This window comes from Stomoxys calcitrans, chromosome 1 (assembly GCF_963082655.1).
Source record: "Stomoxys calcitrans chromosome 1, idStoCalc2.1, whole genome shotgun sequence".
Lineage (NCBI taxonomy): Eukaryota > Metazoa > Arthropoda > Insecta > Diptera > Muscidae > Stomoxys > Stomoxys calcitrans.
The window spans coordinates 32,447,139-32,519,227 of record NC_081552.1 but is presented as its reverse complement, the minus strand read 5'-3'; the positions used below and the strand labels follow the sequence as shown (position 1 = coordinate 32,519,227).

General features: G+C 38.3%; 3 protein-coding genes across 5 annotated transcripts in view; 1 reads left to right on the top strand and 2 right to left on the bottom strand.

The window, feature by feature from the left end:
- Nucleotides 1-3,812: 3,812 nt before the first annotated feature.
- Nucleotides 3,813-7,697, top strand: LOC106092888 (serine/threonine-protein kinase polo). Its single transcript, XM_013259836.2, has 6 exons — nucleotides 3,813-4,311; nucleotides 5,296-5,520; nucleotides 5,580-6,362; nucleotides 6,429-6,610; nucleotides 6,664-6,910; nucleotides 6,974-7,697. The coding sequence occupies exons 1-6, from the start codon at nucleotides 4,213-4,215 to the stop codon at nucleotides 7,166-7,168; spliced, it is 1,731 nt and encodes a 576-aa protein (XP_013115290.1). The 5' UTR covers nucleotides 3,813-4,212; the 3' UTR covers nucleotides 7,169-7,697.
- Nucleotides 7,698-17,730: 10,033 nt separating this feature from the next.
- On the bottom strand, nucleotides 17,731-50,513 carry LOC106092886 (DCN1-like protein 4). 3 transcript variants are annotated; one of them, XM_059360097.1, is made up of 7 exons: nucleotides 50,416-50,513; nucleotides 49,954-50,267; nucleotides 49,618-49,880; nucleotides 41,855-41,943; nucleotides 41,531-41,784; nucleotides 18,707-18,914; nucleotides 17,731-18,643 (listed from the first exon to the last, which is right to left on the bottom strand). In XM_059360097.1, the coding sequence occupies exons 3-7, from the start codon at nucleotides 49,731-49,733 to the stop codon at nucleotides 18,570-18,572; spliced, it is 741 nt and encodes a 246-aa protein (XP_059216080.1). In that variant the 5' UTR covers nucleotides 49,734-49,880; nucleotides 49,954-50,267; nucleotides 50,416-50,513; the 3' UTR covers nucleotides 17,731-18,569. The 3 variants fall into 3 exon arrangements, with proteins under 3 accessions (XP_059216080.1, XP_013115287.1, XP_013115289.1); XM_013259833.2 differs by having other exon boundaries at nucleotides 49,954-50,509; XM_013259835.2 differs by lacking the exons at nucleotides 49,618-49,880; nucleotides 49,954-50,267; nucleotides 50,416-50,513 and adding an exon at nucleotides 42,022-42,165.
- Nucleotides 50,514-67,236: 16,723 nt separating this feature from the next.
- LOC106091062 (digestive cysteine proteinase 1) overlaps nucleotides 67,237-72,089 on the bottom strand; it is a 5,962-nt gene continuing 1,109 nt past the window's right edge. Inside the window, exons 2-3 of the mRNA XM_013257470.2 lie at nucleotides 68,166-69,158; nucleotides 67,237-68,103 (exon numbers count right to left, since the gene is read on the bottom strand). Of these exons, the coding sequence (XP_013112924.2) occupies nucleotides 67,493-68,103; nucleotides 68,166-69,158 (1,604 nt within the window). The 3' untranslated portion in view covers nucleotides 67,237-67,492. The remainder of the gene's footprint in view (nucleotides 68,104-68,165; nucleotides 69,159-72,089) is intronic.

The following is a 72,089-nucleotide window of genomic DNA, read 5'->3' as shown; positions in this document are numbered from 1 at the left end:
AGTCCTCGAGTTACTTGCCGCAGAACTTGGGGTGCAGACAAAGAAACCTTCTTGACTACACACAAAGCATTATGCAGCGCCAGTGTAGTCTCGCCAACTATGTGACACACAGTGGAATAATATCCAGATTTGCCAGAATGCCGCCCTTCGAATTGCAACGGGTTGTCTCCTCAGCTGTAGACCACCTCCATCACGAGACAAAGATCCTATCAGTGCGAAGACATAACTACATGCTATTTAAGAAATACCTTTTGAGCTGTTATCGTAGAGACCATCGAAATCATTATCTTGTGGATAGGTGTCTATCACCCAGAAGCCATAAAGTAGATCTACATGAGCTGGAGCGTGTGGTTCAGCGCTACAAAAGAGAATCTATAGATCAAACGGCATATCATGCGGGTCTAGACAACATTCATGCAGAGACGGTAGCAGATGCGGTGAATAGCTACCGGGAGATTGTGGGCCTTGGACAACGACCGCCTCCCATTGCACCTTAAGAAATTGACCACTCCCGAAAAACCAGAGTAGTTCTGGTTCAATTACGTTGCGGCAGATGCAGCCGATTCAATTCCTACAGAGCAAGGATTGATGCTGACGTTCAAGGTGTATGTCCCGCTTGTGGCCAGGGACCAAGTTGTATGTCCCGCTTGTGACCAGGGACCTGTTTAACTCCCAGCCAGACTCACTCGACTCAGGCTCAGATCCCTATGGACGCACCCCATCTTAAGCAGTGTATTGTGTTCAGTATTTCGAGCGGAATGCTGTCAAACTCCATATGAAAAAAACGTCGGCGAAACATTGGCTGAAAACCGGCGGAAAAGTAGTAAGTGCGGAAAATGGCAAAAAACTATTATAGTGGCAACACTTGAAAATATTGCCGGCATCATTTTAGTATGTTTTATTGGTTTCAATGGTTCCTTTTTCGTTAATAAAGGGTGATTTTTTTGAGGTTAGGATTTTCATGCATTAGTATTTGACAGATCACGTGGGATTTCAGACATGGTGTCAAAGAGAAAGATGCTCAGTATGCTTTGACATTTCATCATGAATAGACTTACTAACGAGCAACGCTTGCAAATCATTGAATTTTATTACCAAAATCAGTGTTCGGTTCGAAATGTGTTCATTCACCGTAACGTTGCGTCCAACAGCATCTTTGAAAAAATACGGTCCAATGATTCCACCAGCGTACAAACCACACCAAACAGTGCATTTTTCGGGATGCATGGGCAGTTCTTGAACGGCTTCTGGTTGCTCTTCACTCCAAATGCGGCAATTTTGCTTATTTACGTAGCCATTCAACCAGAAATGAGCCTCATCGCTGAACAAAATTTGTCAAAATTTGAACACATTTCGAACCGAACACTGATTTTGGTAATAAAATTCAATGATTTGCAAGTGTTGCTCGTTAGTAAGTCTATTCATGATGAAATGTCAAAGCATACTGAGCATCTTTCTCTTTGACACCATGTCTGAAATCCCACGTGATCTGTCAAATACTAATGCATGAAAATCCTAACCTCAAAAAAATCACCCTTTATATTTGAGAAAAAATATAAAATAGAGAAAAAAAGTGCAGATTAAAAAAATGTGTTTTGGTATGGAAACAAAAACATTTGATTGCTGTCAAATTCCGCTTGCCAAAAAATTAAAAATTCCAGCGGCTATTCCGAAAGCAGAATAGAATACCAACACTTAGTCGCAGAGTTTGTGGATGTGGACACTCAGCAGAATCAAGCAGCCGAAAGATAGAACACATGGTACAATTAAGAGATAGCGTCATTAGCACAACAACAAAAATCTACCCCCTACCCCCGAAACTACTTTGTGTGGCAAATGCCGTAAAGTAAAATGTCAAAGTGGTTTTTGAAATAAACTTTGTTTTACAACTGGATAGAGCACATGACGAAACAATTAAAGGTTGTCTCATTTAAACAACAACCACAAATCATATGATGCAATCCGCCATGTTGTTATCCAGGATGCACTAATAAGGTGAGACCATGCGAACAGCTGAGCATAATTTTTTTAGTTTTGTTTTGATTTTGCAGTAAATCTAAATGACAAAGGCTTGATAACACAGCTGTGATATTTTTCTAAAATCATAATGATATGTTCTATTTGATCCGATATTCCACACATAAGGAAGAAACAATGTTATAATGATGAAAATACAAATATGAAACACATTTGTAAAAGATAAGTTGTAAAACAAAATTTATTTCTAAAACCACTTTGACATTTCAATTTACGGCATTTGCTACTCAATAGTTTCGTTGGGGGTATATTTTTGTTGTTGTGCTAATGACACTACCTCTTAGTTGTACCATGGTTTCTACCCAGGATTCACTGAATAAGGTTAAGCCAAGCGATCAGTTGACATAATTTTTTTAAATCTTTGGCAGTAATTGGCATTTAGTATGTCAACTTTTTTTCTTTTTTAGATTCATTTTTTTTACGTTTTCTCCTATTTGATGACACTTTCAATCGGCAGGGGCCTATCCACTTTATGTTTTCGAAAGTGACCTAACCTTCTTTTAGTGAATCCTGACTTCTACCTATTCTCCATACCTCAAATTAGAGTCAAAACAAGTTTGGAACTTTAGTAAATGCATATGTATTGAACTGGATTCACGGAACAGGGTTAAGACAAGCGATCAGCCGACATTAAATTTTTGACAGAACTTGGCATTGAGGATGTCAACTTGTTCTCTTTTTACATTCATTCATTGTTTACGCTTTCTCCTATTTGATGAATTTTTCGATCTGCAGATTTGACATCCTGAATGATGCTCAAGGGGCCTATCCACTTTATGTTATCGGTGAAATAAAAGACCGATTTTATCAAAAAAATTGCATATTTATTCCAATATCCATTTGTCATATTAACGTACGTATCACACGATGTGTACAACTTTCAGAGTAGCTATTTTTGAAATTACATATTTCATGTCTGATCGTGTAATAGCAGCTTAAGAAAAGGGTTTCGAAAAACAGAGTCCACTTTTTACCACTCATAACCTATCGCTGTGGCAACACAATATATACAGGGAAGCTAGTTTTTCAAAACCCACTAATTTTTGATATAGTAGGTTTTGATTGATGATTGTGATATGCAACATTTAACTGTTGCGATATGAAACATTTAACTGTGTCTGCTTTAAGTTAAAAATATCTTTCAATAACAATTCTTCTATTCGTTCTTATCTCTTGACCTTTAAGGAACACCACGAAAGTGCAAAACGGATTGAAAAAACTATTAATCTATAAATATTCACAGTTTGACATTTTCATTCAATTCAATATATTTTTTCTTCAAAAAACTAGCTATTACAATATGTTGTTGTTGTAGCAGTGTGTGGAACACTGAGGCGGCAGGCCTCGCCGAGGAATTCATCGGGTCAATCCGGTACACACAACCGGCTGCCATGGGATTGCAATATGTAGCAGTTGCAAATGTCTGTTTAAAAACGCTGACCTGTTTTGGTAAAGCATGTGCAAGTTGCCAGACTGAAAGGAACTTGAACACAAATGAAGCATACTGCCAGATGTCTGAAATGGGGTAAGTTTATCAGTACTCTTATCTCTTTCTAACACACCACATACATGCTCTATCGAGTAACGAATGAACATCTGGCATAAAGACTCGCTGCCTTGTTTTTGTTTTTTTACATTTGAATTTGCCCGCAAACGGTAGTTTTAGTTTGTTTTTGTTGCTTTGGCTATCTTTGCAAGCACCTACTCCTTCGTAAGATCTCTGAGATCGCGCGTTGTTGATCATTGGAGTTTAGTTATTCGTTGAAATTTTGGTTTGGAGAAGCTGGGAGCTGCATTATTTTGCTGCAAAGGAAAAACGAATAAATAAAACTTGTTCGTCACCGGCAGCAGATAGGAATTTACCAGGCCAATAAAAAACAGATATCTTCGCTTCCTTACTCCTTTTCATTGGCAGTGTGTGAAACATGTTTGTTATTTCTGTTTTCACGTGTTAAGTTAATATTTTGTTCGTGTATTTTTGATTCGAGGTTGTATTAAAAATTTTGTTCACATAAGTGACAAGGCAGGCTGGCAAATACAATACATATCATTGTTTTTTTTTTGTCAAACAAACGAAAATTCTATAAATTATTCCTTGCTATTTCTCGTTAATTGTAATTTGTAAGAAGCAACGATAATATTAAAAACTAATCAACTTAACATTCTGCTTTAAAAATGGCTGCAAAAGTCGATGACAAGACCTCTGATATACCAGAGCGACTTTATGACTCCACCAACAACAAAACATACAAAAGGATGCGATTTTTTGGAAAGGTAAGCTAGACAATTTCAAATTTAGAAAAATTTCATTAAATATTTTGCAATAAAAACAGAATGCGGCAAAATTTGTATGTTTGCCTAGTCCTTTGGTTAGCCGGTTTTTTGTAACACCCCTGTGCTAGTTCATTAAAACAGTGTTGTCATAACGATGCCAAGCTGCTGTCTTCTTGTTATGATTCAAAAATATACGTTGGCATTTGCAAGAGGATTCTATTTCCTAATGTTTCCAATGCAAACTTAGATGCTATTGGAAAAATTACTTGATTGTAGCTATTATCAAATAATTTTCTTGTCTAAAAGCATTTAAAAAAGAATATAGGCAAAAAATAAAAGGATGACTTACAAAATATGCTTCAACATTAAATGTAGGCACTATTTGGTGTATTTCTGCTATGTCCCAAATTGAGACTCTCCACTCGATACCGCTGACTGCAGCTACTCCGTGTGAAGCATTCCACTATCCACATCCTGTAGATACGCCTGATAGCTCTCAGCTGAGCTTCTCGTGCGTTGGAACAGAGACCAATCAATGCATCAGTTAGACCACGACGGTGAACTGAACAGACACTGAGTCCGGGGTGCTTTTCAATTCCGGTACGTATCAGAACCTTACGGAGCATTCCCGAAAGTTGCTCTCTCAGGGCAAAAAAGAACACGTATTCTAAGGCCGCAGCCCCAAGTCGATGAGCATCGATCAGAACAATCCGGAGCATAAAATCGACTCCCTGTGGAAAAGAAGTATATTACTATTCGCATTTTGGAACGCTTTAGCAACTTTGAGAACTTAAACAAAATTGTATGTTAGGTTAGGTTTAAATGGCAGCCTGCCATCAGACTCACTCAGACGTTTTCGTCCATTGTGATACTACAGGAAGAGCAATATGCTAGTTTTAGTTCCTACCGTTGAGCCGAATGTTCAGTATTAAGAATTTGAAATTTTAAGAAACACTTTTATAATTTTGAATTTTACATTTTTAGGGAGGATTTGCAAAATGTTATGAAATTATAGATGTGGTCACAAATGATGTGTACGCTGGCAAAATAGTTTCCAAGAAACTAATGATGAAGCACAATCAGAAGGAAAAAATGACCCAAGAGATCACCATACACCGCAGCCTTAATCATACAAATATTGTCAAGTTTCATGGATTTTTTGAAGACAATTTCAATATCTACATAGTATTGGAATTGTGCAAGAAGAGGGTAAATTGTGAATGTATGTAATAAAAGAAGTTTTAATTAATATAAAGGATCTTTTTTAGTCCATGATGGAATTGCATAAGCGCCGAAAGACCATCACTGAATATGAATGTCGCTACTATATCTATCAGATTATACAGGGTGTCAAATATTTGCATGATAATCGCATTATACATAGGGACTTGAAACTTGGAAATTTGTTTCTCAACGATATGTTGCATGTGAAAATTGGAGACTTTGGTCTGGCCACACGCATTGAGTATGAGGGAGAACGTAAAAAGACTTTGTGTGGCACCCCCAATTATATAGCCCCCGAAATCCTTACGAAAAAAGGGCATTCCTATGAGGTGGATATTTGGTCAATTGGGTGTGTTATGTACACCTTGCTAGTGGGTCAGCCACCATTTGAAACTAAGACTTTGAAAGACACTTACTCGAAAATCAAAAAGTGTGATTATCGTGTTCCCAGCTATTTGCGCAAATCAGCCGCTGATATGGTGATTTCGATGTTGCAATCGAATCCTGAAAGTCGTCCCACCATAGGAGAACTATTAAACTTTGAGTTTTTAAGCAGCTCACCGGTGCCTATGTTTTTGCCCAGTTCTTGCCTTACCATGGCACCACGTTTGGAGCTCAACGAGACCATGGATCATGAGAATGCCCATCGTAAGCCTTTAACTGAATTGAATGGCATTAAAGATGATACTCGCCTGGAATCGACATTCCTTAAAAATAATCTACATGATGCCATAACCGCATCGGCTCAAGTTTGTCGGCACAATGAGGATTACCGCAGCGATATTGAGAGTCTATATCAACAGCTGACTAATCTTATCAATGCCAAGGTGGGTTTAAAGATAAACCAAATTTTCTTTTGAAGTTTATTTATTGTTCTTGTTACGATTATGCAGCCACGTCTTTTGCAAGGTAATTTGGGTGATGAAAACACCGATCCCGCTGCCCAACCTTTGTTTTGGATCTCAAAATGGGTGGACTATAGTGATAAATATGGTTTCGGCTATCAATTGTGTGACGAAGGCATTGGTGTTATGTTCAACGACACTACTAAACTTATACTATTACCAAATCAAATGTAAGTGATGTTTAGTTTTGGGTTGGTCTTTTTTTATTTTATCTACTTTTCAGTAATGTACATTTCATCGATAAGGATGGCAAGGAATCTTATATGACCACCACTGACTATTCAAAAGCTTTGGATAAGAAAATGAAATTGCTCTCATATTTCAAACGTTACATGACTGAACATTTGGTCAAGGCCGGAGCCAACAATGTTAATTTTGAGTCAGACCAAATTTCCCGCATGCCTCATTTACATTCCTGGTTTAGAACCACCTGTGCCGTTGTAATGCATTTAACAAATGGCACTGTGCAGGTAAATCATCAACTGTCATGGTTCTTTATAGAAACATTGATCTAACTCCATTCATTTTTGCAGCTTAATTTCTCCGACCACATGAAGATCATTCTGTGTCCGCGCATGAGTGCCATAACCTACATGGATCATGAAAAAAATTTCCGTACTTATCGTTTCTCAACCATACTTCAGCACGGCTGCTCGAAAGATTTATATCAAAAGATGCGTTATGCCCACGAGAAACTTAGTAAAATGCTTGAGAAGATGTTCTTTTAGATAGCCGCCTTCCTTTTTTAAATTTTTATAAAAGGTGATGTGCATTTGCAGTATTTTGTTGTTTTTTTTTCTTATAATTTTCTGTTGAAACGAATGGAGTACTATTTTCGCTTTCTGAAAAATATCTCTTTAAAAAATATCTCTTTCTGAAAAATATCTTTTTATACTTATAATTTTATATATATATTTCTAAACTTTTTATTTTTTTATGTTTGTGCCGTTATTTATGGTAGCTGTTGCCTTTTCATGTTGTACTCCATTCAATTTATTTTAGTGCATCACCCTCATGTTTTATATATAAAGAATTGAAGCATAATTTGCAAGGTTTTACTTCTCTAAAGCCACACCTTAATATTCATACTGTTTTTACGAAAAGGGAAAAGTTATTTTTTTTAATCTTCGTAATTTTTATTGTACAATGTCTGGCCTAGTTTATTTTATGATCATCTTATATATATAAAATTCACATTATCATATGTATTTTGTAGTTTCCAAGCCATTTAAATAAATCTTTCGCTCGCCCATAAATATAAAAGGACAACAAGAATGGTTTTATGCGTTTTAACCAGGTTATTTCGGAGAAAATAAAAAAATGTCTGGTACCCCTGAATAAACACCGGACTCATGACATGGCGGTGGTTATATATCCGGCACTATTTAACCTCTATCTATACTCCATTCTACACTCTTCTATTCTCCATTCTACACTCTTCTATTCTCCGTTCTACACTCTTCTATTCTCCATTCTACACTCTTCAGAGATCGTATCTACCTCAACGAACCTCTTATTTCGCTGCAAGAAATCTGAAGACATCTGCCACCAAATTTTCAGTCACATTGTTCACTACAGAAACGCGTGAGGTGAATAATGAGCTGAATGTGATAGTCAATGAAGAAATGATTCCGACCAAAATATTTGGCATCACATTTGACAGCTCTTACACATTCTCCCCATATGCCACTGCAATTTGCTATAAAATTAAAAGTAGGCACAAGGTCCTCAAGTCACTTGCCGACAGCACTTGGGGTGCTGAAAAGGAAACATTGTTGATCACGTACAAAACAATTGGCCAGTCTGTAGTAAGTGTGGTCTCGTTAACTATGCGACAATCGGTGGAATAATCTTCAGATCTGTATGAATGCCTCTCTTCGAACTGCGACTGGCTGACTCCTCACTGGAACACTTGGAGCAATGTAACTTAGGCGTCGGTTTAGGCAAGCTGTGGTCTACTGTTAAGTTATCTCGAACCCCGTTGGACGGAATGACAGGACCTCAGTCACTTTTGGCGAAGTAACAGTGACTGATCCGAAGAGATGCGCCAGGTTGTTCAACCGTCAATTTATAGTGCATCCCGAGAGTGACAGGGCAAGGTAGAGAGCCATCCGTCGTATCCGTAGTCTCCGAGCCGATGGAGAGCCATCACAATTTACCGTGGGCGAAGTCACCAAATCATCCAAGGCTTTGGGCCCCGACGAAATCTCTACATTGATACTTAAGAAACTGGATTTACCTAGAGTTGAGTACCTTACTTCTTTTCTCAACCTGTCTTTGAACACTCTTATAGTTCCTGATGTCTGGAAAATAGGTAGAGTGATCCCGCTACTGAAGCCTGGAAAGAACCCGAATTTGGGGGAGTCGTACAGACCGATCTCCCTTCTCTCACCCGTAGTAAAGACGCTTGAGGCGTTTCTCCTCCCGAGCCTCGTAGGAGCATTTCCATTCGCCGAGCATCAACATGGATTTCGAAGACTGCATAGCACAACAAGTGCTTTGCATGCCGTCACCGCACACATTTGCCGTGGCTTCAATCAGTCCAGGCCTTGTGATAGGACGGTCCTCGTGGCACTGGAGCTATCGAAGGCATTCGATACGGTCAGCCATGCCAAATTATTTGAGGACATCGCCAACACGTCCCTCCTGCGAGGCCTGAAACGCTGGGTCGCGAATTATCTGTGAGGTCGCCAGTCATTTGTGGAATTTAGGGATAAGAAGTCGAAACACCGTAGAGTGAAACAGAGAGTTCCCCAAGGTGGGGTCATATCTCTGGCACAGTTTAACCTCTACCTACCACCCCCTCCAGACGGCATAGAGATCGTATCATATGCGGACGATTGTACGATCATGGCATCAGGCCCCCTACGCATTGTTGACATCTGCGATAGGTTGAACGTCTACCTCAACGAACTTGCCTCATATTTCCCTGTAAGATATCTGCCACCAAGTCTTCAGCCACATTGTTCACTACAAATACGCGTGAGGTGAATTCCGAGCAGTAGGTGATGGTCGATGGAGAAGTGATTCCGACCATCATGTGTAGCAAAATATTTGGCGTCACATTTGACAGCTCTTACATATTCTCCCCACATGCCACAACAATTTGCGATAAAGTCAAAAGTAGAAACAAGGCCTCAAGTCACTTCCTTGCAGTACTTGGGGTGCAGTCAAAGAAACCACGTTGATCACGTACAAAGCGATTGGCCGGTCTGTGGTAAGTTATGCAGCGCCAGTGTGGTCTCGTCAGCTTTGTGATACGCAGATCTGTCAGAATGCCGCCCTCCGAACTGCGACGGGCTGTCTTCTCAGTTCTCATGTGGACCACCTCCATCAGGAGACAAAGCGTTCAGCGCTACAAGAGAGAACCTCTAGATCAACCGGTATATCAAGTAGGTCTAGACAACATTCATGCAGACACGGTAGCAGATGCGTTAAATGGCTACCAGGTGAATGTAGTCCCTGGAGAACGACCGCCTCCCATTGCACCTGAAGAAATTGACCTCCCCCGACAAACCAGAGTAGTTCTGGCTCAATTACGTTTCGGCAGATGCAGCCGCCTCAACTCCTACAGAGTAAGGATTGATGCCGACGTGCAAGATGTATGTCCCGATTGTAACCAGGGACCGCACGATACACGTCACCTGTTTAACTGCCCAGCCACAACCACTCTACTCAGACCCAGATCCCCGTGGACGCACCCCATCTTAGTCGCAGAGTTCCTAGGTATTGGCACTCAACAGAATCAAGCAGACGATAGATATAACACAATAAACTGCTACAACAACAACAAAGTGTACACACCGCCGGTTGCTAGTTGTCACCCGGCATGATGTGTCCGGCCGTAGTCGCTTGGAACTAGTGGCATGTTTTTGGACGAGCAGATTGTTAGCTTCACGTTTTATGAATGTGCTCCCACCAGAATTATGGTTTTCTGCAGCAGCTCGCTAACCATCGTCATTGAGTCACCTGGTCTATTAAGCGACGTATTAAGTCATAACGCTTTTTTCTAATTTTTTCCATTTATCGGACTTCATAACTTCTGAACGATAAATGCATATCAATCAAAAAAAACCGATCTCCAGACTTAAGGTGCTGAGGCATTTAATATCTAATTTTTCATCCGATTTCGATGAAATTTGTCACAGTGAGTTCTGGAAGACCCCTACACATTTTTGTATATAACTGCCATATAGACCGATCTCCAGATATAAAATATTGAGCACATAAAAGGTCCATTTATTACCTGATATATTTGAAATTTGAGTTCTGGTAGATTTCTGCACCTTTTTGTTGAATATCATCCAGATCGGACCATATTTGAATATAGTCATTATAAACCGATCTCCCCATATAGAGAATTAAGCCCATTAAACGAGCATTTTCCATCCGATTTTAATAAAATTTTAAACAGTGTGTTTAAATACCCCTCTTCATCTTTTTGTTGAATATCTTCCAGATAGGACTATATTTGACGCCTAACCATTCTTATGAAATGTGGTCCAGATCGGATCATATTTGGACATAGCTGCCATATAGACCGATCTCCGGATATAGGGTATTGAGCCCATAAAATTCGTATTTTCATCCAATTTTGATGAAATTTTGAATGTTTTGAATATCGTCCAGATCGGACCATATTTGGATGTAGCTGCCATACAGATCGATCTCCCGATATTGAGTATTGGGCCTATAAAAGGAGCATTTTTCATCCAATTTCGATGAAATAGAAATTGGTACCCGTCTACACATTTTTGCTGCCGTACGCCGACGCCAACCGTAATAATGGGGAATATTGGCTAACAGATGCTGAATTAAGCAAGCAAAGCCAGCTCTCGATATACGAAAATTACACTATATAAAACACTGATTCTACCTATATAAAACACTGATTGCTCCTAGCATCATCGGGCGTAGTTGGCGCTCAGCACCTTCCGGGTCTCTCGACGATCACGACTGCAAGATTTTTTTGAGACAGATACCCAAATTGCCAACAAAATTTACCCAAAAAAATCTCCAAGTAAAACATTCTCCCCTATAGAAAAATATATAGATTAAAGTTTTTTTTTTTATAAAAAATTAAGTTTTGTGCCCACAACCAAAGGAGTGAAAATGACATAAAATTTCAAGAAGATAGCTTCATTCGGTCAACTTCCATGATCAACTTAGAATGTTCCGACCATATATATATCGAAATCAATACTGACCTTCTTACTTCCTTTCAATAATAGCTTCGTCTTCTCACTATCCTGATCTCCTCATAGGATTTTCGGCGTCCTATCGACCGTTTGACTGTTCCACAGTTTAACATTCGCGATGGTCGACCACGCCCTGAACTCGCACTGCGTCGACCAAAAAGGCTTCGAGTTAACCAAGTTTATTGATGACATTCCTCTGGCCGTCACTGCCAAATTGTCTGTTCTTCAAGACTGTTTCTTTCATCTGTTCTTTCAAGACTGTTCGTGACCTTACTGTCCTGGTTGTAATTGCCCTGATGACCAGTATAGTTTTCGTAAAGATGTTCACACTAGACGTCCTCGCGTGAACACCAGAATAGTCTTCAGTGCCCTAGTTGGGGTGGGCCGCGTCGCTCCGCCTATGATAAGTCAACATGTTCTCTGAACCTGTTGTATGGTCCTTATGTTGCAATTTTTCTCCATAGCAGTCCACCAAACTACTGAGGCGTACGTAAGTATTAGTCTAATCACGCTCCTGTAGAGCCAGTGGACTATCCTAGGATTCAGGCCCCATTTCGAGTCTACGGCCTGTCTACATAGTGCCCAACATCTGTGAGCCTTTTTAAGTACGCTCCTGAATGTGATACTTCCAATTCAGTTTCCTGTCCAAGATCATACCTAAGTATTTGATCTTGTCAGATATCGAAATCTTTCTATTGGGGAAACGTGGTGCGTCAAATTGGCCCACCTTCGTCCTGAACAGGCATATTTATGTCTTCTCTGGTTTAACATTGAGTCACCTCTAGCCCAGTCGTATGCCATATGCAAGACCTTTTCGGCCCATCTGCATGGCTGGTTCGGATCCTTACACCTAAGAAGTATTATACCATTGTCTGCATAGGAGAAGGGTTCAAATCCCTCCTCAGTCAGCGTCCGTAAAAGGTTATTTATGGTGATTACGTGTAGGGCAGTCTCCACCGACCTTCCCTTGACATGATATGCCGTTTGTATTTGAGCAGTTCCCTGGATGTCCTCTTTATCATGGTATCCACAATACGTTGCATGGTTTTGAGTAAAAAGGACGAAAGGCTTATACGTCTGTAAGCCTTTGGTGTGGCATAACTTGCCTTGCCGGGCTTGGGTATAAATACCACCCTTGCCACCTGTCAGGCTTTCGGAGTACATGTCCTAGGCATGCTGTGAAAATAGTGGCCATTGGAAAATTGACACATCCAGTAGGACAAAGTGTCGGGATTAGTTAGTGTGTTGCATACATTTCATAGAGGTTCTTTCGCAATGTAACCTTCCCATGAACGACCTTTGAAGCCCTCACACCTAAATATTTCTGATGATGGATAACGAATAAGAATTGCTATGATATTGGAGCTATATCAGGTTATAGACCGGATCGACGGACGGACAGATAGATGGACATAGTTAATTCGAATCAGAAAGTAATTCTGAGTCGATCGGTATGCTTGCTATTAGGTCTATCTCTATTCCTTGTACCACGATTGTGGTGTAAGGTATAAAAATATTAAAAACTTACACTCATTTTTTGAATAGGCTCAATTTTCGACAGTTTGAAAGTCCATACTTAGTAAAGTAGTACGAAACAATTTTTATATATTTTAAAAATTTTTGTAGTATTATAAACAAAAATCAATCTGGACCTAAAGACCTATTTGCAACAGCCAACGGCCTACATCAATCAATCCCATGACAGCCGGTTGTACGTACCGGATTGATCCGATGGAGTTATCCATCGTCAAGGGCTGCCGCCTCAGTGTACAACACACTGCTACAGCAACAACAACCTACATCAATAAGAAGTATCTATGAAAAATTTCATGCGGATAGCCTCATTCGTTCAAATGCTATCGGGATTTCGGCTACCTGTTGAACGGACGGACTAATATAGGTAGACTAACTTAACCCATTACCGACGAATGGGTAGAAATAGAAAAAATTAAAAAAAAATAAATTATAATAATAATAAAATTAAATAACTCCTTGTTGAAAATGAGTAGATTCGATAGAAATTTACACAATCGTTGTTGAAAATTAGTATATTTTATAGAAATTTACACACTGCAAATTATCTTATAATTTTAAGCTAAATTATAAATATAAATAGCAATTTTTATATTTTATATAATTAATTTAAGAAGTTTTATGTTTGAGAGTAGTGCTTATTGTAATTTTATTGAATGGGCTCTTATAGGGCTTTAAAATTACAAAATTTAGAAAATAAAAATAATAAAAATATACCCAAGAATAGAACTGTCTTAAAAAATTCTAACTCGAGTTAGGATAAAGGTATCCTACTGAAATTTAATTTGGCGTAAAGTGGACAAATGAAACAAGTTAATCAAAATTTTCAAGTCATATAAGGTGTTGTCGAAAATCGGCAAGTTTTTGTAGTTCAAAAAATCAAAAAAAAAATTTTCTCAAAATTCTTAGAATTGAGATTTCTGGAAACCATTTTGGAGTCTTGTTGCCATTAAATTGAAACTATTAAATTTCTACATTCAAAAAAAAACAAATTAATGGCGATAAGCCTACTACATTTGACAGCAGAGCGGTTTCATTTCAAAGTAATTAATATCCACTGTCATAAAATAAAGGGTGATTTTTTTGAGGTTAGGATTTTCATGCATTAGTATTTGACAGATCACGTGGGATTTCAGACATGGTGTCAAAGAGAAAGATGCTCAGTATGCTTTGACATTTCATCATGAATAGACTTACTAACGAGCAACGCTTGCAAATCATTGAATTTTATTACCAAAATCAGTGTTCGGTTCGAAATGTGTTCATTCACCGTAACGTTGCGTCCAACAGCATCTTTGAAAAAATACGGTCCAATGATTCCACCAGCGTACAAACCACACCCAGGATTCACTGAATAAGGTTAAGCCAAGCGATCAGCCGATATACTTTTTTTTAATATTTGGCAGTACTTGGCATTGAGGATGTCAACTTGTTCTCTTTTTACATTCATTCTTTGTTTACGTTTTCTCCTATATGATGACATTTTCAATCGTCAGATTTGACATCCTTAATGCTGTTTATGGGGCCTATCCACTTTGTGTTTTTGCATGTGACCTAACCTTCTATTAGTGAATCCTGAACCACACCAAACAGTGCATTTTTCGGGATGCATGGGCAGTTCTTGAACGGCTTCTGGTTGCTCTTCACTCCAAATGCGGCAATTTTGCTTATTTACGTAGCCATTCAACCAGAAATGAGCCTCACCGCTGAACAAAATTTGTCAAAATTTGAACACATTTCGAACCGAACACTGATTTTGGTAATAAAATTCAATGATTTGCAAGCGTTGCTCGATAGTAAGTCTATTCATGATGAAATGTCAAAGCATACTGAGCATCTTTCTCTTTGACACCATGTCTGAAATCCCACGTGATCTGTCAAATACTAATGCATGAAAATCCTAACCTCAAAAAAATCACCCTTTATTTGGCCATGTGGCAGCTACGGACACTTTGTTATCATTGAAGATATTTGTATCCGTTCACAATTGGCAGACCAATTTTTTCTAATCTGACTGTGCGTCACTTCTTTAACTGCTCAGCTAGACCCACTCAATCCCATGGCTGCATCTTCTCTCCTTAACAAATTCAAAGTAACGGTGTTGGTTTCATCGTAGTTCCCCGATGAGGATAATTCCATCTGGAAGGATACAATGTTTTAATTGATCAATATTTTACAAATAATTCCGCAAATTTGGAATTACCTTCTAAAGGCTGGTACTATATTCGTTTTCCACAGTTGAAAACACACATTTTTCACGGTTACTTTTTTGAAACACTACAAAAATCTCAATGAAAACATAACACTTTTATGAACATTTTTTCATAAGTAATGAAGGGTTGTCGTACTGCATGAAATCAGTAAGTTTTTTTGCTTCAAAATCTATTTTCTAAAACAAGTAATCACTAAAAAATGTCGTAAAAAACGAACATAGTACCAGCCATAATTTTGAAAATTACAACTTAATTTGTCGAGTTTTCTGTACCTGAACACTGCCTCTGCCTTTTTGATCTATTTTGGCGTTAGCATTTGTATTTACATGTAACGGCTGCTTTTCATAAAACAGCTAACCTTTACAAAACATCTGTTCAAAGTTGCAAACTTCTGCTGGCAAAAAAAGTCCCAGCAGAAATTTGCTCTCCCTCTCGCGCTCTCTTCTGTTGGCAAAAGAAGTACGCGAACGACTTCCAATAAAAATTTGCACAAATTTTTGAGTTCCCGAACACAGCTAATATGGAAATACAAATATAAAACACATTTGTAAAAGATAAGTTTTAAAACAAAATTTATTTCTTCACCCACTTTGACATTTCAATTTACGGCATTTTCTACTCAAGGTAGTTTCGTTGGGGGTAGACTTTTGTTGTTGTGCTAATGACGCTACCTCTTAGTTGTACCATGCGTATCACACTATGTGGGCAAATGTACCAATAGCAAAATTTTGCATGATGTAAAACAAGAACATGTAGTGTGATGGCACCTTAAGCGATGGTATCAATTTAACATAACAATTTTGAGTTGTTTCCAAGACCGAAGCTAAAGTAAAAGTGAGTCGAATATGAATAGCATTGTCAAGTTCTTTGGACGATTTTTATATCCATCATGATAGGATGGGGTATAATAATCTAGTCATTCCGTTTGTAACACCTCGAAATATTCATCTAATACCCCATGAAGTATATATATATTCCTAATCGTCTCGACGTTCTGAGCCGATCTAGCCATTGAATCTTGAATTTATGCACAGATACTTAATATTGATGTAGGTCGTTGGGAATTGCAAATGGGCCATAGCGGTTCAGATTTGGATATAGCTCCCATATAAACCGATTTCCCTTTTTGACTTCTTAAGCCCCTGGAAGCCGCAATTTTTGTCCGATTTGAAATTTTGTACGTAGGGTTCTGTTATGACTTCTAACAATTGTGCCAAGTACGGTCCAAATCGGTCTATAACCTGATGTAGCTCCCATGTAAACCGATCTCCCGATGTGACTTCTTGAGTCCTTACAAGCCGCAATTCTTGGCTGAAATTTTGAATGTGGTGTTCCGTTATGACTGCCAATAACTGTGCGAAGTACGGTCCAATTCAGTCTATAACCTGATATAGCCCCCATGTAAACCGGTCTCTCGATCATCCTTGTTCGGATCTTAGAAGCTTTAATTTTTGCTGGTTTGACAGTTTGGTAGAATAAAATTATGCCCTTCAACTAAATTTATTTTGTATAAATTGTAAGCAGAATCTATGGTGGTGGCTTCACAAGATTCGGCTCGGCCGAACTTAGCACGCTTTTACTTTTTAAAAGTTTGAATGCTTAAAGGCGCTATTACATGGCATGTATTGGGTTGCCCAAAAAGTAAATGCGGATTTTTCATATAGTCGGCGTTGACAAATTGTTTCACAGCTTGTGACTCTGTAATTGCATTCTTTCTTCTGTCAGTTATCAGCTGTTATTTTTAGCTTGCTTTAGAAAAAAAGTGTAAAAAAAGTATATTTGATTAAAGTTTATTCTAAGTTTTATTAAAAATGCATTTACTTTCTTTTAAAAAATCCGCAATTACTTTTTGGGCAACCCATAGATGTCTTATGACATGTCATGTTTTGTATTTACATGTAATTGTTGTCAAAATTGTCAATTTACATACGATTCATCATTTTTGATATCACACCTGTATGTTATTTTTGTATGGCACACCCTAAAATTTTCAGCAAAAGCTAATTTTTTATGCGTAAAAATTGTTAAAGTTGTGAGAAAGCTTGTTAAATCATAAATTTGTAAAAATAATTTTAAGTGGGTGATACTTTTGTTCGGCTGACAACAAAAACAGCTGATTTCTTTATGTCTTTGTCAGAAGGAATAGAGTACTAATCGAAAAAGTGCCATTTTGAAAAGTGATTTTCATATGTTAGTTTCGTTGGTATCACACGATATGTACAACTCAACGTGCTAAATTTGACATGCCGTGTAATAGAGCCTCAAACAAAGAATGTCGTGGCGATTATAAGATTTTAGGCAAACATCTTGTGATGTTACAATAGACAAAAGAAAAACAAAGAAAAATGACATTATCTATGTTTGGTTTTCTCTTTTATTAAATATCTTAATTTTATAAATTAAAAATTATATTTTTCATATCTTCGTTCACTTTATAGTTTTTAATTTTCACACGCACACACATGATTTCTTTCGTTCATATTGAATAAGAGAGAATGTCTTACTATAGTAGTATTGTATGTATCCGTTTTTGAAGCTTTCCTCCTCTTCGTTTGTGTTTTTATTATTTTTTCTTTGTTGTTATTTAATTTAAAGTAACTTATCCAATATAATGCATTTTACATCAAATCCATACTTAATGACTTAAGTCAACCTATGAATCAGTGGCCAGAGCTATATCGTCTTTAATAGGCTGATTTGAGAGAATTTTTGCATAGAGATGGAAGTGAAAGAACAGATTGTATAGATAGAGACAGGGAATTATGTAAACCTGCTGTTTGAGTGAGACTCTGACTCTGTGTTTTGTTTTTGCAACCCGAACGTACATATCGCCTTATACCGATATATCTTTTTTGTTTCAGAATTCTTTTTGCTTTTTGTTGTGATTATTTGAGATTTTCTGATTTTATTCTTTTAGAAATTTCTTAATTAATATGTGGTTAATTCAATCTTGTATCAGAAGAATATTTTTTTTTTTAATTGGATGTTGAAAGATTCATTTCGATCTTGTGTGTGTAGTTATTGCTACTGTATTTATGGAATATGACACATGAGGCTTGTTTGAACGGAAGAAGAAGAAATGGGAAGTTGTGGGGGGGGGGGGGGGGGGGGGGGGAGTTCATCTACTGCATTTAGTACGCTGATTGGTGTTGTAGTTAATAATACCAGGGATTATACCAAAAATTTCAGCTCGATGTTGTACTTGTACAAGTGCGTAACGTACGTAACCATTCTACAAATTCATCCAACATAACAGGCCCTGAAAGTAAAGAATTTAGGGGGTCAGAGAAAAACATTCCTAAATATTATGTGTATGGCTTACAGGCTCCATCTATGTCGTAGTTTGTTAAATCATTGTTAATGGTACGTGAAAATTCCAAAATATTACACCATTGATCTTTATTTATGACTTTGTACTTTGATTGATCCAGGAATTGTGCAAACTGCGGATATAGTGGCCAATGTTTGCCCAGTAACAATTGTAGCATAGCCTTTGCCGTATTAATATCCATACTGCGCTGATCGGAGTCCTGTAAAGGGTAGAAAGAGGAAATTAATGTATAATAAGTTAAGCAAGGGTCTATCCCTTGTGTTAGCACGGGAACACGAAAAGTAAGGGTGCTTTGTAATCATTATTGTGAAAGCAAACATATCGTTTCAAAAAGCTTAATAACTTGTGAATGGAAAGATCAGCTTGTTTACACAAATCTGCAAAGAAATTAAAATCTAAGGAACATTTCCTTCTTTTGCGGGACATGTGAAGAGATCGAATGAAAAGCCCGGCACGGGATAACTATGAACACCACATGGATTGGAACTCTGAGCTCCGATTTGTGTGATGTTCAACGTCATCACGAAAAGCTCAGCTGAGAGATATCGGGCGCTTCCACAGGTTGCTAATAGTGAAATGCTTCGTATTCCATATATGTTGCTGCAACTGTAGTCGCGGACAACCAGCTATTTTGAGTGGAGAGTCTCACTGAGAGACCGGGCGGCATTGGCTCCTGCTAATATATATTAAATGACCAATGGTACTCGATATGACAAGTTGAGTTATTGGCGCATTTAAATAACCAATGGGCATAACGTTCCCACGGCGATCGTTCCTATTGCTCACCTATGGAGCTTGACGAGGATTGGTATGTAGAGGTAGCACTACAAACCAACGTGGCTCAATCTCATGGCAACCGATTGTACGTATAGGCTCCCAGTGTGGAGATGATCGTGCCTCCTCCAAGTCTGGAAAGGGTTGAGATAGTGGACAGTTCCGGCTTAGAAGCGGAAGGTCACCTGGCATGGACGGTATGACTGGACAGATGTGTAAAAGCATCTGGAAGGCTATACCTGACCATGTCGAGATGATCCTCACACGATGTGTCGAAGTAGTTTATTTCCCTCGTACTTGGAAAAGTGCTCGAGACGTAGTCCTTCTAAAATCGCCCAAACGATTGAGGAGCAATCCAAGATCTTATCGGGGCATCAGTCTCATCCCCGTGCTTGCAAAAGCATGATAAGATTTAGGGAGGGCTACGAGGAGGGTACTTCTCCGGACCTGCTCGGCTTTCGGGGGGAAAAGAGCACTGTGGATGCCTGGATCCACGTGCAGAACTGTGTGAGAGAATCGAGCGCCAAATATGTTCTTGGCATATTTGCCGATTTCAAAGGCGCGTTTGATTACCTTTCATGGCGTAGTGTACTCACGAGGTTAGGCGAAATAGGTTGTCGGGAACTTTCTCTCTGGCGTAGTTACTTCTGTGATAGAGGAGCTTGCGTGGTTGGTGCTAGCGATACGGTTTGGAAGGATATTCAGTATGGCTGCCCTCAAGGGTCCAACTGTGCTCCATATATATAGAACCTCATGATGGATCCCCTGGTGGGACGTCTCGCTGAGTCTTTCAAAATCAGTGCATATGCAGATGACCTGCTCATCCTGGTTGAAGGAGATTCCAGACATGCTCTGGAAACTCGCGGAGGACAAAACCGTGACAATGTTGCTCAAGGGCATCTTGTCGCGGAATCGTCCGCCCACGATTCGATCTGGTGCAGCTAGCATCAGGAATGTGGGAGGTGACTATTTCGGGAAGAATGGGCTTCCTGGTCCATCTGGATCGGGCGAAGGAGAAGATGACTGGAGTAGCCGGTATGATTAAGCGAGTTCTGAGAAGCGATTGGGGTCTTAGTCGTCGCGCTGTTCGGTCCATATATGGTGGTCTATTTGTTGCTTGCGCAACTTATGGGGCGCCAGTACGGCACGGAATTGTCGCGACAGTCTTAGGACGAAAGAAGATCCTCTCTTGTCAGAGGGTAGATGCTGGCTTGCTTGCCTGTGTGTAAGACTGTTTCGACACATGCACTACAGGTATTGCTTGGCGCGCCCCCTTGATTTATCGTGAGTTACATGGCCGTTCTGTATAGTGTGAAAAAGGGAATTCCATTAGCGCGTGAGGATTGGCTCCCCTCTTCTGAGCTTGCAGATGGGGATGTTAGGCGGCTCAAGGCACTCCTTTTGTGGCGTCTCGATGATAGGTGGAGAACTAGATGGACGAACAGTGACAATGGTCGGGTGACTTACGAATTTATTCATGACGCGACGTTTGTACGAGACCGCCCGGACTTTGGCTTCGGCCTAAGTCTGGGCATCATACTGACGGGAAATGGACATAGTAATAAATAAAGCTTTAATGAGCTTCAGACCCTTAATCGGCATATCGGTCTATATAACAGCTATATCTAAATGCAGTACGACCTTTACCATATTTGGGTCAGATGGCGGTTGGCCTAAAACTACTTACTGTTTAAAATTTCGGCGAAATCGGATAAAAAATAAAGCTTTTATGGGCTTCATACTCTTTATCAGGAGATCGGTCTGTATGGCAGCTATATCTAGATATAGTCCGATCCAAACCATATTTGGGACGGATGTCGGGAGACCTAAAACTACCTATTGTTCCAATTTCAGCGAAATTAGATAAAAAATTAAGCTTTTATGGGCTTCAGACCCCTTATCGGAAGATCGGTCTATATGACAGCTATATCTAAATATAGTCCCAACTAAACCATATTAAGCTCGGATATCGGGAGGCTCAAAACAGCTCACTGTTTCAAATTTCAGCGAAATCGGGTAATAAATTAAGCTTTTAGGGGCTTCAGACCCTTTATCGGCAGATCGGTCTATATGGCAGCTATATCTAAATATACTCCTATGTTGGGAGGTCTAAAGCTACTCACTGTTTCAAACTTCAGCGAAATCGTTTAATAACTAAAGCTTTTATGGACTTCAGAGCCTTAATCGGGAGATCGGTCCATATGGCAGCTATATCTATTGGGTTGCCCAAAAAGTAATTGCGGATTTTTCATATAGTCGGCGTTGACAAATTTTTTCACAGCTTGTGACTCTGTAATTGCATTCTTTCTTCTGTCAGTTATCAGCTGTTACTTTAAGCTTGCTTTAGAAAAAAGTGTAAAAAAAGTATATTTGATTAAAGTTCATTCATTTTATCAAAAATGCATTTACTTTCTTTTAAAAAATCCGCAATTACTTTTTGGGCAACCCAATAGATAAAGTCCGATCTGAACCATATTTGGGTCAGATGTCGGGATTCCTTAAACAACTTACTGTTTCAAATTTTTGCGAAATCAAATAAAAAATAAAGTATTTATGAGCAGTAGACCCTTTATCGTCAGATCGGTCTATATAGCAGCTATATCCAAATATGGTCCGATTTGGCCCGTTCAAGAACTTAACGAGCGTGAATAAAAAAGATCTGTATCAAATATCTGTGCCAAATTTCAGCCCAATATCTCAATTTTTGAAGGCTGTAAAGTGATTACAACAGACGAACGGACAGACACACGGACATTGTTCAATCGTCTTAGAATTTTACGACGATCCGAAAAATATATACTTTGTAGGGTCGGAAATTGATATTTCCACGTGTTGCAAACGGAATGGCTAAATGAATATACCTCCTTCGGCGGTGGGTATAAAAATACCTTACTTTGAAGCAATGCAGATGGCATAACTAATACATAACTTGGAAATACCCAAGGAGGAACTTTATTGGAAGAAAAACAAAAGAGTCCAAAACAAACCCAAAAACCCAATAGAAACATCTACTCGTACAACAACTTCACCATTACAAACAACCAATATTACCAAGAACCAACAGAAAAATTCTACACTACAGATGGTGTGATCTATAAAAAGTTACAAAACAAAACACAACTAACATCTTTATAAATTCAAATACAATCAAGGAAAACAAAACGAATCTATCTCTTCCTCAAAAAAAGATCTCAAGTAATCAAAAGACTATCTCTCTTCATCTACAAGCTCTCTTTTGAAAAACAAATACTCTTCAGCCCAATCCACCTCCATAATTTCAAACTCTCTTTCTCTTAACTCATCAACACATAACACATCCAAAGTATCTAAAGTTACAAATTTCGACTATCCTAATAATTTAGAATCCGATAAAAGATACAAATATATCTAGTAGAAGAAATGCAATCGACACACCTGAGGATAATATGGAAGAATGATGACAATTGCCCCTGTTTATTTTTCTTCCCTCTATGTTATTTAAAATATTACAATGAAATATAAATGGTTTTTTTACCAATCTACACGAACTCCAATTATTAATACAGGACCATTCGCCAGGTTTAATTGTCTTACAGGAAACTCAACTGTCTTACAAGAAACCTCTTAAGTTTTTATATCACTCAAAATTTTTTCGAGTTTCACTCAATAGCATTCTTTCAGTCTTTGCTCTCTGTTTTTTTATCCCTTTGTCTCACTATCATCCACATTAAGGGAGCAATGTGGAGCCTAACCATTCACACGGCATGGACCACAGAGATAAAATGAGCATTAGTGAAACCCTCTGCTACTATGTTTGGCTACCCCACAGCAACAACCAAGCCAATATCATTACTTATTAATTTGATTTTTGATTTTCTTTTGTCTCTTACTTATGTGGCGCACAGTAGGCCCTCGCCGAACGTGATATAAGAGGATACTTAGGTATATATTCCATAGCTACAGTTCGCGAAATCGCAAAACAAAGAATATTATTTACAACATTTCGTGTGAACTTTGCTTTGTCCATAATCTGGAGGAATTGTTTTATCATACTGGTAGACCTGTTTAGGACCTGGTTTCAAGTCGAATTTAGAGATAATGATAAAAGTTATTATACAGTATAACCCAAATAAGTTTTTGAAAACTTTTATTCTTCGGAAACTCAAATTGTCCCAATTTTTGAAAAAATATTTTCCATACCATTGAACGGGTTTTTCGGTTATTAGAGGGCGCACTGTAGTTGATTTGTGCAAACATATTGGGTTTGCATACAGACTCTCATTGCAGCGGGGGTGATCTGCTGTATCTTCAATTCCCATACTCTCTGCTTCTCTTCCGTTGTATCAGCATCCACACCCTGGGAATTACTCTCAGCAGAAAACTCTAATATTGGAAATTCTTATTATAAAAGGGTCATTGACCTACCTTCCGATATTGTGGCTTTATGTTGGCAAACAGCTGACTGGGCAATGGTGTTACATACATATATGAATTGATTTTGTGGATTTACATTTCGATTTGGTGGATTTGGTGGATTCTTGCGAAACTTTGAATATATATACGTAGATGCCATTTCTGAAAATTTTTTTGTTGATATTGAAATCCGGACAAAAAATCTTTTCGAATTATGCACAATAAAACGTCACATGGCATTTTATTCCGCCTGGGGTGCGCCAGTCACCCCTGTGGGAAGCAGGCGTCAAAAGCTTTAAGATTTCAAGAAAGTAGCAGGAAACTTTAGACTTACGTTCGAGGAGTTTCAAACTTTACTTTCAAGAATTGAAGCTTGTTTAAATTCTCGTCTATTGTCGACTTGCTCGCAATAGCCTTCTGATCTTTCCGCTCTTACTCCTGGACATTTTTTAGTCGGTGCTCCTATCTTATGCCCTATTGATCCGACCATTTCAGAAGCTCCAATGTCAATTATGAATCGGTGGCAAAGGCTAGAGGCTCTCCACCATCATTTCTGTGCACGCTGAAAGGAAGAATACCTTAAGGAACTTCACAAGCGCCACAAATGGAAACGACCAACGGAAAATTTGAAGGAGGACATGCTAGTCGTCGTCCGTGAGGAGAATTTACCACCAAACTGCTGGCGATTAGGCAGAATTTCGAAGGTGCGTCCAGGATCTGACAACAGGGTACGAGTTGCCGAGGTCTTTACTGAAAAGGGTACCATAACCCGACCAGTCACCAAGCTGGTTGTTCTTCCTTTCGAAACCACATCTCCATACACTTGCTTGGCATATCAATGGTCCATTAAAAACAAAAATCCAAGTCAATTTCGTTTTCTTTTAGAATAATATGGGAGTTAATAAAAAATCTAAAAAACGCAACAACACCGTCCATAAAAACCCATATATATGTTGCATATGTAGACATCCCCATGCTTTGCGTAAATACAAGAAATTTTTAAGTATGAATACCGTCAAACGTCAAGAGATTGTGAAGAAGTACGGCTACTGTACAAACTGCTTGGCTCATGAGCATTCTGAAAAATCGTTCTTTACAACAACTGGATGCCGTTGTTGCCAAAAAGCCCATCATTCCTTTCTGCACGTAAATTCGAGGTTAAATTCCTCTTCGAAATATTCATCGAAATCTGATTTGCCTACTAATCCAATGCGCAAAACCAAATCACCTGCGAAATCAAATGTCACGCCCACACCAACGCCAACGTTCACATCACCAAATGCAACCCTCTCAGCGATTTTAAGGCAAAATTCTACAACATTGCTTCCAACGGTTTTAGTGAAGGTTTTTACCAAAAATGGGTTTGAGACGTTGCGATGTCTTATGGACTCTGGATCCAGATCCAGTTGCATCTCTTCTAAAATGTTCGACAAATTTGGGCTGACAACGTTGCCACTAGAGGAGGAAACTATATGTCCTCTCACTGTAGTCTCTACTCACGATGCAAATATTACCTTGGACGCCATCTTAAAAGTCAACAACACAAATCTCCATCCACACACCAAACAAATCAATTTCCGCATCTGTCAAACCACACTTCTCCAGCATGATTTTGGCCGACAAAAACTTTTATAAATCAGATCCAATCGACGTTATTCTAGGTGTTGATGTTTACTCTCGTATCATAGCCGAGGGTTTTATGAACCGAAATGGTTTGCCGACCGCTCAAAAATTTTTCGGCTGGTCTTTATATGGAACCTAACCAAATAATGGGAACTTTCCATTTTATTTCTTTGGCTCCATTCAATTCAGCCAATCCTTTTACTCACATTTTTAAATTCCCAAATGAAAAACGCACTTATATGGAAATGAAGAAAAACGTAAACTATTCTACACATTAAGAACTTAGAAATTTTATATACTTAAGAATTAAAAACTGAATTACACTAAGAAATGGTTGAATTTTTCACTTTAAGTTTATCACTTAATACTTTTACCACTTGGTTTTATGATATTTTGCTGATATACTGCAAGGCGGGTGCTAATGTTTATGCCACATGAATTTTGTTCATGCTGCATAAAATATGTAATTTTAATATTTTGAATTTTAACGGCTCATCTATGAGCACTCCTAAATTGGATTTGAAAATGTCCAAAAACTTAACGATACATTCTGACAAAACCAAGTGGAAAGCGCTATTTCCGTATGAAAAAGAAATACCTCCTTCTTGTTTGGTTATCATCGTTCGACTGGTAAGATCGCTATCCAGTGACAAATAAAACCCTAATTTTCCAATCCATCTCTAAACAAAACCTTGTGTTTTTATTTCCATTTCTTTTGGTTTTGGGATCTATTTCTTCACTACGGTCTTGTGGAGTGCAAAGTCATCGATTCTGTAGAGCATCTTTGACTTTGCTTTGGCTTATGAGACGAGTTCCATTTCCAACAGGTGGATTTCACTCCCGCATACGCACACTGAGTATGGCTAACAGAGGTCCAAACCATCCGTCAATTTGTTTTTTCATGATGTTCTCGCCAGAAATCGAAGCCAGGCGTTCAACGTCATGTTAACCTCTGCGCTACGGTGGCCTCCACTCCCAGCGCACCAGGGACAGCTTTAATGGAATTGTTAGCGCATTCCATGACCAATCAGTCTCGAGGACCACGACCAGGTAGCTCTTCTGTGGAGGAAAATATCCAACCAGATCCACGAAAGTTTCGGAAACTACAAAGTTTTGCCCTTTTTGAAAAACACAAATGCACAAACTGTCAACAAGTCGGCCACAAGAAAAACTTTTGTGCCACATTGAAAAAAGAAAAAGCGGTAAATGGAAAGAGCTCCACCAAACAGAAGAAAGGCAACTACCACACAAAAGCAGTGATTTCGACGAAGCGTTTCAAGTCAAGGAATTCCGCAAATATATCGGCCATTAATAGCAGCACAGTCTAACTTCAAATTGACACAGCGTCCGATATTTCGATAATATCGCGAACCACAGCATAATCGAGCCAAATCTGTACCCTCTGCCGTCACCTGAAGACATTTTTGCAGAATGTCACGACTGTATCATTTTGCATCAATCCCTTGGCAGCCGGTTGTACGCACCGGTTTGACCCAATGGAATCCTTCATCGACAAGAGCAGCCGTCTCAGTGTATGTGTTCGTCCTTTTTTCGTCGTGGGAGAGGCACATCCCGGAGTGTCTTCTCCACACGCTTTTGGTCCGTGCCGGGATAGAAAAGAACCCCGGGCTCTGTCTAATAAGCTAAATGCATCTCGTACATGGATACCACATTTATTTCGTGGTTTTTTGTTCCCGTCTTTCTGCGCTCTTGTTGTTGTTGCTGTGTGTTGCCTCGTTTTCCCGGCATTTCATTTGATTTGTTTTGCCATTGTTCGCCTTTTAATCATGGTTCCTGCACCTGTTAAACATGCTATTCCTAAAAGCTGAAAGTGTCCTGTTTGTGGCAATATCATTACTCGTGGAGTTTACAGTATTGCGTGTTCTGGCTGCCCCAATTATTTCCACATTAAGTGCGTCAATATTTCTAGTAATGAAATCAAAACAAACAAGTCGTTGCAGTTCACCTGTAAGAAGTGCAGTGATGATAAAGCCGGTTCTGCGCATTCCAGTTGTGTTGTTAAATCCACCGTTTTGAGGGGTGCATTACAGTATTACCAGTAGTGTCGGTAATTCCAGCGTTTTGGGGACAACATTATTCAATAACAGTCAATCTAATTCTGTTGACGCCGTGCATTCTCAGAGCTTGGTCTGCTTACTGGTTTGCAGAGTGTACGCGTTGGCCCGTCTGAGCAAGCAGCAGATGATCGTCTCAGTTGTATTCGTGGGCTTTTTGATGACTTTGTTGAGTACATGAAACAAAAATTTTATGACCAGATGCAGAAATGTTTGCAGGATTTTCAAACAATTGTGGATGGTATTGTTGCTTCCTTTCGAAGTGAATTTATTGCTTCAATTCAGAAAGTCAAATCTGAAGGTCTTGTTTGTCAGCAAAATATTTCCAATATTGATGCTACGCTGTGTAAGAGAATACGGAAGTTGGAGCAGTTTAATTTGGTTCAGCAAAGACGTCTCAATCGCGCGGATATTCTTATTAGTGGCATGCCGAGATCAATTACCAATCTGCTTGAGCCAATTATACAAATTGCCCGCTTGTGCCGAGTGCAGGTTGTCCCCAGTGATATTAATCACTGCTGTTATATTTCCGGTGGTAGGATGGTGCTGGTCAAGTTAAATTCCGTTCATACCAGGGATTTGATTATGGCGAACTATTCTAGGCTTAACTCGATCAGGCTAAACGATGATCATTGTAAATGATCATCTTACCGCACCTCTAACCTAGTTTTTAAATGTCGTAAGCTGCGGTCACAAAAGCGAATATTGAGATATTCTTTATAAATGGAGATATTCCCAAGGTGTGCCTTACGTTTCTGAATGGTGACGTTAAAAGAGTGAGTGCGACTGAATGTGATCAATTATTTGGCAGTGCTGAGTTAAGCAACGCTAATGGAGATGTGGCTAGCACCGTTACCAATGGATCCCGTGCGTACTAGTTTTTTTTCTATTATTTTCTATATATTTCTATTTCTATTTAATTGAGCCTTTAGAGCGTTATTAGTTATGAATACTTGCAACTTAGGTAATATTACGTGGGATAATTCATTTTTCGCTCCTCATTGTGTGGTTATAGTGTTAATTTTAAATGTGGGGCATTTTAATTGTCGCAGTTTTAACCTCTCTGAGAGGTCATCTAAAATTAACGAAATTAGAAATGTTGTTGTTGACAGTTTGTTCAGTGTAGTAGGTGTTTCCGAAACTTGGCTAAAACCAAGTATACCGTCGAGTCGATTTGAAATTTCGGGATATTCTTGTTGCAGAAATGATCGTCCGTGTGTGAGAGATGGGGGTGTTGCTTTGTTTGTCTCTAAGTCTATTAAGTACAAAGTTGTTTATAGTGGTAGTCAATATGGGATTGTTGAATGTTTGTTTGTAGAACTTTTACATGGTTCTAGAAATGTTGTTGTTGTATATCTTCCGCGGGGAAATTTTCGGGCATTTGAAAGTGAAGTTGCTGATGTTTTGGTGAGATACTCTTACGTCATAATTTTGGGAGATTTCAATAATAATCTTTTTGATTTGTCGTCTTCTTATAGTGTGCGCAAAAGTTGTAGGCGGCTTAATGTGTCAATTGTCCACAACTCTCTACCTACTCTTTTTAGTGCTGTACATAATTCTACTTCCTTACTCGACTTTGTTCTTGTTAGTGATCGTAGTTGTGTCTGTGTTACTAACCAGGTTGTTTGTCCCAGTATATCGGATCATGCGTTTATTTTCGTATCCCTTAACGTTTCAGTCCTTAAGGTTTTGGACTTTTTAAATATGTTAATTATAATGCTTGGAGTTGTGACTATTTCTAGGAAATTGTTTCGTCTACTGATTTTTCCGCTTTGTATTCCACTAGTGACGTTGATTTTCAATGTAGTACAATAGTTTTAGTAGCTATCTTGGGTCCATCCATAATGCGTTTCCTATAAAAAAAGGGTGATAAGGACTAGGAATGAGGATTGGTTTAGCAATCCCCTCATTTCATATCACCTATCGCTTCGAGATTTGGCTTTTAAATCTTTCTTGGAGAATATATCCAATGTTAAGTGGCGAATTTTTTGTAGAGCCAGGAATAAAGCCAAATCTGTTATAAGAAAAGTTAGAAGGGAAGCTGCTGCTTGAGGGCAATAAAAGCACAAAGCAGTTATGGGCATTGTTAAAATCCAATGGACTTGGTAGTTGCAAGTCGAATGATTGTGATTTGAATGTGGAGGATTTGAATACCACCTTTAATAGAAACCAATTGGACTCCCAAAGTAATTCTCTCGGGGAGTATGACTATAGTGGTTTTGCTTTTCAACGTCTGGAGTTGTGGGAGTTGGATAAGCCATTTTCTGCCTTATCACGCTCTGAAGGAGTTCCGTCCGATTTCTATTTTACCTATTTGTTCAAAGATTGTCGAGCATGTTATTAAATGCCAAATGTCTGGCTATTTGGAAAGTACTCGTTTTATTTATGAGGCCCAGTGTGGATTTAGGCGAGGTAGGAGTACAGGCTCATTGTTATTGGGTTTGACAGATTCTATCCGGTCAAACATGGATGGGTCATGATTTTGCGTGCTATTGACTTTAGATTTGGAAAAGGCATTTGACAGAGTGGATTATGGCCTCCTAGTAAATTAAAGTCCGTTAATAAGTTTTCGACCAGTGCATGTACATTGTAATGCTCGTATCTTACAGGTAGGAGCCAGTTTGTTTGTGTTGATGGTAAATGTAGTAGTGTTCTTTCTGTAAGAAGCAGTGTTCCTCAGGGTTCAGTATTAGGTCCGCTTCTTTTTGTTTTATTTGTCAATGATGTTTTTTCTCGTCTGGATTGTTGGTGCACTCCATTTGCATATGCTGATGACATCCAATTGCTTTAAAGTTAATTTTGCGATGGAGTCGTTACGTGTGTGGATGGCGGAGAATAGGTTCAGTGTTAACGCTTCTAAAACTAAAGCTCTTTTTTATCTTCGGGCTGTCACAATAATGTTAGTGTTAGATATAGTAATGTAATGTAGATATAGATGTAATGTAGATATAAAAATTGTGCAAAGCGCTGATTGTCAGGGTGTTCAGCGGGATGACAGGCTTCGGTTTGATCGGCACGTTAGTTCCGTGGTGTCTAAGGTTATCTTTTCTTTAAGAAGCCTGTATACCACGAGTTTATATTTACCGCTCTTTGTAAGGGAGCGTTTAGCGCATGCATTAGTTTTGCCGGCCATTTTATATTGTCTGGAGATGTACTCCAGTGCGTCGCAAAAGGAGCATGCATCGTCTTCAGGGCGCTTTTAATAATATTGGGTTGCCCAAAAAGTAATTGCGGATTTTTCAGGTCGGCCAAATGAAGTTGATGATGACCAAATCAAAGCATTAATCGAATTGGATCGTCATGTAACTGAGCGTGAGATAGGAGAGAAGTTAAATATACCAAAATCAACCCTTCATTATCACATAAAAAGTCTTGGACTGGTGAAAAAGCTTGATATTTGGATACCACATGTATTGAAAGAAATTCATTTAACAAACCGAATCAACGCTTGTGATATGCACCTTAAACGCAATGAATTCGATCCGTTTTTAAAACGAATCAAAACTGGAGATGAAAAATGGATTGTTTACAACAACGTTAGTCGAAAACGATCATGGTCCAAGCATGGTGAACCAGCTCAAACCACTTCAAAGGCTGATATCCACCAAAAGAAGGTTATGCTGTCTGTTTGGTGGGATTGGAAGGGTGTGGTATATTTTGAGCTGCTTCCAAGGAACCAAACGATTAATTCGGATGTTTACTGTCAACAATTGGACAAATTGAATACAGCCATCAAGGAGAAGCAACCAGAATTGGTCAATCGTAAAAGTGTCATATTCCACCAGGACAACGCTAGACCACACACATCTTTGGTCACTCGCCAAAAACTGAGTGAGCTTATCTGGGAACTTTTGATGCATCCACCATATAGCCCTGACCTTGCACCATCAGACTACCATTTATTTCGATCTTTGTAGAACTCCTTAAATGGGAATGATGAGGCTTTAAAATCGCACTTGGTTCAGTTTTTTGCAGATAAAGGCCAGAAGTTCTATGAGCGTGGAATACTAAATTTGCCAGGAAGATGGCAAAAGGTTATCGAACAAAATGGCAATTATATATTTGATTAAAATTCATTCTAAGTTTTATTAAAAATGCATTTACTTTCTTTTAAAAAATCCGCAATTACTTTTTGGGCAACCCAATATGATTCGTTTGGTTTACGGTGTAGGTCGTCGTATTCATATAAAGCCCTATGTGTGTCGTTTTCTCGGTTATGATTTCCCGTCGTATGTTAATTATCGTTTGCTGTTGTTTCTTTTTAAGTTATTGAAATGTCTATCTCCTATTTTTCTTGTTTTTCTTGTTAATGAATTTAAATTTTGTCATTCTATCAGAACTGTCCAGTTGGTTCTTCCGAGGGTAGATAATTTTTTGAGTAGTACTTTTTTTGTAAGAGTTGCACGTTTGTACAACTCGTTGCCTGCGGATATAAAAAATTTCAGTTTTTCAACAAGACCTTTATCAAATCGTCTCCGTCTACACTTTCAGCGCTTCTAATTTTTGTGTCAAATTGTCAACAACTTTAACTGTTATATAGTCTTACGGATAGTTTTTTTTATCGTGCATATTATTATTTATTTATTTATTTTTTGATTTTAGTTTTACTATTTTTTCCATTTTGTTTAATTCTTTTTTATAGTTAAGTGATGTTTTTTAATAATTTTTTTTCAATCTGTTTTGTTTATAATTCTTGATAATTTGTTTTTAAGGCCAAGAGTATTATTGTGTTATACAAAATATTTTGGTTTATTTTATTTATTTTTATTTTTTATTTTTTCACTTGTTTTTTTTATTATGCTTTAATATATTATTTTTTTAATTTATTACGTTGATCTTTTTTGAGTAGGATTTTTTTTAATCAGTTACTGCTTATAATTTTTAGTAATTTTTAATTTATTTGTTATTTAGTTTTATCTAGATTCAATAAATGTTAAATAGGTTAAACATTTTTCCATTTTCTAAGTAGTTTTTAATTTTAGTAGCTATTCGCCGTATCCGTGGTCTCCGAGTCGATGGAGAGCCACCAAAATTTACCGTGGGCGAAGTTACGAATGTCATCCGTGGCGCCAAATCATCCATGGCGTTGGGCCCCGATGGAATCTCTACACTGATGCAGAAGAATCTGGATTTACCTGGACCTATCGAAGGCATTCGACAATCTATTTGAGGACATCGCCCGTCCAGCCAGGCCTGAAACGCTGAGTCGCGAATTATCTGTGTGGTCGCCAGTCATTTGTGGAATTTTGGGATAAGAAGACGAAGCACCGTAGAGTGAGAGGCACTGTTTAACATCTGCTTATCTACAGGTGGAAGTGGACGACGCAAGCAAAGACCTCCTCCCCATACTCACAAAGGTCTTTATGGCTTTAATCGCCTCAGTAAAATTCTTATCCTGGCGCTTTTCGACACATAATGGATCAGATATGTAACGGCATCCCAGGATCCAAAGCTTACATAGACGATATCATCATGGCAAGTAAATCTATCTCTGAACACAAACGCAATTTAGATCTTCTTATACAGAGATTAAAATAGAATGGATTTTGACTCAAATCTGAAAAATGCCAATTTTTTAAATCAACTATCAAATACTTGCGTCAAGTCATTGATGAGAACGGCATACGACCAGATCCGGACAAGATCCGCGCCATCCAGGAAACATATCCGAAGTAAGAGCGCTACTAGGTTCCATAAATCATTATCGAAAATACGTCAACAATATGACGAAACTTAGAAGACCTCTTGATGATCTTCTAAAAAAGATCAAGCGTTCCGGTGGACGTCACAATGCCAATATAGTTTGGAAGATTTCATACGTATACTTCTCACGGTATAGGTATTGCAATATACCATGTTTTGCCGGACAACGGAATGAAAGCTGAATACCATGCCTAACGCGCTCTCACGGAAACGGAGAAAAAATACAGCCAAATGGAGAAGGAAGGTCTGGCCTTGATCTTCGCTGTTCAACGCTTCTATAAAATGCTTTTTGGAAGAAAGTTCACCCTTCACAACGACCACAAACCCCTACTGACTATTTTCGGCTCCAAAAAAGGTATCCCAATTTTCACTGCGATTTGTCTACAAAGGTGGGCACTCATTCTTTTGACCCACGACTTCGAGATAACGACCAACGACTTTGGGCACTCTGATGTTTTGTCCCGATTGATTGACAATCACGAAAAGCCGGCAGATGACTACATTGAAGCATCGATTTCACTCGAGAATGACATTCAATATGACATTAGCGAAGCAGTTTCGACTCTGACAATCAACTTCAAATCAACCGTCCATGCAACTAAGACTGACCCAGTTCTTCAAGCAGTTATGGACTACGTCGAAAAGAGTTGGCCGGAGAATTCCAAAATATCGACCCTGACGTTATACCACTTTATAACAGAAAGGACTCTTTATCAAAACTTGATGATTACTTCTTACTCAACTCTCGTATTGTTATTCCTGCAGTATTTCGAAAAAGGGTATAAGGCATTACATAGAGGACACATCGCCGCAGAAAGAAGTAAAGCTATTGCAAGAAGCTACAATCGGAATTGCAACAACTGAGCCCGGTTAAGACCAACTTGAATTCATGGTCAACAACTTCGCGACCTCTAGAGACTACGCCGGGCCCATCAGTGTGTGGATTCATCAATGTGGATTCATTTTCGAAATACCCGTCTATATACGAAACTACGTCAATCACATCAACAGCAAATACTCGACTCTTCTTGCGCTCAATTTGGAAACTCAGAACAAATTGTGTCTCATAACGGCACACAATTTTGTTCCTCACAAATCGAAAATTTGTGTCAACGCGGAGGCATAGAGCACATTAGAACTGTTCGATTCCACCCCAGTATTAGTAGTAGGTATGATTTGGCCATAAAAGTACGAATATGTTGCGAGATGAGTAGATGTGTTTGGTATAAAATTCTGAGCATGCAAAATATTGTTCCGTCGTTGTGATGACATGCTCGTTCTATGTCAAATTGCTGTTAATTATTTTGCCCAGATTCCTAGCTTTGCAAACTGCTGATCACTAATGAGAACTGGAAGATGGATTTCTAAAAGGATTTCTAAGTTTTTTGTACATAGGAAGGGGTAAAAATCGTTACAAACGCCTATAACATTCTCATCATGGCTGACGGCTTTCTCTCTATTTTACGGACCTCGCTCAGGAGGTATTGAGAAAGATGTCCAATTGGCGAAGGTCAATGGATTTGGCATTAACCCCAGAAAGACTGGGATGGTACTTTCAGCAGAAAACGTAAGCTGGGCGTTTTATGCAGATCTGTCCTAGTTGGTTTGAAAATGGTGCTCTCTCGGGATCTTAAGCCTGCGACGGTATACTAGATATTTACGGCGATGATTCAACCGGTTCTCTGGTGTGATTACGGGGGTGCTGAAGTGGTGTTTAAAGCAAGGGGGAATGTACCGAAGGAGGCCAAACTCAATCTTATACCTTTGCACCTTTATTGTTGGTTGTGGGGCAACGAAAACCATCTTTAGGCTGAGAAAGTTGGGAACCTGGCATTCGCTGAGCTATAGGCCTTCTACTGATCTTTTGGGCGCTGGCGGTGAGGCAGGGCGGAAGGCTATATGCGATGTTACGGATTATGTACCAGGGGAATCCTTCTTTGTTGATGGGCTGAACATCGTCTTTCTGGAAAAAGATCTCTTAGCTAGGGATACCCTTCTTTTCCAGAACCTTCTGCAACCTAGGTTGGATATAAGTTGGATGGGGCACCGGGGATAAGGGAATCATAGTCTTCTGGACGGGTGTAGAATCTTTCAGGCTGCAACCGGTCCTAAAGACTCTGGAGGCGTAGGGGTTAGCAGATTAGTTTAGCCCTTGAGTCCGAATGTTTCGCTGGACAAGGCTTCGATTAACCTGGGCCCGGGAAAACATGATCACGGACTGCTAAGAGGAACCCTGATCGATCATTGCGATGTCAGAACTTTGACGTCAAGCTGGACAGAGGGCAAGTTGAAGCTATAAAGGGTTTGTGGTGACGGGGCGAAGTTGGAGACGGCCGAACACATTTTGTGTCATTAGCTTTGCAAATGTGAGAAGTCAAAGGATTATGGATGAAAACTTTGTTCCGTGCCTGGATTTCCTCTTCTTAGGTATTGATAAATATCCAGATCTAGGAACCCTGCAACTTGGGTGAGGGGCATCAAGAGGGGTCTGGTAGTAAGTCAAATAGAATTGGCGGTGACGTAAACTTTAGGTCAACAATAACAAGACGTGCAAGGGGCTGTTGTTGTTTTAGCCACATAATTATATGTGGAGGTAGCGATTCGCGTTAAGCTACTGTAGGTGAGCGAACATGTTCCAGTTCATAGGACCGATCGCCACGGGAACAAAGTGCTACTGATTTCAGGTGTTAGGGGCAACTCTATATAAATTTTAATCTGGCATCAACGTCAATGACAAGGATGATGCATGTACATATTTTACGTTTTCTACTACTGCCTACTCACTCTACGCGTGCCTCTTTGGCAGCATTGGATTCTTTGGTAGCGGATGACACCGCTATCGAAGTATACACCAAAAGCATTAGTCTAATTGGAAAATGTGAATGTGACGTCACTTTGACTCTACCGTGGTACACAACGGAGATCGACCAATTGAACATAAGGGAATCGTTTGGATACAACGTTTTCATCTGTGGGACAAACCGATTTCTGCTTGGTGTCGTCAATTCACAAGCGGTGAATGTATCTCCACCACCAAGGACAAATTCAACCCCGTCTCTGACAACACCACACTTGGTTCTTGTACCAAGGCCAAAAGTTCACATACAACTACTTCCAGCCTTTAAAGAAATATTTTTGGCTAAACGTCCAGTCCCTTACGCCGTGAGGACGGAAATTGAAACCGAGTGGACATGCTCGAGAAAGCTGGCATCATTACTCCGGTTTATTCTTTGAAGTATGCTGATCCTTCAATACACCCGTACTTCAATCGTAGGGAATCAATTTTTGAAATCGATGTCTGCCTCATGCTTAACTCACGTGTTATCATACCAGATGAATACGCAGACGAGTGCTAAAGCAACTTAATCGAGGTCATATCGCAGCAGAACGGAGCAAAGCTATTGCTCGTACACAGAAAAAAATATCAAAAAAAAATTTTTTTAATTGAAAACAAAAATGTTTTCAATTAAAAAAATAGTTGAATCAATCATTTTTTAATTGAATCCGGATTTTTTTTTTCAATTACCATCACATTTTTTATTGCAAAACTTTCGAGATTCAATTAAAAAATTTAATCTTTTAATTTTTTAAACGACTGTAAATGGAAAAAAATCATATTCCATTAAAAAATGATTGAATCAATTTTGAAAACAATTTTATTTTCAATTAAATTTTTAATTGAACATTTTTACCGTCCGTTTACATTGAACAAGTTACCGTCCCCGCTACTCTTTCTTTTATAATTCGAGAAACAATATTTTCCGATTAATTTTTGGCAAAACCCCTGGAAGTGTTTTGTTTTTAAGGAGTGATCATGCACCCATTCATAAATTTCAAATTCGTGTTCCATAAGTTTTACATATGTGAACCATGTTGCATAGAAATCGAGGTTACGCCCTATACAGCGCGCTTTCGCAAAAATTTTAATTTGATATTTGCCATTTGATTTTGGTATTTGGTTTTTCAATTAAACTTTTAATTGATCCATTTAAAAAATTAATTGAATATTTCAAAAATTCGAAATTTCAAAAATTTTCAATCACTATTTTAATTATGCAATATGCAATTTTTTTAATTGAAAAAATTTTCAATCACCTTTTTCAAAAACTGTGATTGATATTATCATTTTCGGGATTGAAGCAGTTTCAATTAAAAAATTAATTGGATCAATTAATATCATGATTGAAACCAATTTTTACTTTTTTTATTGGCCCAGCATTGATAATGACATCGTGGAGCAGAGCAAAAGACAGCTCGAGTGCTTGAGCGCATCCACATCGAAACGGAATCTACTACCTCATCATAGTATACGCATACTCAAAATATCCTGGAAACTTCTGCAATAACAACAGCTGTAACATTAAAATTGCCCACGAATTTCTGTGCACTTTTGGGTTATCCTTTGCAGATAGTTTCTAGGAACGGAACTTAATTTTGTTCAACGCAGTTTGAAAATTTGTTCGTTGTTGTTGTAGCAGTGTGTTGTACACAGAGGCGGCAGCCCTTGACGATGAAGGATTCCATCGGGTCAATCCGGTACGTACAACCGGCTGCCATGAGATTCTCAGAGAGTTAGTGTGTACACCTGAACGGTACGATACCACTCAAGTTGCAATGGTCAATCGGAGAGGTTCATAGTTACAATGAAAGGTGCTTTTAAGAAAGCTGGGTGGGAAGAGAAGGAGTCCGAAGCACTACAAACTTTTCTGGGTGTTTATCGTTCTATGCCCAATCCAAATGTACCAAACGGACAACCACCATCTGAGACATTCTTAGGAAGAAAAATGAGAACAGTGTTTGAACACATTTTGAAACCTCAAATCACCTGCCACGAAACAAATGGAAGAATGGAAGCCCAATACAATCGTAAACATTCCACTCGTAATAAAAGTTTTCAACATGGAGACCATGTCTACGCTAAAAACTAAAAAAAAAGTTTATTGAGTACCAGGAGAAATCTTCGAAAAAATTGAAAAATGTTACTACATATCCTTGTGAGGGCTCACACGGACCAACGTCGAGCTAGAGCTACCGATCAGGAAGACGACACAATATACGACGGCAGACTCCCTTTGGATATACTACTTAAAGAGTTCCATATGTCAACTTTTCCAATGAAGATTTTAAAAAATTCCATCTTCACCACAGTCTACTCCCCAGGGGATCACATTCAGGAGACAACTTGTAAAACCGATTTTCAGATCATCACAGATGACTTAAACAGGGAGAAGTTAGGGGCAACCCTATATAAATTCTAATCTGGCATCAACGTTTTAATCTAATCTGGTATCAACGTTTACGTTTTCTACTACTACCTTCTCACTCTACGCTACTTTTCCACAACGTTGAAGTTTTTCTATTGTCTTGTGAACTAAAGATTCTTTTATTCAACAATAAAATCTTAACATCAGGCTTATAACATGGGCCACAACTACCAACCGGCATTCGTTCCCCCAGCGGTGTGTGGTGTTCGTCGCAGCCACGATGAGCCTAGCTGCGAGCTACCGGACGTGTCCACTGGTTGCGGATATGATACATACCGAGTAGGCATTCGGTCCATTCGATATCGCTGATTGGCCGCGAATGCATCTGCTACCGGGTCTGCATGAATGTTGTCTAGACCTACTTGATATGCCGGTTGATCTAGAGGTTCTCTCTTGTAGCGCTGAACCGCTCTAAATCATGTAGATCTACTTCTGGGCGGTGGATATCTATCCACAAGATGATGATCTGCAAGAACAGCCCAAAAGGTATTGCTAAGACAGCATGTAGTTATGTCTTCGCACTGGTAGGATCTTTGTCTCCTGATGCACGTGGTCCACATGAGAACTGAGGAGACAGCGCGTCGCAGTTCAGAGGTCGGCATTCTGACAGATCTGAATATTATTCCACTGCGTGTCATAAAGATGACGAGACCACACTGGCGCTGCATAACTCACCACAGACCGGCCAATTGCTTTGTACGTGGTCAACAAGGTTTCTTTGTGTGCACCCCAATGCTGCCAAGTGACTTGAGGACCTCGTTACAACTTTTGACTTTATCGCAAATTGCCGTGGCTTGCGGGGAGAATGTTTAATAGCTGTCAAATGTGATGCTAAGTTTTTTTTGGGACACTTGATGGTCGGAATCATTTCTCCATCGACCATCACAGTCAGCTAAGTATTCACCTCACGCGTATTTGTAGTGAACAATGTGGCTGAAGATTTGGTGGCGGATATCTTCAGATTTCTTGCAGCGAAATATGAGGCAAGCTCGTTGGGGTAGACGTTCAACCTATCGCAGATGTTATATGTCTACAATCGTCCGCATATGATACGATCTCTATGCCGTCTGAAGGGGGTGGAATGGAGGATAGGTAGAGGTTAAACAGTGCCGGAGATATCACCCCACCTTGGGGAACTCCCTGTTTTACTCTACGGTGCTTCGAATTCTTATCCCTAAATTCCACAAATGACTGGCGACCACACAGATAATTCGCGTTCGTTTCAGGCCTTGCTGGAGGGACGTGTTGGCGATGTCCTCAAATAATTTGGCATGGCTGACCGTGTTGAATGCCTTCGATAGGTCCAGTGCCCCGAGGATTGTCCTTTTCACAAGGTCTGGGCTGATTGAAGCCACGGCAAATGTGTGCGGTGATGGCATGCAAAGCTGTTGTCATACTGTGCAATCTTCGAAATTCATGTTGGTGCTCAGCGAATGGAAATTCTCCTACGAGGCTCCGGAGAAGTAATGCCTCGAGCGTTTTTGCTACTGGTGAGAGAGGTCCGTACGACTCCCCCAAACTCGGGTCCTTTCCAGACTTCAGTAGCGGGATCACTCTGCCCATTTTCCAGACATCAGGATCTATAAGAGTGTTCAAAGATAGGTTGAGACAGTAGTAAGGTACTCAACTCCAGGTAAATCCAGATTCTTCAAAATCAATGTGGAGATTCCGTCACGGATGACATTCGTAACTTCGCCCACGGTAAATTGTGGTGGTTCTCCATCGGCTTGGAAACCACGGAATAGCTCTCCTTGCCCTGCCACTCTCGGGATGCATAATAAATTGACGGTTGAACAACCTGGAGCATCTCTTCGGATCAGTCACTGTTACTTTCCCAAAAGTGACTGAAGTCCTGTCATCCCGTCTACCGGGGTTCGAGAGTGATTTAACAGTAGACCACAGCTTGCCTAAACTGGTGCCTAAGTTACATTGCTCCAAGTGTTCCAGACACAGATTCAGCTCACTGATCATGGGGTTAGTGGGGTCCAAACAACGAATCCCATCACGCTCGTCTGCGAGTACCACTGCCTGCGTCGAGAAATTGGGCCGCACTTGGCACTCAGCAACTAGCACACCCGAGGGGGGTGGCAGTTCACTGAAGTGGCAGCCTGAAGTGAAGCCAGCCCAATTGGCCATCTTTTGATTGATAAACGTCCGGCGCCCAGAGGTTATGAAGTCGGGTGGTTGGTCGATGGTGAGAATTATGGCGAGGTGGCATCCTCATTCACCGTGCAAAACTTGGAGCCTTCGTTACCTAGGGGAGAATGCCATGAAGTGTGATGCGCATTTAAGTCCCCTAGAACAAGACGATTATGGCCAGATAGTAACCCACTTATGTCGGGGTTGTAAGCTTGGCCATGGGACACAGCTACCAACGGCGGTATGTACACGTTGTATAGCTCCATCTCGGCGGTACCGGACCTGACTGCTATCGCCATGCACTCCATGTAGGGGTCACTAGCGCCAGGCGCAGGCGAGATGGGTCTATATTTCAAGGAATGGCGTTTCACGAAGGAAGTAAGAAGCAGGTCAGTATAGCTTTAGGTAGAATAACGGGACACACACAAGCCCACTTATGTAAAATCGGTGCGACAAGTGAAAGCATGTTTAGGGCAATGCAGGGAAGATGATAAGACGTTGGAGCATTTGCATTTCCTAACAGATACCGGCTCTAAGGTGGGGACACAATACCAGACATGAGCCAACTTAGGGTCGTGCCATGAAAAACAATTAAGGATTTTCTTTTTCGAGGTTACTTTTTTTGGTATTTAGAACGCCGATTACTGGCTTAGGTATATATCCATAGTGGCATGGGGCAGATTAATATCCGCATCCTCTTTCGGCCTAACCTACTTGTGAACGAGATGCCTCTAATAACCATATAAGCATTTTTATATGTAAATCTCAAAAAAAAACCCAGATATCATGACTTAATTCTCAATACCTCAAATTTTTTGATTTAAAAATTTCTAATTTTCGCTTACCTTGGCAAAATCATACGAATAACGATATATACTCTTGAAAATGTTGGGATCATTCAATATACTCTTTAAGTAATCGATTTTTGATTGCATTTTGACAGCAGAATCACATTCTAGTTCCGTTAGACCCTTTAGCCACTCACATTGACTAAAGAAGCCCATTTGTGTTGCGCCCATTTTATATGCCAATACCAACATGACAACATTTTCAGGTTCCACACCAATATCTTCACAAAATTTCTCCATGCCATCGGGACCTTAAGAAGAAAAAAATTAGAACAAATTATAAACAAAAAAAAAAACAATGTATTGAATATTAAATCATACCTAAAGTGTCCTCGTCAGGACTTGTGTACTCTCTAAACCATGCTAAACATCTTTTATGGCTAAATGTGTCTTCTGCTCTTATGTGGCGTCTGAAAATATTTAAAAATTTGAATTAAATCAAATGATACGATACAACATTGTAACTTAAAATTTCATTATTGATTTACTGATCCATAACAGATGTGGGAATCGGAAATTTGTATTCTTATGTTGTTTCTCTTTGATAATTATTATATGTAGATGCAAATTTGTTTGTGGTTATTTAGATTTTCTTCTGGTTTTTTGTTATTTTCGTTTTCTTTTCCTTTGGTTTGTTATGATGATGATGTGTGTTTATGGTCTAAAAATAGTTTCTGGTACTTTCTACTTGTCTCTACAGCTACAGCTGAAATGATGTCTAAACATCTGCCAATTTATTATAACAAAACTACACAAGGTGTCTTCTTTGATTATCATGGTCAACATAGAACAGTTGGGTCCACTCTCGCTCTCTCTCGGCTTCTCTGTCTAAAATGCATTTGTTTATGGCGAAGATCGAGGAAAAACATGTGCTAATATAGGATGTAATACAATTTGTTGAACTTTTGTATTAAAAGAGGATACAATCAAGCAAACATCATTTGTCTGTAAGCTTGGGTGATAGCAAAAATTTATCGTTTCACTTCCCACAAACATGCCGTAAGAACGCTTTTAGGACCCATTTCTATGCCTATCTTGTTGAGTTGAGATATCTTTTAATGGGATCTTATAAGAATATCAACTCAACACAAAAAGAGAAGGTATTCAATTGTTTCCTGTTGTTGCTGCGGTTGTTGCCACGAACTTGCATGTGGCGTTAGCGGTTCTTGGCAAGTTTCTTCTGGTCATTTTGGTGCAAAGACCGCTAGGGGAAATGGATCTATTGTACTTTCTTTGCTTGTTGTCGCAGTCAGGGCTGCGGAGTCGAACAATTTTGACTCGACTCCCACTCAGGGAAAATTGTTCGACTCCGACTCCAGGGTCGACTCCGTGCAATTACATTTTTTAAATTTTTTTTTCACATTTATAAGAATAAAAAAAATCGTTTTATACCCTTAGCCACTTTGCTCTTATTAAAAAAAAATATTTTTCTTAATATTTTATGACAGTGGATATTAATTACTTTGAAATAAAACCGCTCCTGCTGTCAAATGTAGTAGGCTTATCGCCATTAATTTATTTTTTTGAATGTAGAAATTTAATAGTTTCAATTTAATGGCAACAAGACTCCAAAATGGTTTCCAGAAATCTCAATTCTAAGAATTTTGAGAACATTTTTTGTTTGATTTTTTGAACTACATAAACTTGCCGATTTTCGACAACACCTTATATGACTTGAAAATTTTGATTAACTTGTTTCATTTGTCCACTTTACGCCAAATTAAATTTCAGTAGGATACCTTTATCCTAACTCGAGTTAGAATTTTTTAAGACAGTTCTATTCTTGGGTATATTTTTATTATTTTTATTTTTTAAATTTTGTACTTTTAAAGCCCTATAAGAGCCCATTCAATAAAATTACAATAAGCACTACTCTCAAACATAGAACTTCTTAAATTAATTATATGAAATATAAAAATTGGTAACTTAAGCTAAATTATATTATATATATTAAAAAGTATACTAATTTTCAACAACGATTGTGTAAATTTCTATCGAATCTACTCATTTTCAACAAGGAGTTATTTAATTTTATTATTATTATAATTTATTTTTTTTTTAATTTTTTCTATTTCTACCCATTCGTCGGTAATGGGTTAAGTTAGTCTACCTATATTAGTCCGTCCGTTCAACAGGTAGCCGAAATCCCGATAGCATTTGAACGAATGAGGCTATCCGCATGAAATTTTTCATAGATACTTCTTATTGATGTAGGTTGTTGTTGTTGTAGCAGTGTGTTGTACACTGAGGCGGCAGCCCTTGCCGATGGATAACTCCATCGGGTCAATCCGGTACGTACAACCGGCTGTCATGGGATTGATTGATGTAGGCCGTTGGCTGTTGCAAATAGGTCTTTAGGTCCAGATTGATTTTTGTTTATAATACTACAAAAATTTTTAAAATATATAAAAATTGTTTCGTACTACTTTACTAAGTATGGACTTTCAAACTGTCGAAAATTGAGCCTATTCAAAAAATGAGTGTAAGTTTTTAATATTTTTATACCTTACACCACAATCGTGGTACAAGGAATAGAGATAGACCTAATAGCAAGCATACCGATCGACTCAGAATTACTTTCTGATTCGAATTAACTATGTCCATCTATCTGTCCGTCCGTCGATCCGGTCTATAACCTGATATAGCTCCAATATCATAGCAATTCTTATTCGTTATCCATCATCAGAAATATTTAGGTGTGAGGGCTTCAAAGGTCGTTCATGGGAAGGTTACATTGCGAAAGAACCTCTATGAAATGTATGCAACACACTAACTAATCCCGACACTTTGTCCTACTGGATGTGTCAATTTTCCAATGGCCACTATTTTCACAGCATGCCTAGGACTTGCATGTACTCCGAAAGCCTGACAGGTGGCAAGGGTGGTATTTATACCTAAGCCCGGCAAGGCAAGTTATGCCACACCAAAGGCTTACAGACGTATAAGCCTTTCGTCCTTTTTACTCAAAACCATGCAACGTATTGTGGATACCATGAAAAGAGACATCCAGCGAACTGCTCAAATACAAACGGCATATCATGTCAAGGGAAGGTCGGTGGGGACTGCCCTACACGTGATCACCATAAATAACCTTTTACGGACGCTGACTGAGGAGGGATTTGAACCCTTCTGCTATGCAGACAATGGTATAATACTTCTGAGGTGTAAGGATCCGAACCAGCTATGCAGATGGGCCGAAAAGGTTTTGCATATGGCATACGACTGGGCTAAAGGGTGACTCAATGTTAAACCAGAGAAGACATAAATATGCCTGTTCAGGACGAAGGTGGGCCAATTTGACGCACCACGTTTCCCCAATAGAAAGATTTCGATATCTGACAAGATCAAATACTTAGGTATGATCTTGCACAGGAAACTGAATTGGAAGTATCACATTCAGGAGCGTACTTAAAAAGGCTCACAGATGTTGGGCACTATGTAGACAGGCCGTAGGCTCGAAATAGGACCTGAATCCTAGGATAGTCCACTGGCTCTACAGGAGCGCGATTAGACTAATACTTACGTACGCCTCAGTAGTTTGGTGGACTGCTATGGAGAAAAATTGCAACATAAGGACCATACAACAGGTTCAGAGAACATGTTGACTTATCATAGACGGAGCGACGCGGCCCACGCCAACTAGGGCACTGAAGACTATTCTGGTGTTCACGCTAGGACGTCTAGCGTGAACATCTTTAGGAAACTATACTGGTCACGAACAGTCTTGAAAGAACAGATGAAAGAAACAGTCTTGAAGAACAGACAATTTGGCAGTGACGGCCAGAGGAATGTCATCAATAAACTAGGTTAACTCAAAGCCTTTTTGGTCGACGCAGTGCGAGTTCAGGGCGTGGTCGACCATCGCGAATGTTAAACTGTGGAACAGTCAAACGGTCGATAGGACGCCGAAAATCCTATGGGGAGATCAGGATAGTGAGAATACGAAGCTATTATTGAAAGGAAGTAAGGAGGTCAGTATTGATTTCGATATTATAACGGGACACATAGGACTACGAGCTCACTTATGCAAAATCTGTGCAGCAAATGATAGCATGCGCAGGACATGTGGGGAAGATGATGAGACGTTTCCCAGCATTTCCTACGTCATTGTCCGGCTTTCGCCGATAACAGACACCGGTGCTTAGGCGGGAGCATAATACCAGACATGAACCAACTTAGGGGCGTGGTGTGGAAAACTATTCAGGGTTTTGTAAGTAGCACGGAATTCCTAACTTAGATTTTCTTTTTCGAGGTTAGGGTTAGGTTAAGTAAGAGTGGCAGTCCTTTACAGAATCACTTAGACAATTTTAAGTCCATTGCGATACCACGGTAGCGACAGAGCAAGGCTTCTGGCGGGAATCGAAACCACGACACCTGCACTGGTAATCCAAGCACGCTACCAACTCGGCTACCGGAGCCGAGGTTACTTTCTAGTATGGGGGGGGATTAATATCCACATCCTCTTTTCAACCTAACCTTACCTTTTGTACTACTTTGTCCGGAGTCGCTCCCGAGTAAATTTTCTCTACTCCGACACCTGGCAAAATTGCTTGACTTTGACTCCGCAGCCGTGCACTTTGACTCCGTACTGAAGTCGTTATAGAAAGTTTTAGCGATTTTGCCTGATTTTTAATTCGTCATCGTTGGCATCAAGACTGTCTATGATGAGAAATTTCGAATGCTGGGTGTCTTATTGTGACCAAGTATATATTGGGTTGCCCAAAAAGTAATTGCGGATTTTTTAAAAGAAAGTAAATGCATTTTTAATAAAACTTTGAATGAACTTTAATCAAATATACTTTTTTACACTTTTTTTCTAAAGCAAGCTAAAAGTAACAGCTGATAACTGACAGAAGAAAGAATGCAATTACAGAGTCACAAGCTGTGAAAAAATTTGTCAACGCCGACTATATGAAAAATCCGCAATTACTTTTTGGGCAACCCAATATTAAGGTAGTAACAGAAAATATGTCATGTAACCTATTCCATCGGCATTGTGACTAACACCTTCCCTGTCAGAACAAATTTTGATAGACAAAACAATCTTTCACTTTCTTCTTTCAGTTTCAGTTTCAAGTTCTTCCTTCAGACCTCAAGTTCTGTCCTCTGTTCCGCAACATGTCTTATTGTGACAATATTGGGCCTTAAAGCCAGAGCAGCCAGACCGTCTACAAAAATTCCTAAAAGCGGTTTTGTATGATGCTGCTGTAATACAATACATGCTCCATTTGATAACGTTCAAACGTCATCGTTGATATTTTGTAATTTTGGTTAGCCATTACAATTGACCGACCAATTGTCCGAAGCTGCCTTAACTATCATCAAAGGCTGCTTTCATACAGCTGAGATTGACTATTTGCATAATAGCCGTTGTAAGTTTGATTAAACAAAACCAACCATTTCTGACAGGATCTTCAGAAGCAATCCCTGGGAAACGCTGAAGGAATGATCGGTAGATAAATTAGGAGAGAGGAGATAAAACCTACATGTTTGTATTCATTGTATTCGACGTCTTACTATTTAGACACTGGTACATCGGTCATCCCAGAGGAAATATTTCTGGTCCCAAGTACTACTTTAGACCACAGTTCGAAACCCAGAATCCTAGAGATTCCCAAGTCCGCCCCCCGAAATCTCCTCTAGTAATATGAATTTTCTTCTTGCCGTGACAAATATTGGCAGATTATATCCTCCTCGTCAATTTAGATGCCAGTAATTTAATCTGGCAGTGTCCCGCCAAAAATGCCCACTTAGATCGGAAAATGTTTTTTTTTTTGGCCGAGGAGAGTGTTAGTCCTTTTCTATGCCACCACTGGCCAGAAGTGTCCGCGGCCCTGAAGTTCGATATAATCTGCCATGTCCTATGCGGGCAGTACGAGCTTGTCTTATCACATTATACAGAAAATTTCCGTAGTCCTTCGTAGGCCTAGAAGATTTCTGATTCCTGTCTGCGAAACCGCCGGCCAAATTATCCTGCCATGTTCTGTGGGATTAATTCCCTTGCACAAATGTTGTTGTTGTAGCTACATTGTTGCATGTGGAGGTAGGGATCCTCGTCAAGCTCCATAGGTGAGCAAGTTCGTTCCCGTCCATAGAACCGATCGAAAAGGGAATATTATGACCACTGGTTGTTTAAAGGCGCCAATAGCAAGATCCGATGCCGCCCGGCCATTCGATATGCCCCACTCCATTCGATATTGCCGATTTTCCGCGTCTGCAATTACAGCGCATACGAAGCATTCCACTATCCGCAACCTGTGGACGATCCCTGGTGATGTCAGTCCACACAAATCGGAGCTCCGAGTTTTAACTCGTGTGACGATGATTAGACTGTTGTGGCATCCATCGCTGAATGCATTTGTGTAAACTCAAGGAATCTCTCAGAAATGTATATCTTATTCTTGCATTTGGTGGAAAAAGACACAGTTTGTGCCTTAACGTCTCACGCCCATCTCGCCCTGAAGTAATCTGCCGTATCACTTTCTTATCTAAATGTCAGTGAGTCGGTCTAGTCTAACAGCGTTCCGCCAAAATGTCGCCTTAGGAGTGTCTCCGTTCTCGCCTGCAAAATCGACAGTCTGAAGGCTCAGGGACCTTGCGTGCCATGTCCTGCGAGGCCAATCACCTTGTGCACCAAACCTACCTTGCCCAACAGCTCACACATAGAAGGATTTGACAATGATTGGAAGGACTCATGTGGCATCCATCGTTGATACCATTTATGCAGGTCTATGAAAATTTTAGTTTCCGAGCAGCTATGTAACGTATTCAACCACTACGCTGAATCTAAACACATACCATTCCATCACCCTCAGCGCTGTTAATTGCTCTCTTGTGCGGAATTATTAATGGCACCTATCCGCATTGGTTTGTTTGGTGTTTTTAAAACCTCGTCGTCTTCATAATGATGATATGAACTTACGGTGACGACTAAGAGCCGCAAATATCCTATTCGAAGTTCTTGGAATGTCCCATTCCAAGCCAACGACACCGGCGGCCAGTACGATCCATTGTGCCTATCCTTTATGGACATTTCTCCCTTGTTGACACCATATACTAGCCTAAAAGCTCACACTTAAGGGGATTCGACCTTTCGACCCCTCTCGGGTCAATTTTTTATTGTCGCATATAAACAACCCATCGTTTTGGGGTTTCCAGGGGCTCTTCGGCCTCAGGTAGAAAATAATCATGGCATTTTTTATTGCCACATAATTGCTTATTGTTCCTCACACAACAAAATTCCAGTGCCTTGTGAACCCAAGTGTCTTTAATATAGCGACTGAACGTGGTATCGTTCAGACTTAAAGTACTAGCCTCAGAGACCATGGCACCATCCTTATAAATGGCATACTATGTTGGCAGCCCTTGCCGAGGGAGAACTGCATCGGGTCAATCCGGAACGTACAACTGGCTGTCATGGGCTTACTATATGTTTGGGCATTGTTACGGTTTGAACAGAGTTTGATAGCAATATGGCACGTATTGGAAACTAGCTTTGTATACTGCCGTTCTATATAATTCGAATTCATATTGAGACTCTCAATTCCACCCGCCATGAATTGTCATATGTGCGATGCACGTACATACATACGTGTCTCTTACTTCATTTTATAGAAATGAACAGTCAAAGGTTCAAAATGGAAAAGGCACAATGAACTTGCACGCAGTACTATTGTTAGGTATAGACAATTGTTATATTAAAATAAAACGCAATTACTAAAAAAAGTTTACTGTTTTAAGGTAGACTATTTATGGAATTTAATACATTCTTATATAAGAAATTTTTGTTTACCAGTATATTCTATTGAATTTCTGCAAGGCTGGTGAATTATGTTAGGTGAAAATATGTTGTCCCTTTAGAAAGTTTTAGTTTAATCTTCAACAAAATCTGTTCTAGGGTTATCCTGTATATCGAATTTACAGATAGTTTTCTCTAAACTCTGACAACCAACGATGAGAAGACGGCTTATTTTATTGAAAACCCAAGTTTTATGCAACATATTGCTACACAATATCCTATGCCTACTCTTCCCTATTATACCTTTGGCAAAACTGACTTTAAACATCACTGTCCATTAACTTACCGGCTCGTATGCTGTGCTGTTGCTGTGGCTGTTGCATATGTGTTGCGTTGTCTTTTTGAAGTCTGGCGATCATCCTCGCCCATATCGTGATTGGCACGACGTTTGCCGCGAGGCATATTTGTGCAAAAAAGGTTGATGGTGTTTGTTGTTAAAAAGAATTAAACAAAAAGCTATCACAAAAAATGTGCCACTATATTACTATAAAAAAAGCAATAAACGAAAGAAGTAAAGAAAAAAGGTTCTATGTGTGAAGATGCCGGATGCTGCAAAATAAAACAAAAGAACAAATCAATGTATACTTTTAGGCATTCAAAGGTGAATAAATAGGAAGCATACCTTTGAGTTACAGGAATGAAATCAGTTATTTGCATATGTACGATACAACAGCTGCAGTCGCAATATGCATTAAAGTCTTGTATTTCATTAGAATTTGAAAGAGGTGTCTTGTATTCTCTTCTATAAATTATGTTTTTCTCTTTACTCGATATTCTTTAATTTCTCATTTACTGTGTATAGAATTTTTTAACTGCCGGCCTTTTTGCCTCAAAAAATGTTCTTGAACTTGGGCAAGGAAGTCCTATCCTTCCCGTTTTTTAGTTCATTCTCGTGTTGCGACAGAGACTTTCAGTACAGGATCTCCCCTTTTCCAGCTGAGAATGACAATTGTCAAAGTACGTCGGAGAACATTAGAACATTCTGACCATTATAAACACACAAACATATATATATAAACACAAGATACTCCGTAGCGATGCATAAGCATTTATTAAATATGAGTATTTAGAATAGCTACAACACTTCTGTTTTATAATGTTTTAAACTCCACATAAATTCGATATATTGAAGACCATTAACAAAATTTAATTAAAAAACTTATAATGTTAGTGTTTGTTTGACATATGATGCTCTCTCTCTATGATTGGCCGAGAATAAACATGATTATAAACGAACGTAACGTAGTGGTTCTAACGCAGCTGGGAAATTAAAGAAAAACGAAAACAGAGAAATGATGAGAGAAAATAACAAGAATAATGGGATGTTCACACATCAGGATTTTTTTGTACAATAAATTGTTGATTGCTGCTTTACACTATCAGACATATCATACGATCTTTCACTTTCTGTATTCATATGACGAATAGAGTGTGCTCTAATCAACATGTATTATCATATGTATTGTACTTTTTTGATAGACATCTGTCTACATGTATGTTCGATGAAATAAGAGCTCGATTTAAAGTAGGTTTATTTGATATATTCCCAAGGTGGATTTAAAAAGGTGGTCTCAAGCGAACAGCCGGCCAAATTTAATGGTATTAAGATATCAGATTTTTGTTTGCATTCTCGTTATCAGGATTCACTAATAGAATGTTAGGTTATTTGCAACAACACAAAGTGGATAGGCCCCATAAACATCATTAAGGATGTTAAATCTGCCGATTGAAAATGTCATCAAATGGGAGAAAATGTAAACAAAGAATGAATGTAAGAAGAGAACAAGTTGACATCCACAATGGCAAGTACTGCTAAAATTTTATGTCGGCTGATCGCTTGGCTTAAAGCCAAAACACAATGAGAGCGTTGAACTTTGGTTGTGAGCGTAGCGCTGCAAAAATGCAACTCTGTACACAAAATCGAAATGGAAAGCGGAAAAGTTAAAAAAATTGCAACTTCGACGCTTGAAGCGAGCGCCATTCTGTGTTACCATACGTGTTTTGGTAGTCCAAGTTAAAAATTGATTAAATTTTGAGCGTTGATTTTTTGACATTTGTTTACAGAGTTGCATTTTTCAACGCGACACTCCTCAACGCGCTCATTCTGTTTAAGCCTTTAACCTTATTTAGTGAATACTGTGTTGTTATCTCTTTCTCGCATATTCTCTGCTTACCTACACACACTTTCTGCGCACTGTACTGTAAACAGCTGAGCACAAATTTTTTCTCGAGAAGTGCAATATTTTGTCAACGAGTTTTGGTTGTGTGTGTGTATTATAGTTAATAACCATAACACACACAAACAAAATGCATAAAATGTTGATTTTAACGAAAAATACTTAATCTAACTGTGATGATCAGGATTCAGTGAATCCTGTGTGATGATAAATGAGATGAATTTTAATATATATTGGGTTTCCCAAAGTTATTGCGGATTTTTCATATAGTCGGCGTTGACAAATTTTTTCACAGCTTGTGACTCTGTAATTGCATTCTTTCTTTTGTCAGTTATCAGTTTTTATCTTTATCTTGCTTTAGAAAAAAGTGTAAAAAAAGTATATTTGATTAGAGTTCATTCTAAGTTTTATTAAAAATGCATTTACTTTCTTTTAAAAAATCCGCAATTACTTTTTGGGCAACCCAATATTTTACAAAGAAAGTCTTCTGGACGCTTGGCACTTTTTTAGTTACAGCTTAAAATGGTTGAACAGCCAAAAATTATCTTGAAATCCATATGTATATTTTTTTATATTTGGCACATCTGGATATTTTATAAAAGTTGACACATCCAGGTATTGTTAAAAATTGGCACATTTGGGTAATTGTTTAATATAACTGTGAATTGCTGCATTCAATTTCTAGAGAATTTCTTTCTGGAGAATTGTAAGTCCATTACGTTTCTCTTGTCGCTAGTATTGCAAATGATCCCAAGTTTATGGACTGCAAAGCTGTCTTCGGTCCTCCTTCAGATAAATCTTTATCGGAAAGTCCGGTTGTTCATGATCAAATCCGAGGGTCTGGTTGCCTTTCGATAAAATAATGTTTGATAGCTTCTGTTTTATATGGTATTAAACTGATGTTTTATTTTATATAAATTTTCACTTTAAAATGTATATTAGATCAGTAGTTTTAATTTACAATACATAGGTAGCTTTAGTTTAATTCGTTTAAATTTAGGTAGAACAATTCATAGGTATAAGTAGCAAATTTTAGAATAATTTTAGAATATATTTTCACTAGATAATTTCACGTAGTTTTATTTACCAAATAGTAGGTAAAAAAATCAAATTATTTCAGGCTAGATTAATCAAACAATTTAAGGATTAAAGGAAAAAGTTGTTGTTTAGTGTAGTGGCCCGAACTTTTGTAAGTTGTTGTGGTGGAGTACAGTACTTGATGTATGTTGAGTTTGTGTCCCGCACCTTTGTTGGTTGTTGTTATGGTGTCCCGCACATGATGCATATGGAGTCTGTGTCCCGCACTTTTTACTTTTTTGTGCTGTTTTTGGATCTCGTGTCGTACCGTGTTGTCACCTTTTAGAAATAATGTTATTAACTTTTATATTTTAAAGAGCCACTTGTTATATGTTCATATATGTATGTCACTGTGTATATATCATTAAATGTTAACTTTTGTTACACTTGATCACTTGGTGGGGGGAGAGAGTACGACCACGACTTTTAAGTTGTAAAAACGAGACTGTCTCTCCTTTCTTCGTTGCTTGTCACTTGGACCCCCGCCGAAACGGGTAACTTTCCAAGCGACAAGCAACAATTCCAGCGAAGAAAGATAATTTGAAGAGAATTCAAGACTTTTGACACGTCAACAATGTACCGTTATGTAATGTGGGTTGTAGGCATACAGGAACCCAACAGTTGAACATGGTTATATACAGCCCCCCTGTTCGAATATACTTTGAACATTCTCCCCCTCCTGTTTTTTGTGTTTTTACACGGAACTGTTTTTTGTGTTTTTACACGGAACGCACGAAATTGATGTTGTTAGAGTTTTTATTTTGAGAAAACAAAATTTTTTTTGTAAATTTTTTGGATTTTTGGAAATTAGAGTGTTAAAATAGAATTATGGGTTTGTTACATTTTTCTCAAAAAAAAAACCCAACAAAATCAATTTCGTGCGTTCCGTGTAAAAACACAAAATATACGCTTTGGGACAAAAACTGTGAAAAATCCATTATAACGGTTAAATTCCCAAAACTTCACGAAATAAGAGGCACTAAAACAACAAAAATTAGAAACTCGAATGACACAAAATTACAAAAATCAACAAAAAAGCCGCCAACGAAAGCTCGGGAACCAAGCAAAGCGCTTACCTACACACACATACACATACACACAAAAATTAAAGAATAAGTTTCAAAGTGAGTGCCATCTTCTTTTTTTTTTCAAAAAAGAAAAAAAATTCATACATTTGCCCAGCGTACTTTAATATTGTTTTTGATTGTTTTTATGATTGTGAATAGCTAGAAAGGTCGTCGTATTATTGTTTTTTTTTTTTCGATACAAATTAAATTTGACGCAGACCCTCCTGTCAAATCAGTTGTAGGAAATTTGGGACAGACATCCATAGCATTTTGTTGAAATTTTTGAAACAATAAATAGAGAAGTGTGTAAAAAATATAAAGAAAATTTTCAAAAAAAAATTTAAACCAGGAGTTGTTTTTGTGTCAAAGATAATGAAGAGTATATTGCGTGCTGTCCTTATTTGTGTTCGAAATTTTAAAACTCATCTTATTGCACAAATTTAAGTGGAAACGGTCGGAAAGGACTGGGGTTGTTTGTGCAATCTTTAGTTATTTTTTATACAGAATACAAATTAACCCAGCGAGTAAAAGCAATATTGTTGTAAAGATTCGGCTAAATCTGTATGCCATTTTTTGGAAAATTAGTAATTTTTTTTCTTGGAAAAGCGTTTTTGCAACTTTTATTAGAGCGGAATTGCATGACTGTTTTAGACAGTTGGTAATTTTGGAAGGTTTGGATTCGTGTCTTTCTTTTCTAGTGACCCAGACAAGACATTTTTTATAACCTTTGTAACTTTTTCAGCTTGACCCATCATCAATATACACATGTTTTTCGCATCAGGTTTTTTAGAAATAGATTTATTTCTATAAATAACCAAATTTTGTGATATTTTGTTGTAGTGTTTTCCATGGTTTTATAGTTTTTGACCCAATTTAAAAGACATATATAAGCCCATTACAAAATTGATACAATTTTACGTGAAAAGTTTGTAAATTGTGTAAATGATTTAGATTTTGAGAGCGTTTACTCTGCGGCTAAGTTAGATGATAACATACATTCGTTAGAAATAACGCGAGTAGAACTCAATTCTCTATGGGATCAAATAAAGAAATCATAAATAATATAGGATAAAAAACCTATATATAAAACTAAACTTCGAAATAGTTACAAGCAGGCTATCTTAACGGAGAAATTTCGGTACTTAACGAGCAACAAAGCCAAGAGAAACAGGAAAGATTATCGGCAACCTACAATCTCAACACAGAAATCAACAAAAATCAAAATTGCGGGACACTAACAACTACCAAAACCAAAAGTGCGTGCCACAATTAATGTTATAACCTTATATTGCACAATTCCCTAACATTAAAATTAAGCTGCAATTTTTCCTATTAAAATTTTAATTTGTCTACTTAAATCTACGTATGAAATTTATTACTGGAACAATTTATTCTCCCTCTTTTTATTCCGAAAGGCATAAAAAGAGGGCATAATCTTATATTTGTTTTTTTTTCGCATTTTTCTTAAGCAGCACAAAAAAATTAATGTGTTTTCTCTTCAGCCTTTTTTTCAATCTATCTCAATTTTTTTTCTTCTTTATACCAACGTAACTAACTCATTATTTATTATTCTCCCAGCCTGCTACCTAGCTAACTACGAGTCATAAATAGATTTAGTTTCAAAGCATGTACAAAGTACTCAAAGGTTTAGTCGTTGGCTTATAAAAAGTCACAAGGTATACTTCGCTGGTATGTATTCAGGCAGATCTTAGCCGAAGGATCCTAACAAATATTTGGAACCATTTACAGAGGAGTGTGAGGTCTAATAGATAGTGGTCTGATTTTCAGAGAACAAAATTGCCGAATTAAAATTGGAGGATTTGTTTGCGTTCCTGTTGCGACATTTTTAATCGGCACGGTTAGACATTCTTAATGTATATGGAGCCTCCTTTCTACTTTTTGTTTTCGGCAAGTTACGCAACCAACACGGATTTAAAAATTTGGTCTCACGTAAACATCAGGCCAATTTGACAGTGTTTAGATGACAGTTCTGTGTTTGCATTCACCATTTTTTTTGCACATTCTCTTTGTCTGTGTTTCTATTTTTTTTCATTTTAGCTGTACATGTAAGTTTCTTTGGTTGTGTTGAGAACAATCTCATTTCAGAAACGACATCTTGATGACAAGATAAGGGATTGCACCAAATGATTTGTTGTTGTTGTACAAATGAGACCACCTTTTCAATCCGCCTTGTTAAAGGTTCTATTACACGGCATGTGGTTGTCTTATGACATGTCAAATTTAGCATGTTCGTCGTGTGGTACAAACGAAACTAATATATGAAAATCACTTTTCATTTCTTTTCTATTCATTCTGACAAAAACATAAAGAAATCATTTTTTTTGTTGTCAATCGAATGAAGGCAACCCCCAATTAAATTGTTTTTACAAATTTATGATTTAACCAGCTTTCTCATAACTTTAACAATTTTTACGCATAAAAAATCAGATTTTGCTCACATTTTTAGGTTATGATACGAAATTACGTTCAAGTGTGATAGCAAAAATGATGAATCGTATGTAAATTGACAATTTTGACAAACATTTTCAATTACATGTGCATACAAAAAGTGACATATCATAAGACATCTATCTACATGTCGTGTAATAGATTTTTTCGTAGAAAATCCGAAGGGAGCCTTTGAAACTAAATGAGTTAATTTTTTTTGGAATACTTTGGTAACCACCTATCAAATAGAATACTGTTTTTCCTTCCACCATTGTTCTTTATATACAAATGAAACAAATTATTCGGTAGTTGATGTTTGCTGAAAAGTGTGTGAGCTGTTACATTTGTTATTAATATTTTCCATTTTTTATGATGCCAGGTAAAATTTTACTTGTTCTTTTGTTGTTAAAATAAAAAAAAATGATTTTCTAGCTAAAACTATTAACTATCTCATCAGTTCACTTAACTGTTCACTGACCTCAATAACGAGGTTATCTCAACTCAATGAAATATACGTTATTGCAGGTTATTCCTTATTTGTTTTTATAGCCAATGTATTTCTACAGATTTTTCTTTTATTTGCGCAAAGTGATAAGCACTTTTAAATCAAATAGAAATTGATTGTTCTAAAGATCATTGGCATTTTCAACTTCAATAAATCACAACTATGCAGAAAGTGAAATCATTTGAAAGCAGAAAAGTGGGCACAGTGGGCCTGTTTAAATTCTCCTTTACATGATAACAATAGTTATGTAGTAAAAAAGATTAATTCCATTCAACCTGCATTCCAAAAAATAGTTTCTTTTTGTATTTGTAAGTATAAATGTACAAATTTTTCAATGTGAATGACAGAATTAAGTTTAAAAATATGCATTACTTTATGCATTACTTCAACTCCATAACAACATATGTTTCCCCAGTTCTATTTCATATTTTTTTTTTTTGATAAAAAACCATGGCGAAACCATAGCTGTGTTCGGAAACTCAAAAATTTGTGCAGAGAGAACAAATTCTGACGGTTTGAAAATAAAGAACCTTCAAATTTCTACTGAATCTTATTTTGCCAGCAAAAATTTGCAACTTTGAACAGATGTTTTGTAAAGGTCAGCTGTTTTATGAAAAACAGCTGTTACATGAAAATACAAAAACTAATACCAAATGGATCAAAAAGGCAGAGGTAAGTAACAAATTGTTTATTGGTAATTATTCAATTTATTTATTCGGGTACAGAAAACTCGCAAAATGAAGTTGTAGTTTTACCTCAAGTCGGTTGTTCTACATTTGAAGGTAAGTGAAAATTTGCGGAATTATTTGGAATCAATTGGATTTTGATTTTTGAATTTTTGATGGAATCATCCTCATCGGAGAGCAACGATGAAACCAACACCGTTCCTTTGAATTTGTTAAGGAGGGAAGCTGCTGTCATGGGATTAAGTGGGTCTGGCTGGGCAGTTAAAGGTGACGCACAATGGGATTGAAAAAATTTGTCTGGAAATTATGAACGTGCAAATTTGCGGAATTATTTGGATTTTGATTTTTGAATTTTTTATGGAATCATCCTCATCGGAGAGCAACGATGAAACCAACACCGTTCCTTTGAATTTGTTAAGGAGGGAAGCTGCTGTCATGGGATTAAGTGGGTCTGGCTGGGCAGTTAAAGGTGACGCACAATGGGATTAAAAACAATTTGTCTGCCAATTGCGAACGGATACAGACATCTTCAGTGATAACACAGTGTCCGTAGGTTAGGTTAGTTAGGCCCCATGTCATTATGGACATACATCTTAGCTAGTAATCGGCTTGTTATGCGCTCTAAAAACAATAAAGTAACCTCGAAAAGAAAATTTTATGTTAGGAATTCCGTGCTACTTACAAAATCCTTCATTGTTTTCCATACCACTCCCCTAAGTTGGTTCATGTCTGGTATCGCGTCCACACCTAAGTAATGGTGTCTGTTAGCCGCGAAGGCCGGGCAATGACATAGGAAATGCTCCAACGTCTCATCATCTTCCCCTCATGCTATCACTTGCTGCATCGATCTTACTTCCTTTCAGTATCAGTCTCGTCCTTTCACGTTCCGGATCACCCCATAGGTTTTTTTTTATCGCCCACTCCCTTAAATCGGACTGCGTCAACCCGAAAGGCTTCGGGTTAACAAGGTTATTGGCGGCAGTTCTCTAGCCTTCACTGCCAAATCGTCTGTCCTTTCATTCCCCCTTACTCCGTTATGGCCCGGCACCCGAACGATGCGGATTGTGTCATCCTCAGAGAAGGCGATTCTTACACTACAAGACTGTTCGTGACCTTACCGTCCTATTTGTAATTGCCCTTATGGCCATTTTACTGTCCGTAAAGATGTTCACACTCGACGTCCTGCGTTGGTACCACACCACCTCACGCAATCCGTGACCGCCCGGATCTCCGCCTGCAGGACCGTATTATAGTCAGGCACTCTAAAACAGATCTCAGTCCCTGTGTTCTCAACGTAGACTCCCAGGCCCACTCTGTCTCCTACCTTCGATCAATCCGTGTAACATGATCTTCCAGACGGCAATTCCAGGGTTCCGTCAATCCAAGACTGTGTCGCTTTCAGCAAGTGTCGTCTCAGGTATCTGATCGGAAACCTCTGCCATTCCTTCGTGGTTTTCTATCGACGACTCGATTATATCGCGATGGTGTGAGCTGATCCCATGTGAGGCAGCGGCTATGAGACTTAAAGCGATGAGAGAATGGATTGAGGATGGGAGCAGCTTTGGTGGTTAGTCCAAGGTTTCTTTGTCAGTACACCAAGTGCTGCCGCCAAGGGACTTCAGAATGTTGTTTCTACTTTTGATTACGGTGATGGCATGTAAAGCAGTTGTAGTCCTATGCAGCCTTCGAAATGCATGCTGATGCTCGGCGAATGGTTGTCCAACGGAAGGATCGGGAGGAGTAGTCCCTCATGCGTCTTAGCTACTGATGATAGAAGGGAGGTCGGTCTGTACGACTTCCCATTGCTCGATACGACTTCCCAGGTAGCGGGATCACACTGTCCATCTTCCAAACATCGGGTACTATAATAGCGTTCTGGCACGGAGTTCACGGATACGACGAATAGCTCCCCCTCTAGCCTTGTCACTTACAGCTCAACAAATTGACGTTTATCTAAGGAAAATACCTCACAAGTATCGCCAGCATTTTTTAATTTAAAACAATTGTTTTCCTAAGCGAGAAAATCGGCTGTGTTCGGAAACTCACTTTAGCTAGTGAAACGAAAACTTTTCACTTTGATTTGTTCCGTGGGCCTTTTCTCCCCTGAAATATGTGAACAATTTTTACACATTTATTGGCAGGGAATACGACCAGAATTGCTTTATTTTACGATGAAAAAACCTATGTAAACACATATAAGTACTTAATTACCAATTGTTGGTATGTATGTTTATTATTTGTGTTAGCAATATTTTTACAATAACATCACTTTTATATCAAATAAAATCAATTTTAACAAAACAGCACAAATTTTATCAACATTTGGATGCAGATTTTTGTTTAGAATTAAGGGATGGGTTTTAAATTGCTGGTAATTATTTTTTTTTCTAATTATTCAAAAACTGTCCACTGCTGCCGATTAAACCAATGTTTTTTTACATTTCAGTCTGCAAATCATATGGCTTTGCAAAGACATCATGTTATCATATTTCGAACGGGAATTCGAAAAATTGTTTTTCCCCGCTATGACAGAACAGCTAATTTTGGCAACGGGAAAGTAAAAAATTTTCGAAAAATGAAAATGAGCTGAAACACAGAACACACCCGAATAAAAAACCAACCAAAACAAAAATCAGCTGTTTTGCAAATGTTCACTGGAAGTCGTTCGCGTACTTTTACTTGCAAATTTTTTAAAGAGAGTAAAATGGCTCTTACTCTCCTGCAAATTTTTACTGGAAAAGTACGCGACCAGACCTAATTAAAGGTGGTATCATTTGTACAAAAACCAAAAATCATATGATGCAATCCGCCATGTTGTCATCGAGCTGATCGATGTTTTGCCAACACACACATGTGTATACATGTGCGTACATGAGCAGAGAATATGCAAGAAAAAAGATAATAAGAAAGAGAATACAAACAAAAATTTGCGATCTTATTACCGTCAAACCTGGCCGGCTGCTAACAACTGTTCGCGTGAGACCACCTTTTTAAATCCGCCTTGGTTATCAACTGTCACTTAGTTATTAAATTGCAGCTTTTCTGTGAAGATGCTAAAAAACGTTTTTTTGTGTTTAATTCTTACAATGTGATAGCCCCATTGTCAATTAAATATGTTGCAATGTACAACACAGTTATGATAACGGCGTTTTTTTTTTTTTTTGTTTATGGCGCCGAATGTCAAACATCTGTTCAGTGATATATCGTGTTCGGTTGTAAAAATTCGCTAACTGTGTAACGGCTGGTACTATGTTTGTTTTTCGCAACATTTTTTCGTGATTACTTTTTTTAGATAATAGAATTTCAAGGAAAAAACTTGCTGATTTCATTCAGTAAGACATTCTCTCATTAATTATGAAAAAATTTTCATAAAAGTATTATGTTTTCATTGAGATTTTTTAGTGTTTTAAAAAAGGAACCGGGAAAAACAGTTACTGTGCAAAACGAATATAGTACCAGCCATAACTAGTGAAAACTGGACCACAAATTTTCAAGAGAACTCGAAAGGATTAGCATTTTACTTCATTGGAAACATTTGACCAGATTTTTGAACACCGGTTGTGATTTAATGCTGACATCCTTTAATTAAAGTGATTATTGACTTGCTCGCGGTTCGGGCTAGCAATGGCGATTGTTGTACGTTTGTCCTTTTAATTAATGCTAAGAAGCCATCGCTTCATTATAGCAAGCTATGCTCCCACCAGTGATGCCAACAATTTACCAACAAAAAGCGTTATAAAAATTGTAAAAAAAGAGTAAAATTTTATGTAAAAAAACACTTACTTCGTTTTTTGAAAAAGTTTGCAAATAGGTGTATAATTTTTAGGAACAATTTGCTATTGTAGTTTAGCGTTTGGATAATTGTTGGAATAAGTAAGACAAACCAAGAAAATTACGACGAGTAAACGAATTGGCAAAAAATAATGAGATGTCGCCATAGAATGTTTGTATTTTAATTGTCCAGCTGTGGATTTTTTTAGCCCATCAGAACGTCGAGATTCAAATCACGGGTGGAACACCAGGAAACATGTTCAGTGAATTTTTCCCCTCGTTAATGCTGCCAACTTTTGTGACGTATTCAGCAATATGAGACTTTTCTTTGATGAGGTGTCTCAAACAGACATTTGGACTCGGCGAAAGTGGTCGCGGACCATTGGGTAAAACTTTAATCGGACTCCACTCATTGATTTGAGAGAACTACTTTTCCTTAATGGAATGCATGTAGGAAAATCATGTTAAACAAAGAAGGCCAGCAAATGCTCCCCGTGACAAAAAGCGACACCAAACAACTCAAACTTACAAAAAAGGGTAAAAAGCACTAACAGGAAAAGCCTAGTACTGACTTCATTCACAGCGAAAATGCCAACTAAATTATTGTGAAATCCAACGGACTCTTTTCTTTATGCGTACACAAACAAAAGTCAAACAACAACACACAACAAAGACAAAAGTGTGGAAGCAGAGTTAATTTGGCCCATTTCGTGAGCATTTATTTACATTTGCAATTAAAATTGTGCGAAACTTATCCTGATGCAGCGACATGTCGCTACTATCATATCATAGAACTCAGTATCACTTGTACGGAATCTTCGTCACCATTATTATTTTTTTGTGCATTGTCCGTGTGAAAAGATGGGATCAGTACTAGGCTAAATGCAAAAGGCGTCCATCTAGTGAATTTTTATCATTTGGCAAAAAGTGTCCATCTAGTGAATTTTTTCATTTGGCACTAGATAGTACCTTTTCGGGTTTTTTGGTAACCTAAAGGGCACCAAATCTAGTGCGAAAAGCACTAAGTTCGCATCCCTGGCTCCCACTGCATTGCTTCTGAATCTAGAGTAAATAATGAACTCATACTCAGTCCAATTGTCTTATATTCGTTTGTTTGACATAATAAGAAAGTGGAAGTTTTGCCTCCAATTGGCATTGTGTCAGATTAAGTGCTACTCGTGTTACATTTATTTGGAAGCACGGCTTACATTACAAATGTATTATATGAAAAGATGTTCATAAAAAAGAGATTCAGATATTCAAGCCATATAAGCGCTAAAAAAATCTAGGACCCGGGTCCCTATAGTTAAGTGTTTTGGGACGCAAGCCAAAACAACATACTAGTACTTAGAATCGATTACCATAGTTTTGACTATTGGCTAATTTTCTAGTTTTAAGCTGACTTATTTAAAGTCGCAGACGACATTCTAATCTGCACGCAGGATTCACTAAAGAAGGTTAAGCCAAGCGATCAGCCGACATACATCTTTTTTGCAGTACTTGGCGCTGCGGATGTCATCTTGTTCTCTTTTTATATTCATTCTTTGTTTACGTTTTTTCGTATTTGATGACACTTTCAATCGGCAGATTTGACATCCTTAATGATGTTCATGGGGCTTATCCACTTTATGCTTTCGCAAGTGACCTAACCTTCTATTAGTGAATCCTGCCAGCACGTTTATTCAATGTGGTTAAAAAACTCATACCCGACGATTTGAAACTTAGCATGCTATGCCCAGCACACAAGAAAATAGAAAAAAGGGTATAATAATTTAATTCTCTCTGGCTTAAGACCTGCTTAATTCACCGTCAACCAGATATTCTATGCCTGGGATCAGGATTCACTGAATAAGGTTAAGCCAAGCGATCAGCCGATATACTTTTTTTTTAATATTTGGCAGTACTTGGCATTGAGGATGTCAACTTGTTCTCTTTTTACATTCCTTCTTTGTTTACGTTTTCTCCTATATGATGACATTTTCAATCGTCAGATTTGACATCCTTAATGATGTTTATGGGGCCTATCCACTTTGTGTTTTTGCATGTGACCTAACCTTCTATTAGTGAATCCTGGCCTGGGATATAAACAAAAAAAAAACAGCTCGGCACCTTGCAATCACTCGTCGATTACAAGACAGCTTTACACAGCTCTTTGTGTTTGATGGTACTTTTAAGTAATGTCTGAGATTGTTTTTGCCAAGAAACAAGATAAATTGACACATACACTTTTTCATCTGTTAAAGAAGTGTAAAAATTCCCGACCAATTTAGTACCAAACGAGTTTTTAGACCAGAAGGCAGCATGACGAGGACCGCTACCTCCACATGCAAATATGTGGCTATTACAACAACAAAAATCAGAGAAACCAGTAACTTCAGCCTTTCGAAAAACACAGAATGTGTCGGTTAAAGAGACCTTCCAATCTTAATAAAACCAAGTCACTAAAGTTCCAGTTCAAGATCCAAGCAAACGCATCTCAAAAGTGCTAGTGTGGTGTCGCCCCCAGCTATTGTGTCTATGCAAGCTATGGATTTCTGCCTGTGAAGTGCGACAGGCGGTCTCATAAGTTCTCAAAAAATATACTATCCATCCATCTTCCTTTTTTTATAATCAACCAACACGCAGGGAAAGGATAGTTAAGGTAGAAGTGTTTATTGACATTTGTTTTGAATTTCTGGATGTCGTAGGTAGCGGGAAAGACATCTGCCGGAAGTCGATTCCAAAACCGTCCTTGTGAAAAAAGAATTCTCTCGATAGTGCATGGTCCGATCAGCTGGCCAATCGATACAAACCGGCTTGAGCTTTAAGAAAATCTTGTATTTCTAACAAATAATCTCAAGTTGGGAATCAGTAAACTGATTTCCGAAGAACACATGCCGTGGAAAAATTGGTAGAACAGCGCCGTACTACCCACATTTCGAAGATATTCAAGGGATACAATAGAGTTGGATACCCTACCATCTCCATTCAACACAAACACCCGCCTCTGGACACGGTCAATCAGCTCCGGCCTGATGTTTTTTTTTGAATTCCGGTAAAGGAAGGAGGTTTCATAAAATTGAGCTAAAAGTGGACATCACTCTTTGATGTACGAGGAGTCTCCCGCACTATCGTAATCGAATGTTGGTGGAAACAATTGCAATTTGTTTCCGAAAATAGCGCAGAAATTTGATTATCAGAGCCCAGAGACATTAAGTTGAACAAAGACGGGAGATTCAACTTGACAAAGATGTGTTGCTAACGACCTTGATCCGCAAAGGTTGCTTGTCGAGTGCCGCTACTCCCACATGAAAGTATGTGTCTACAACAACAGCAAAAACTTCAACTTCAAAGAGAATCCCTAGATTAAGTAGCGGAGTAGAACACGGTATACAGAACACGAGAAACAGAAAAAATCCAAAGCATTGTTCAATTGTATACGTGTGCAGAGAATATGCGAGAAAGAAGATAACAAAAAAGAGAATGCAAACAAAAATCTGTCATCTTAATACCGTCAAACCTGGCCGGCTGTTAACAGCTGTTCGCGTGAGACCACCTTTTTAAATCAGCCTTGACACTAATTCAGGATAACACTTTTAGAAATACATTGTTTTTACTTAACAATTATTACTTAAAAAATTGTTTTTTTTTATTGAGGGAAAATTAAAAACTACACTTTCTATTTTTCTTGATAGTATTTTGTCTACCCACTCCACTATGTATCTGCCTATGATAGAAAATAGACATATATTTGGCTCGTTCGCACTTCTTCGCATTACATATGTGTGAAAGAGGACACAACAGAACGCAAATTGACATCCTCAATGGCAAGTACTGCCAAAAATTAAAAAAATTTAATGTCGGCTGATCACTTGGCTTAACCTTATTCAGTGAATCTTTTACTATATTCGCTTTTCGCTATATTTTTCGCTGACTTCTTGTTTTAGATAATAAATTTTCAAGCAAAAAACTTGCCGATTTCATTCAGTAGGGCCTTTCCTTATTACTTATGGTTACATTTTAATAAAATTGTAATTTTGTCATTGTTATTTGCGTCGTATTCAAAAAAGTAGTCCTGAAAAACATGGGGTTTTAACGGTGAAAACCGAACATGGTACCAGCCATAACTTATTTTTCATCTAGGGATAATTCACATTTCACGACGCCCGAGAAGAGCACAACCACAGTCGCTAGGTAACAAGTCGTTTTCTTAAGTAAAATAAACGCGGTCGCCAAACAACTAATTGTAATTCAGTATTTGTTATTGTCAGTCATCTTGCCCACATGTACTTACTCGTGGTGGAAACAATTTAGTATTTGTGGATGCATAAATAAGAAAGAGTTTGTATATAAATTTAAATAAATATTCTTTTAAAATAAATAAAAAATGTTTCATTCATAGCAAGGTATTGCAATAAATCTGTACGATGTAATAATGATTGTAAGAGCTAGTGTTTTGCTTTGGTCTTGCAATTACAACATTATTTTGAAACAAGAGGAATATGCTGGCAAAAGCTTTTCGAAAGTTGTGTTATTTATCTTATACCAATAAAAATACCATAAAATTTAATTATATTTTCAAATAAGTTGCATTCGTTTTTTTTTAAATAGTTTTGTGTTTCATTATTTATAAATTTCGACGGGGTGAATTTTGGTTGAAATTACAACACATACATGAATTTCAGTACGACCCAAGATATATTCATTTACAGATAGTGGCAGTTGCCCAACAACAAAATAGCTGTGTTCGGGAACTCAAAAATTTATGAGAATTTGCAACAAACTTTACTGGAAGTCGTTCGCGTACTTTATTTGCCAGCAGAAGAGAGCGCGAGAGAGAGCAAATTTTGACTGTTAAAAATTTGAGAACCTGCAAATTTCTACTGGGACTTTTTTGCCAGCAGAAATTTGGAACTTTGAACAGATGTGTATAAAGATCAGCTGTTTTATAAAAAGCAGCCGTTACATGAAAATACAAAGAAACGCCAAAGTAGGTCAAAAAGGCAGAGGTAAGTAAAAAGTATAAATATTATTAATTGGTTATAATTAAATTTGTCTCATTTTTATTTACTTTTAATGAAGCTAGTGTTCAGGTACAGAAAACTCGACAATTGAAATTGTATAATTACCCGGTAGTGTACCGTAAACAGCTGAGTACAATTTTTTCTCGCAAAGTGCACTATCAGTCAACGAGTTTTGGCTGTGTGTGTATTATAGTTAAGAACCACAACACGCACAAACAACAAAAATGGCGCGAACTACACAAAATCAGAGTTGCGCTAATCACTGATTTTGACAGACAGTGCACTCAACATTTTGTTGTTGGGCAACTGCCACTACCTGTAAATGAATATATGTTGCATACAACCGAAACTCGTTGACAGATAGTGCACTTCGCGAGAAAAAATTGTACTCAGCTGTTTACGGTACACTAACTGGTAATTATGACATGGTACGATCCACACTCACATTTGTCTGTATACCTGCAAGCAAGATATATTCATTTACTGGTAGTGGCAGTTGCCAACCAGCAAATTATTGAGTACACCATCTGTCACAATCAGTGATTAGTGCAACTCTGATTTTGTGTAAGTTACTTGTTCGCGCCGTTTTTCGTTGTTTGTGTGCTATAGTTCTTAACTATAATACGCACACACAACCAATACTTGTTGAGGGATATTAATTTTCATATGTAAATGGCAACATTTTGGCCAATGAAACTCAAAAAAAAAATCCAATGTGGTAACCTTGTCACACCACCGAAACAACGATTTCGGAAAATTGGCCACTAAAAAGAACGTAGCACCAGCCTTAAACAAAATGTTCACAACCTTAAACACTTTCCCATTCCACAACCAATTCTCTGTTTCAACTTCAACCAAAGTACCGTTATTCTTAATTTCTGTGAAAGTTAAAAATTTCCGTAGAAAATATTTATATGTGCATTATTGAAAATTTAAGTTTTAGGAGCTAAAAAGTCAAAAATTTCCAATTTTTTCGGTGAAATATATAGAATCAAACTACATTTTAATAAAATTGGAAATTTATAATAATTATTTGTCTGGGGTATGTACCGGTCTAGACTTATTTATTAATATAAAGTGAACTGGCCTTTAATTCTCTGCCTTCGCAACCAGTTCTAAGTTCCCCCTTAATGAGGTTTTAAAAAACCTCCCAACAAAGTAAGTAGATACATTTTCTTTTTATATTTATACATTTTATTTATATAAAAAATATAATCGCATATATCATAATAGACAAACTTACATATGTATATATAAACAAATAAATCATTATCATATTACTTGAGTCTATAAAAAAAGAAATTAAAATGCCGGCATTTTTTGCACAAAATGATCAACTGATTTATAACTTCATACTTAGGACGAACACAATGGACCAGAGGTCTCCGAGTGAAGTGGTTGGCAACTATCTTTTACATTCTTAAGATTTACATTTCCACATACGTGGGCATAGTCATGACACCGCAGTTATTTTTACGCGCCGACATTAGTATATATCCATCATTGCCCCAATAGGTGGACCATGAGTTCTTTACCAGCCAATAGTCTTCACCATTAATGGAGCCATAGCCCACCGCCAATACAGCATGATCCAATTCATCAAGCCCATTCTTGCAGGTGGGTTCATAGTAAACACCATGGGAGTAGAAACTAAAGGTTTTGGGTGAGGCATCAATGGCTACCGACAGGGGACCATGCTTCAGCAGAGCAATTTTAAATGCATCAGGATCATTGGCGGTTACATTTACAAAACCCGTAATGGGTGCTACAAGTGAGACATTTTTGGCATGACAATAGCCATCCTGACCCAAATAGGGACCATATTCCTCTTCTGTGGGTATGCCACCCATCTCCATCATCCATTGATAAGCACGGAAGTCTTCGCCGCCATCACAGCCATTGTTGCCATATTGCCACGAGCAATCTATCAAGGCCTGTTGAGAAAGTCTAACCAAATTACCGCCATTCTTGAGGAAATAGGCTCCCTCAATGTGACCAATGGTGCCAAAGGACCAGCAAGAACCGCAAACAGATTGATCTGAAGAAATAAAAGAAAATCATCAGCCTTTTCTAAAAAAATGTTAATGTTTTGTAGATAACCTTTTACTGGGGTCACCGCTCCATAAATACGCCAGTCATATTGCTCCGGCAAATTATCCCTTAGCTTTTCCTTTTTATAAGGAAAGGGCTTACCAGTATTGTATACACCCGAAGATCGGAAGCCTCTTCGTGATTTCAATTCTTCATCTGTCTTATCGGCCAAATGATTTATAGCCAAGGTATAGCTCAATTTCGCACGATTCTTTGAATGAATAAATCTCAAATTTTGCCTAAAGACATTCTTACGGTACTCGTGCTCATTTTCTGTGCGATAATCCACATTATGTTTATTTTTGAATTCTTCAAAGGCATGATCAACATGATGATTTATTGAGGGATGCACAAATTCTTGCATGGGATTAAAAGTGGCATAATGGCCCTTGCCTGGACCTGGGAAAGCCATACATTCCATTCCATCTTCAAGCTCAAAAACCTCATTGGGAATATCATCATGATCATAGCTGTCATAGTCCAAATAGTAATGGTCATAATGTGAACCCAACAAAGTGTTGTAGCCTCTCATTTCGTAACGAACTGGAATTGGCATTCTTGAAGCTGGATAATGGGGAGATTTCTTATAGCGCACCCACAATGTGTAAACATTTTTCTTTTGACCAATGGTTTCCTCCAAACGGAATTTGTCACAAGTAAAACCCAAAAATGTCTCTGTGCCCATCAAAGTGAAATCCTTTACATATGGCAGTATCGATTGAATCTCAACCGGACTTTCTGCAGTGCCATTTAATTGCAAGCAAGTGACTTTATTGAGCTCCTCGCGTGTCGTAATTGGTGCCAGTTTCAATGATGTACCATAGGGATGTTCATTGGCCAACTGATAGGTTTTCACCATACCTCCATAGTAATCGATACGAGAACGATTGGTGTTTTTATCATACCAGGCATAGAAAGGTTCGGCTATTTCGGCATAGGGTATGTATAAAGTTCCCTTCACGATGTAATTGGCATCCCAGCGAGGAGGTTTTGTGGCCAAGGCTGAAAATATATAAAGATATTATTGAAATGGACTAGTAAATAAAGCAAAGCTACATATATCTCGTGTTTCCTATACATTCGCCGCATCGAATGTTAGTAACCCAAACAAAAGGAACAATTTTAAAATAAGAAAGACGACGGCGATATTGTAAATGCAATACTTTTATATCACTGCGCTTATGAAGCAATTATATATCTATCTGAGAAACCTTTTTGATATATAGTATTAAAAAGTTCTTTAAATTTCTTATGAATATCTAAAACTAATCAATTGTATAAAAATATATTTTTACATTCAATCAAAAATAGTTTTTTAGTTTAAAAGTGGGTATTTACTTCAGTTTTCACAGTGAAGCTCCATATAAAAAAATAGTGGAAAAAATCTGTGAAAACTATTTCATTTGTGGTACAAAGTTATATTTTGAGTGTGAGTCTTTATTGCGTAGGGTAGTTTCCTCTCACCTAACTTTATATGCAATTTTTCGAACAGCTTTAATTTTCGGTATTTTTCCTCGTTAATGGGCAAAAGTCTATGCAGTAAATGTACACCCTTTTTGGGGAAAGATTATTACAAATTTATGCAGGTCAAAAAAACGATAACGGGGCAGTATTGCAATGAATTCCGGAATGGAAATGGAAAAAAATATATTTTTAACACGATAATACCCCTTGATTGCAAAAACTACCCTACTACTACCACCTTAAGCCTGGTGTTAAGCACGAAAATTGTCTATAGAAGCGTAGTACTATGTTCACTATTCGCGAAATTTTTTCGTAATTACTTTGTTTAGATGATCGATTTTGAAAAACATATTGATTTTATTCAGTAGGATAATCCTCAATAACTTATGAAGCAATTTTAATAATACACTAGCTGGACAGGACCTGCTCCGCTGCGCCTTCTTTAACTCTATAAATCTTTTTAGGGTGGGGACACTTCGCCTTGAATGTGGATATCGAATTCGTGCCACTGTAGCCTATGTCCGCCTATGACACTGAACGCCTGCGCTCGAATTCTGGAGAGAACTTTGGGCAAAATTTTAAAGCGGTGGTTATCCCCTCTTAATGCTGGCGGCATTTGCGAGGTACTATACCATGCATGGTCATGTAAAAAATTCTCCCGTAAGAAGTGCCGTACTGCGGCACGCCGTTCGGATTCGGCTATAAAAAGGTCCCTTATCGTTGGTAAACTCAACTTGAATCGGAACGCACTCATTGACGTGCGAAAAGTTTGCCCCTGCTCGGTTCCTGGGCAAAATTTTACTCTACTCCCAAATGCCTTTCATTTGAGTCTCATAATAACGTATTGGTAAATATTTCGGGTTTAGGGGGTATTTCGGGCGTGATCACTTGGCCATTAAGGTAAAAATAAGATTCGTGCTCTACTTTCAGAAGTTGTGTTTGAGTGTGGGGTGGACCCCAGGGTCATTGTACTGAAAATTAATATAAATTTCCCGAAAATCAATAAACCTGGACTTGAACGCAAATTTTAATGTCATATTTTTAATCTACTTCCAACTATATCTTTAATTTGAATCCCATATAGCCATGGTCGGCTGATATGGCCATCTGGGGGTGGGGTCCATTGCTTGGACTTTTTATGCCATATTTGTAATTTACTGCCGGATACTTTTCATTTGAGTCCCATATTGATAGAAACGTCAATATGGGATTCGGACCACAGTTAAATTATATGTTGGAGACCTATGTAAAATGACAGCCAATTCGAATAAGAACTGCGCCCTTTGGGTGCTCAAAAAGTAAAATAGAGAGATCGATTTATATGGGAGCTATATCAGGCTATAGACCGATTCAGACCATAACAAAACACGTATGGTCATGCAAGGATCCGCCGTACAAAATTTAAGCCAAATCGGATAATAATTGCGACCTCTAGAGGTTCAAAAAGTCAAGGTCCCAGATCGGTTTATATGGCAGCTATATCAGGTTATAAACAGATTTGGACCTTATTTGACACAGTTATTGAAAGTCATAATAAAATACGTCATGCAAAATTTCAACCAAATCGGATAGGAATTGCGCCCTCTAGGAGCTCAAGAAGTCAAATCCCCAGATCGGTTTAAATGCAAGCTATATTAGTTTATGGACCGATTTAAACCAAACAGTTGTTGGATATTATAACAAAACACGTCGTGCAAAATTTCATTCCAATCGGATAAGAGCTCAAGAAGTCAAGACCCAAGATCGGTTTATATGGTGGCTATATCAGGTTATTGACCGATTTGAACCTATTTTAGCACAGTTGTTGGAATGAATAACTGAAGTTAATATCCACCTATAAAACGGACACAGAACAAAAGCAACTACATTGAAGCCGGGTTGTTCGTGCCGCAGATCGTGAGCATTTAATTACATTCGCACAAATTGAAGCGAAATTTATACTGACGTAGAGACATGTCGCTACTATATTGCTCATAGAACTCAGTACCACTTCTACGGAATGTTTTTGCATTTTCTAGGTCACCGTTTTTTTACAGTTGTTCGGGCACGGGATCACTGTGAGCACCACACAAGCTGGATCATTGAGGTCCGATCTGTGTGGTGTTCATTGCAGTCACGAGAAGCTTAGCTGCGAACTACCGGGCGCGTCCACAGGTTGCAGATAGTGGAATGCTCCATCCGGTGTAGCTGTAACTGCAGTCACGGACAATCAGCGGTATCGAGTGGAGAGTCTCGGTAAGAGGTCGGGTGGCACCGGCTCTTGCTCGATATGACAAGGCGAGTTTTTGGCGCCTTTAAATAACCAGTAGCCATGACATAATTACCAGGTAATGTACCGTAAACAGCTGAGTACAATTTTTTCTCGCGAAGTATCAACGAGTTTTGGTTGTGTGTGTATTATAGTTAAGAACCATAACACACAAACAACGAAAAATGGCGCGAACTAATAACATACTCAACTAAATCGAT

Bases quoted from the DNA above. Each gene is read 5' to 3' on its own strand.
- LOC106092888 (XM_013259836.2), top strand. From the start codon at position 4,213: ATGGCTGCAAAAGTCGATGACAAGACCTCTGATATACCAGAGCGACTT. The intron at 5,521-5,579 runs GTAAATTGTGAA...GATCTTTTTTAG, and splicing joins TGGAATTGTGCAAGAAGAGG to TCCATGATGGAATTGCATAA. The intron at 6,911-6,973 runs GTAAATCATCAA...TCATTTTTGCAG, and splicing joins TAACAAATGGCACTGTGCAG to CTTAATTTCTCCGACCACAT.
- LOC106092886 (XM_059360097.1), bottom strand. From the start codon at position 49,733: ATGCCTCGCGGCAAACGTCGTGCCAATCACGATATGGGCGAGGATGAT. The intron at 41,785-41,854 runs GTATGATTTAAT...TTTCTTCTTAAG, and splicing joins TCCTGACGAGGACACTTTAG to GTCCCGATGGCATGGAGAAA. The intron at 18,915-41,530 runs GTAAGCGAAAAT...TACCCTTTACAG, and splicing joins ATTCGTATGATTTTGCCAAG to GACTCCGATCAGCGCAGTAT.